The 72,089-nt window shown below is 38.3% G+C and overlaps 4 protein-coding genes across 4 annotated transcripts in view; 2 read left to right on the forward strand and 2 right to left on the reverse strand.

Annotated features, from left to right (window-relative positions):
• Positions 1 to 2,778, forward strand: part of taf11 (TAF11 RNA polymerase II, TATA box binding protein (TBP)-associated factor) — a 3,270-nt gene extending 492 nt beyond the window's left edge. Inside the window, exons 1-5 of the mRNA XM_079239320.1 lie at positions 1 to 133; positions 1,507 to 1,637; positions 1,745 to 1,832; positions 1,923 to 2,019; positions 2,125 to 2,778. The exon at positions 1 to 133 is cut by the window's left edge and continues 492 nt beyond it. Coding sequence (XP_079095446.1) covers positions 1 to 133; positions 1,507 to 1,637; positions 1,745 to 1,832; positions 1,923 to 2,019; positions 2,125 to 2,255 — 580 coding nt within the window. The 3' untranslated portion in view covers positions 2,256 to 2,778. The remainder of the gene's footprint in view (positions 134 to 1,506; positions 1,638 to 1,744; positions 1,833 to 1,922; positions 2,020 to 2,124) is intronic.
• A 2,490-nt stretch (positions 2,779 to 5,268) lies between these two features.
• bltp3a (bridge-like lipid transfer protein family member 3A) lies at positions 5,269 to 23,865 on the reverse strand. The gene is made up of 21 exons (XM_079238728.1): positions 23,766 to 23,865; positions 21,540 to 21,702; positions 16,674 to 16,712; positions 16,349 to 16,440; positions 16,074 to 16,263; positions 15,586 to 15,726; positions 15,306 to 15,476; positions 13,098 to 13,278; positions 12,817 to 12,903; positions 12,049 to 12,219; positions 11,329 to 11,471; positions 9,789 to 9,930; positions 9,343 to 9,536; positions 8,009 to 9,243; positions 7,744 to 7,916; positions 7,515 to 7,654; positions 7,226 to 7,376; positions 6,704 to 6,954; positions 6,405 to 6,513; positions 6,151 to 6,257; positions 5,269 to 5,403 (listed from the first exon to the last, which is right to left on the reverse strand). Exons 1-21 carry the CDS (start codon positions 23,807 to 23,809, stop codon positions 5,287 to 5,289), a joined length of 4,041 nt encoding a protein of 1,346 aa, XP_079094854.1. The 5' UTR covers positions 23,810 to 23,865; the 3' UTR covers positions 5,269 to 5,286.
• Positions 23,866 to 25,823: 1,958 nt separating this feature from the next.
• LOC306754633 (protein ILRUN-like) lies at positions 25,824 to 33,098 on the forward strand. The gene is made up of 5 exons (XM_079238658.1): positions 25,824 to 26,052; positions 27,990 to 28,144; positions 28,277 to 28,474; positions 30,125 to 30,450; positions 31,081 to 33,098. The coding sequence occupies exons 1-5, from the start codon at positions 25,895 to 25,897 to the stop codon at positions 31,111 to 31,113; spliced, it is 870 nt and encodes a 289-aa protein (XP_079094784.1). The 5' UTR covers positions 25,824 to 25,894; the 3' UTR covers positions 31,114 to 33,098.
• A 4,105-nt stretch (positions 33,099 to 37,203) lies between these two features.
• On the reverse strand, positions 37,204 to 48,401 carry LOC306755268 (protein kinase C and casein kinase substrate in neurons protein 1-like; the record flags this gene model as incomplete). Its single annotated transcript, XM_079239593.1, has 9 exons — positions 37,204 to 37,313; positions 39,377 to 39,573; positions 39,765 to 39,871; positions 39,966 to 40,086; positions 42,445 to 42,620; positions 43,094 to 43,249; positions 43,929 to 44,164; positions 44,357 to 44,513; positions 48,342 to 48,401. 9 exons carry the CDS (start codon positions 48,399 to 48,401, stop codon positions 37,204 to 37,206), a joined length of 1,320 nt encoding a protein of 439 aa, XP_079095719.1.
• Between the last annotated feature and the right edge of the window lie 23,688 nt (positions 48,402 to 72,089).

The following is a 72,089-nucleotide window of genomic DNA, read 5'->3' on the forward strand; positions in this document are numbered from 1 at the left end:
GCCCCAGAAGGTGTCTCCTGCTAACGAGATACATCTTAAAAAAGAAGAAACGGAAAATATCCCTGTTATAGAAAAACCAGCAGAAGAAAACAAAGATCCGCCTACAGATCAACCGAAACGCGAGCTCAATCTTGTAAGTTTGTTTATTTTCTTCCATGGAAGTTTCTGAACCATTTTATAATTTCAGCAAAAACATAATTACTATCCAAAAACATCACCAGATTTTCCCGTGGGAAAATGTGACACAAGATCATTTGTATTTAAAAAATAATCAAACATTGCATATACAAGCATTAGGAATGAGAGAGGTCAAGGAAAATGGATTCTAACACAAGCAATGTGGGGCAAATCTGAGGCTGCATTCACTGTAAACTAGAAATCCATATTTGATATTGCATTGTGTCTGTCAAAGAAAATGCTAGGTTTCCGTGCCAATAACTTATAGTCAACCCTAACATCTGAATAGTTTCACTCCATGAAAATGCATCTTGCCCAGTAGAGATACCGTATTTTCTTGTCATGTCCTTGTAATGTAACAGAGTATTCTTTTAGCATTTGATTCTTCAAACACATTGAATACCTGACTCATTTGTTGTAAACAGTAAAGGATTCTTTATCAGGGCTGTGACAATATGCTTTTGTCCCGATTCGATTCAGATTTTTTGGGTACAGATTCAATTTAAATCGCAATTCTTACAATTCTTCAATATTACTGATTACTGTAGATTAAAACCACATAAAAATTGTATAGAACTTTTTTTTGCTTGCCACTATTCTTGATTTAAATTAGGAAAAAACAACAGAGTAACCAGACCATCATTCTGCTGCTATAATGGCCAAGATGACAAGTAAAAAGATAAATAAAAATGACAAAAATTTTTTTACAATGGATTAGTTTTATTTTTTTGATTAAAAAAAAAATTAACAAAAAGAAATAATTTGAAATTGTGATGCAAAAAATCCCGATATTCGATTTTTTGATTTGATTTTCCCACCCCTATTCTTTATGGTTGAAATCTTTCTGATGTAAGCTGTTAATGTGAGAAAACCTGCAGGATACTGGGAGCTGAGGCTGTTCTGTATAAAGATGGACTGAAATCACTTTCAGTTAAAGACAACTACTTTTATGTCTTGTCTAAACATTTTTTGTCATGGTCATCTTACATAATCAGATACTGTAAATCATATACACACACTTCTGCACAAACGAATAATTTAAAAAAAATCTAAAGAAGTGTAAGATAACCAATTCAAAATGTGAATTCAGTTTTGTCACATTTATTAATATATAAAAATACAACATTGAAAAGCAGCACTTAACATCCAATTTTAAATGATTTGCATTAATCAAAACTCATATTCATAGATTTACAGATATTTCCTCGAATAAATCAAGTGTACAGGAAACCTTGAGATGAATCTGTTAACTGTTGTCTGTTATTGGTTTACAAAAGGAGTGTTGCAGCACATAAAATAATGTTTGTCTGTTTTTTTCCCCCTGTGAAGGAATCTGCAGCAGCAGAAGATGAGGAAGAGGGAACATCTGGCCAGCCTCCCTCTAAAAGGCTGAAGGTAGAACCAGAGAAGAAAAAGGAGAAGCGCCACAAAGTTGATGAGGATGAAATACAGAAGATGCAGTAAGACATACATTTTTACCCGTCTGGTGGGATCATTCTTTAAATCATCTACCAGTCTCATTTTGCTGATCTGACCCATCATCCCTTTTTCCTCCTGTAACATTTAGGGTTTTGGTTTCATCCTTTTCTGAAGAGCAGCTGAATCGCTATGAGATGTACAGACGTTCTGCCTTCCCAAAGGCTGCTATTAAGAGGGTGAGCTGCTACTTAAATCTAACTAAGCCTTGTTTTATTATCATTATTCCTTAAACTGATGTCTTATTTGTTTTTATGTGCATAATATAGCTGATCCAGTCAATAACAGGATCATCAGTGTCCCAGAATGTCGTCATTGCAATGTCAGGTATCGCCAAGGTTTTTGCTGGGGAAATAGTTGAAGAAGGTGGGTGGAGGATTTTAGAACAACAAGCCATTCACACTCAGCAATTGAAAGTTACTGATCTTTTGTCTATAACTTCAATATGTAGTTTTTGTTTCTTGTTTAAAGCACTGGATGTTTGTGAGAAGTGGGGAGACACACCACCACTTCAGCCTAAGCACATGAGGGAAGCGGTGAGGAGGCTGAAGAGCCGAGATCAGATTCCCAACACCAAGTACAAAAACATTCTGTTCCACTGAGGTGGCTGAGATGGCGACTGGAAGAAGAGGCCACTTATCAAAGTGATGAGTTGCTTTGAGAAAACCTGCATGAACCCACTGATGCAAAATATGGAATAACCATTCTGTGCTTACTGACCACACTCAGTGTCGATGAACGTTTTATATGGAAGCAGGAAAAACAAAACTGAAAAGTGGATTTCTGTCTGGTCAAACATAAAGATGTAAATAGTAGTTTTATACTCAAATCAAGTGTTTTGTACATGTGTGTCTGTCCTTTTACAGCCATACAAGCAAATGATTTCTTTATATATACACACACACACACACACACTCTCTTACTTATTATCGAAGTTGTTTTGGGGAAGAATAAAATCCAAAATATAATTTAGTTTGTTCAGGTTGTGACCCAAACTAAATAAATTATGGCAAGTATGCCTACCCACAGAGAAGTTGTGTTTTTATTCAGGTGGAAAGATATTTTGTCCTGTTTTCTGGAGATAAAATGACTGCAGATTTTTGAATATATGGAAATGAAAAATAAAAAGGCAAAAACAATTGTGTGGAATAGTTTATTCATTCATTTTCTTAAAATCTTTTTGACATTTTAGTTTGGTTCACAGAACCAGTTTTATATTAGTGTCAATGAAGTGATGAATACCTTTCAAATCCAATGTAATTCTACACACGACAGAAATATTATCCACACTTTTCCAACATCTGTGCCATTTCAAATCTTTTTAAAATGACTCCTCTGCATATTTTTTGAGGTGATCTACATTAAAACAAGTGCAATTTCCAGTGAAAGACCCCACAAGTGCAAGTAATCCACAAGGCATGAACACAACATCACCTTGGTACATGCATCCACAGTAAACTGAGTCAATCTGTCCATCTACTCCTTTGGGATGGCACAGCAGGTGAATGTGACATCATGGCCTGCTGGAGTGCAAAGGAGGTCTAGTTTAACAAGTTATGAGGTGACTTAACTCAAAGCACCATTTTGTTAGAGAAACCGAAATGCTACTTAACACTGAAGGAGAGGGAAACTGGGGACACGTCAGAGCTACATATTGCATCCACCGTAGCGTGTTTTAAGTTATACCAGCACATCTTTATTAAGGCCATGCAGAAACAGAAACATCAACAGCTGGTTAAAGAAAAGACCATGTGGTCATCTTAGGTGATACTGAGGTAAATGGGCAGTATTACTGCTTTGTTACACCAACATGTAGGATTACTGGCTTTGCATGCAGTTGAGAGAATATAAACATGTTACAAATGTAGTCATCTCAGGAACTGGATTTCACATTTAAAAAAGATTAGAGTCTCATCGTTCTTCGTGTTTTAGGGTGAATCTAAAGCGTCATCCTATTGCTTAAAGAGATAACATTCCTTTTCAAGAACGGGATCGTTCGTAGCTTGCAAGGCAACTGCAGCTTTTGAGAAAAGAAATCTTTAAAGGAAACTACTGTGACAAGCTTCTGCCACCAGAGGTCTCCTACGTACCCTTACAATGTGAATGAATGGAAGTTAAAGATTAGAAAAATCCCTGTGACTGAGCCTTGCAACTATGAAAAAAGATGGACAGCCAAAGGCAAATCCTGATTTAACAGCAGATCACTCGCAGATAAACTGTAACGGACACTTTTTAGAGAACAAACACACTGTTAAAGGAACTCCTTTGTTTTTTAAATCCAAGCATGTAACAGAGGCCTCTGTGGAAAACCTGCGTGCTGCTAGATCAAATCTGCAGCAAATCTGGATCAAAGTTGCTCAAAAAAGTGATATTTTTCTCCTTGAATTTGTTGAGTGTATCTTATTATCAGTACCTTAGTTTTGTTTTAAATATCACCACCTTCTTTGATTGATATGGCTTACACATACACACACATGCTGCAGTAAAACGGATGCAATGAAATAAACATATCCACTAGAAAATATAAATAAACATAAAAAAGTAACACAACAAATAGAAATGAGTTTGTTTGTGATGTCTGACCAATATGTGACATAACAGCTGTAATCCAGCAAGCTACAAATAAAAAATAAATAAAAAAAAAAAAAACATTTTAAGGATTTAAAATTCAAACATTTTCGGACCAGGTAATTATACTTCTATGTACCATAGGTGAGGGAGTGTTGAGAAGGCATGTTTTCTTCAGTGGAAAATCCCCCACAGAGCACACATTCACAGTAAAAAAAAGAAAAAAGAAATATTTCACAACTAAGAATGATGGGGAATGTTTCCTAAGATGTTTTGAGAGTAGGGGAGAGCCTGATAAGAATGTGTACCCATTCCATCCCGCTAAGAAAAAAAGCAATGGTTGAAACTGAGACGCTCCAGTTTACGTGAAAGCAGAAAATGTCTGCTTTCTTTAACAAAAAGATAAATAAAAGTGCAGTTTTTCTCTTTCTTTTACATTTATCACAACTAACAATACTTCAAAATGAACATGATTTTCTTACTTTACACTAAACCAAAACAACTTACCAGAGCAATTCTAACTACGACTGCATATCTCGTTTAAATTACTAATGATCACTAAACATGCTCGACCATAAGATTTATAGAAGTAGTAACCAGTGGACTAGCAGCTGTCTGGCAGTGTCTGTGCATGTGAAAAGGGGTTTTGGCATGTGCTCCATTAAGTACTTCTAACAACACAGATGGAGAGAATTAAAGCTTGATCATTCTGCATGCTGTGTTTTACACTGATGACTTTCCACTTTCCACTGATCTGGATGAGAAATAAACTGTAACAATTTGCACTTTGCACAGCAGTGAACAACAGCTAGACTGCCAGACTGAAAAAAGTACCGTTATTCAACCTATTATAGAGTTAGCTTGCAGTTCCATTTTTAGTTCTAGGTGAAGACGCTCTGTTTTATAATCTTCAAGTAGTGTAAGCAAATTTGAAGGGATCCAGAGTCATGGTCCAGATTTATCTTCCAATTTCACACATTAATGTTCCACATATGCTTTAACGCTTTGCTGATTCCCAGCTGTCAGCCTGACTCATCCAGATTCAGAAACCAACCACAAAGATGCTCAGAGAGTAAATGTGGGGTTGTACTTCCTAACTTCCACAAGGAGGCGCTCTCTCTCCTCGAGGGCCTGGTTGAGGGCAGTCTGTGCGTCGCAGAGCCTGGACTCCAAGGTTTGTCTCTGCAAATGCAGGATTATTGGATTGATTAGTGACAGCTGACGCTTTGACATGGCGATTTTCAGCCTGTGGATCTACAGTACATCAGATACTGCAGCAGATGGGTGTAAATGCATCCTAATCCTGTGTGCTTAGACACATCTCTGCTTTGTTTGTGTGGAAAAGTGACAGGTATTTAACAGTCAGTGTTTATCTAAAACATTAGCAGAATCAGCTTCAACAAGTATCTGAATGTCTTGATTTGACCAAAATACAAAATGCAATCTAACATTGTCAACGTAACATCAGAGAGATATACAATGTTAGTTTACATTTTTCTGACCATTTTGACTCAATTTGCAACTTTAAACAAGTAGTAAGTTGTGTTTGTTAGATCTTAATCAGGGACTAAGATCATGTGCTGAATATTTTGAGAAATATTTGAGCAACCAGTTGCTATGCATAGTTCTCAATTTTGGGCTTAGTAAGGGTATCAACATAATTAGCAAAACAATAACAAGAGCCTTTATACATGCATTTGGCATCAGCTTCTCTTAAGAGAAAAGTTCTGCTTCTTTTTCAATCTCTAATTCCTTTTTAGAAATATACAAAAGCCTTTAGACCATTTTATTATAAATCATCTAAAAATAAGAAAGATGATCTTACAAATGGCATAATTGACTACTTTCTTCATAATCTGAGGAAATTGGCAAAAAAAAGTATCAATTTCAGTTGTAGCATGCGCTATTTTAGGTATAGATTTATTGTACCTGGGTCTCATTTACCTCACACTGCTGTTGGACAGGGTTGGGGCTGTTAGGCTTATTAAAGCCAACCACAGGAACATCTGCTGGGGGTTTAGAGCCTGCACCATCAGCTGCAATCAGGAAGGAAACAGATGAGTGCTTTCTGTTCACTTTTCTCTAAAGCTCCAAACAAGTTGACGATTCTCTTTCCCTTTATGCATTCACAACATCACATGTTTAAATAAGCCACTAAGTTTGAGTTAAAATGCTAATTTTACCTTTTATTCTCATGAAGCCATCATCACTTCTTTCAAGGACTAGCTGGTCTATAACAAATTTGGCCGGGACGGGTTGAGGGGCTGTAGGGTAGATCCTGGGGCCATCATCCTAAAACAGAGGAAGATGACACTGTCTAAACACAAGACCCACCACAACACAAGTGCAAACTATGTGTCATCTACTGAAAGATAACATCATGTTAATTTATGAAATGTGTTTTGCACTTATGATGAAATTTAAAGAGTGAAGCTCACCATGGTTTTATACTTTATACTAACATTGGGATATTCTAACTTACCTTCATAGTGATGGTGACATTATGCACTTGCAGCCTCACCGGTGAACCATCAACACTAAATTCATCTTCAAGGAAAGGACCGATATTAGCCACTGTTGAGGCTAACAGCTCTGCCTGGCAGTCTTGCAGCCGCACGTCCAGGAAGCCCAGTGACTCGGCCAGAGCAGAGCGCTGAGCTGCAGATGGACCCATTTCTGCACGCATGCACAATGCAGGGGAGTCCCTGTTCCCCTGTCTCTGGACCGGTTCACCTGCAGATACAAAAACAACCATGGAACCTTGTGTGTATTTTATAGAAACTACATTTGGATAACTCCAGGAAACACACTGACTACCCTCAAGTATTCCACATAAACCTAGCTCAAAGCAAACTAAAAATCCTTTTAAGATTATCCACAGTACAAACCGAACTGAAACAAAACCCTTTTCTTGAATGCGAGATGCAACCTGCTAGTAAACCATCTGATTTGTAAGCAAATTACTGATGGGATTTTTCAGAATTTCAGCCCCAACTCCGGCTACCTTGTAGTAATCCACCTAGAAGGTCTGACTGCTTGACGTTGCCCATTTGCACATTGGCCAGATTCTGTGCTTGGATCGCCACGATTTTGTCTTCACCTTGTGCTTCCATGGTACAAGCTGTTCCACTGAGGATCAGTAACAACACTGAAGACTGTACAACAGCAAATCACAAGACACATTTAGATTCCAAATTAAATGATCAAATACTTGCTCCAGTTACAGCGCGAAAGAACAATGACAACAAATTCAATCAGACCATGTAATCTGTTCTAGGACGACGGTAACCCACCATGTCCTGAGACACGTCCTCAGTACTCTGGGAGAGGGAGCTGCTAAGATCAGCTGACGAGCCTCCTTCTGTTCCCGGTGCAGGGCTGCCTCGACTGCCCACAGGTGTATTGTTGGGACGCATCGACTCCATCCCTGATTCTAGAAACACAATACAAGCTCAAGCTCAGATGTCTTCTCATCTTCTTTTTTTTTCATCACAATCTGTAAACTCGGTTATGTTTAAACACCTGATTCCATGAGAACAACAAAGTTGTCGCTGAAATCACTGTCAACAGACAGATTTTCATCTGGCAAGCTGCCATCCAAGATGGCACTATCAAAGGATTGCTGGGAGTGCGACTGCTTCATGGGTTGTTGGCGCAAAGAGGGGGAGGAGTCTTCTGACCGCTGACCCTGTTCCCTATAAACACACACATGCACACTGTCAATTATTGAGGCATAAGGTGTGCAGTACGAGTTCCAGAAACACAAACTCTGCTGGAAGCGACTTACTTTGCCTGTGCACTGAACAGTTTGCTCACACCCGAGCCACGGCTTAGCATGCTAAAGGCATCTTTTGTTATTGAGAACGCCCCTTTAGTCAGGTCCAGCGAGGCACTGATGGCATCTTTGGTGACATCCTTAGTGACATTGATAGCGCTCGACAGCTCTCCCTCCAGACTGAAGGTTGATGGTTCACGGGAGATGGCCGGGGAGGGTCCAGGTGAGAGGGGGGGTGACAGAACAGATGTGTCCTCATGAGCTGCCAATCCATTGGCCTCCAGCTCCTCCTCCACAGCCTCGTATGCCTCCTCCACCGCCCCATCTTGTTCATCCTGATCAAATCCATCGGCAGCTTTATTTATGGAGGAGATGCCGTTTTCTAACCCACAATCCTCGAGGACGTTATCAACGGAGTGATGCGTCGGGGAGATATCCGAGTCCGTTATGCTGGGGGTGTCTGATTCTGGAGACTGGGGGACCTCTCCCTCTGGTTCTGAGCTGACTGGTGGCAGCAGCAGACCTAATTCCACTGAGTCCACCAGAAGAGCAAGACAAATTGTAACCGGCTTTGTCTTCTGCCCATGAGCCTTTTTTACACCTCGTACGTCCCGACTCAACTCTGCTCCCAAACGCGCCATGGAGTCTTTCATCCTCAGGAGGGCAACATACTGGTAGTGATTGAGCCACATCTTCAGTGGGGTGATAGTGTGGGCAAGGAAGTGGACTGAAGCAAGCGATGCCTCATCCTGATGATGCTCCTGCTCTGATGAAAGTTGGTGGGCTCCGTTGGGGCTAGTCGGGGGAGAAGATGATTCCCTTTTAAAGGCAAATGGCTGACACATCCACATGGACATGGCAAAGGGCTCAACAAAAGGTTGAGTTTTGCCTTTGGGGAATCGACGTGCTCCGTCAAAACCCAGTGTGACACGAGACACACTGAGAGACCAGATGTCCTGAGAGCGAAGCTGCTGTCTGTCCAGAGATTGGGGATTCATGTCTCGAGAGTGCTGAAGGAAGGTGGAAGGAACAGGTTGGAAGGCACTCAGATCTCTGGGGTAAGGGCAAGGTGGTGTTGTCTGGAAGAAAGGGCTGCTCATGAACTTTTCACAGGTACTGCTGAGGTCAGCTCTGGAGCCATGAGGGCAGTGGCGGGTGTTACTGAGAACCATCTGGGGTATAATAACAGAGAGGGACTGTGGGCGTTCCGGATGGTCCAGTATGGATGAATCCAGAGGAATTATGAGCTATGAAAAGACCAAAGACAAAAAAATATAGCACAACCTGAGAATGAGTGAAAGAAAGAAGTGCAAACAGAGAAAAATGAAAGAAAAGGGAGCATTTACCTTAAGCTGAGCTGCATCCATGCGGATGTCTACATGCTCGTCAACTTTATTACTGTCTTGCAGATGGTAGAAAGCTTTGACCTGCTCCAGGGTTTGCAGGAGACCCCTGGAAAACAGATTGATCCACAACAAGCTGGCTGGGTCCACACATAACTGGAGGCTATTTAACTGGGCATACAGGTTAGAGGTGGGCACTGGAAGACAGAAAAAGGCAAGAGACACTAATAAAAGATGTTGACAATGGATGTTAATTTTTAGTTTTTACATTACTGACGGAACAAAAACACAAATTCCAGATTTACTTATAAAAGTAGCTTCTTTATTAATAAGTTTGGCATGTAAAAAAGGTAACTGTTTGAGAATAAAGTCAAACTATAAACAATATAAATGATTAAATAAAACATGAAACAAAAATGAAAGTGCAGTTAAATACAGCAGATAGGCACCTGGAAAACTGGGGTTGTCGGGAAAGTAGTACTCAGTAAACTGCAGGTGAACTGCTGGTACATTATCCGGCAAACGCAGAGTTTTCCGGTTGCAGGATAATAATGAGTGGGTTTTCTTGTTTTGCCGGCTCCTTGTAGACACCTGGAGGTGTGAAGATTGAAACAGAGACGAAATAAGGTCATTTAAAAAAGGAATTGGATGCCCCAAGTACTGAATAAAAGAAAAGAATACATATGCACCACCTGAGGGAGGGCATCAGTGATTTCCTGTTAGAAACTGAAGGTGGCGACGCAGAATTTCCCCTCAGTGTCTCCTGCTCTTTCAAATGAGGAACTACGAGAGTTTTACACCTAATAGTACTCTGGAAATATATTCACATGATGGCAAATGTAAATTTTTTAATTTAAAAAAGCAGAACCAGGCTGGCAGGGTTATTTCTTTTTAGTGACAGTTTGGGTTGACAGATGAACCAGAACAAGTGAAATACTCACATAGGAGTTGAAAAATGACAAGTATGTAGTTGTTAAATCTCCTGTTGTGCCACGCTTTATTAAGCTCATGAGAAAGCCAATTTGAAATCAAGAATTTACAAGTTTTGGAAGTTTGAAGGAGACTTTGGTTTCCTGTGTAAACAGTACTCCTCCAAGGCTGCTGAGTCAGTTCATCCTTTTCTACAAGGGATGAGTGTGCTACAGCAGGCTAGTCAAGAATGCAGGTTTGTAGTTTTTGTCAAATTTAACTTCTGAATACCTTTTCATATCACTGCTGTCCGAAAGAAGCTGGAAACGACATCTGAACAAAGTGATTTACACAATTCCTCTTAAAACTTTCTGTTATATGACTGTCATGGAGCTAAAAGAACTTGTTTTTTTTTTCCTCCCTCTCTCTCTCTCTCTCTCTCTCTCTCTCACTCACTCACTCACTCACTCACTCACTCACTCACTCACTCACTCACTCACTCACTCACTCACTCACTCACTCCATCCATCCCTCCATCCATCCATCCATCCCTCCATCCATCCATCCATCCATCCATCCATCCATCCATCCATTGCCCCAAACTCCTTTTGGCCGCTTGTATTAGTGGTGTTATTATTTTGGTCCCCTCCCAAAGCTCAGGACCATAGGTGGGTAGGAACATAGAACACCTGGTGAGTTGAGAGCTTTGCCTTTTGGCTCCGCTCCTTCTTCACTACGACAAACTGATACAGAGTTTGCATCGCTGCAGATGCTCTGTCACTCCATCCTTCCCTCACTGATGAAAAAGACCCTGAGATACATGAACTCCTCTACTTGGGGCAGAATGTCACTCCTGACACCGAGAGGACACTCTTCTCTTTCCCAGTTGAGTGCCATGGTCTCTTACTTGAAGACTCTTACACACTTGCCTTTGAAACCGCTCAAAACACCTCCCACACATACACACACACACCTCCAGTCTTTTCAGATACCCTGACTGTGTTCTCTGAGAAGCAGAAATTTCCATTTAGGCTTCTGTTAGAGCTGGTAAATCAAATCAGCTGTTTGATGGAAGCTTGCCTGGTGAATGTCCACATCATCCATCCTGATCACCACACAGCTTGAGCGCAGCCTCTTCAGTGATGACGCTAAAGGAGCTGTCACAGAGTTCCTGCTGGTCTGCTCTTTCTCAGAGGGGTTTGACCTGGGGCTGGACTGTCCATCTAAAGTACACAAGAGAGTAAAACACTTCAGTGCATAAGCACATCACAAAAGCTAAATTAGAACAATGTTTAATATAGTTTTATATAGGAGATAGGTAAAGATTGGTGTATTTCTTTAAAAAAAAAAAAAAAAAAAAAAAAAAAAAAAAGGGCAATCCAGCTGATATTCATAATTTATATGTAGCGGAGGCATTTCTAGCATAATCACAGTGAACAGTGTTTCTTCTGTGAATCTACATTCTTTCTTTGACATGCAAATGAATCTATGCAGCTCAAAAACAATTTCAGCTCCATCTTTTTCTGGAGCTTTCAACAGAAGGACCATTAGCAGATCCGTTGCTGAGCAGCTATCAGCCTGTAGGTAATGAAGCGAGTTTTCTCCCCGTTATGGTCTGATCTGAACAAATTATATGAATATGATGGATGAGGCTAAATCGTCAAAAAACTCCAGAAAACAGCAGGTAATTGAGTCGTTTTGAGGAACAAGTATTGCTATACATGAATTCATGACAGCACCTAATATTTTCTCTTAACCTGACATAAGCTGAATACATTCATGCCAATTCTACAGTCAGACCTTGCACTGTCTTAGCAGGGGAGTCCTTGGCTGGCTGGGGCACGTTGGTATGCGATCCTGGGAACCCGGAAGCCTCTACTCTTCTCTGATACTCCTGCAACAGCTTCCCAGCCCACTGCGCCTGAGCCTCCATGGCTCCACTGTGCCGTTCCCAGTGTCGACACCCATCAGCTGTGCAAGAGCAGCGACAGCAAGCCGTTGTGGTTCAGCAAAAATACAAAACTCTTAACTTACTAATAGAAACATACATTTGATCTGTTAAAGTAATAATAAATATTTTCCTCTTCATATGCTTTTAAATAAACCAGAATTGACTGGGAATGCTTTTATTTGTCAGGAATATTGTGAAATATTGCTTTCCAATATCAGGATGTAAGTCTGTAATGCATTAAAATTAAGGGCTGCTGTGAAAAGATTAAGTGGAATTTCCACATTAATTTAGTTATTTAGTTCATTACATATCCTGATAACACTGATTGAAAAACAATAAAGATTTGTGTTTTTAGAAAAAAGAAATCAGAAAAGCCAAACCATTCCCAGTGTGCAGCAATTAGCTGTAATTAGCTCAAGAGGCCGCTCTATTGTCCAATGTCTAACACTTCAGTGATTTCAGTATAATGGTACTGGCACACTCTCCCATGCCATTAATCTGCTGCAATTCTTCAAACAACCAGTCCAGAATTGATTTTTTTTTTTAGTCAGCAGGACCAGTACACACACTCGGTCTGTTAAAATGCACCCAGCTAAAGAGCGAGTAATCACACTCACCAGGTCTGTGGGTGGGATAGTAGTCAAAACCAAGCTTCCTGAATGTCAGCTGCATGGCACCCTGCAAGCCTGGTGGGGGAGGTTCGTCTAAGCAGTATCACATGAGAGCTGTTTAAAAGCAGCTGGACAGTAATTAACTTACAAATAATGAAAAGTCGACAGTGTTTTATGGACTACTCTGAAAGCCATAGCTTCTTGTTGAAATAAAACGGCACAATTACACATAAGTAAGAAAGACAATACAGCCTGGTCACTGTTAGCACACAGAGCTTCTATCTCACCATCATCCATTGAAGAACTGTCATTGCATATGTGTAAGTCCAGGCGTGATATGAAGGTGTGGTAGGAAGACTCCTTGACATCAAAGTGATCGAAGTATTGACTTATGTTGTTGGGGGTGCCTGTAGAGGATGGTGGGGGTTCAGTCCACAAACTTTGGATTCCAGGTGATGGAGGAGCAGTCTAAACCCACAGGAACAGCACACATCAAAGTTACTACAATGATTTCACAACACTGATGAAAAATATATCTTGCAGGGTAAATGACATACAAGTGAAAAAAAAACTATCTTAAACTGTATGTTGTGTGCACCAATGAGCTACCTAAAAGCTGCATTATTATGTTAATTGGTGATTTTATGAACAAAAACCATTTAAGGGCTGTTTTTTTTACACAATATTTTTATCGACCAACAACAACACAAAAAGGAATTTGACTGAAAATATTTTTGTTTCTCATGAGTGAAGTCAAACAGACAAATAATTCAAGTTATAAAAAGTAAAGAGATTGCAACCAAGTAACAATAATTTTCTTCCCCTCTACTTCACCTGGATAAAAAAAAAAAACTACCTACATTTACATTCATTTAATTAAGTTTTATTAGATATGCTTTCTAAAGCCAGAATGAACATCTTCAAAGAGTGATGACTCCAAAATTTGCACCGGCATTGTAGCAAACACGTTCAAAACTTCTTAACGGCATACAAATCTTTCAGTATACAGACACAGCTATTGACCTTGACTACAATGACACAATAAGCTGATTGAAAAGCTTGCATGAATTAGAAATAGGACGTTCCATTCAAAATTCCCTTAAGATGCAAAATTGCATCGTTTTATACTACATTCTACACACAACTGAACAGTTTGCATGCATCTAGAGTCTAAATTATATCCAGGTGCATCAAAGCAGGAAGTATTAGACTCCAGTTTCTCCTTTGCCCTAATCATACCTGGTTTGTACAGCAGCGTTTATTTCCTGCATTAAACTCCCTTGAAGCTGGTGCTGAAATGTAGCAGGCAGCAGCAGAAACAAGCAACCGGATTTATGAACACAACAAGCTGCAACAGTTTTTTTGAGAAAAAGAAAACCCGAAAGTGACTCATAAAAAGTGAACCTTGCAAGACTGAAGTCTCCAACATGTGCTATACAGCTGCCATGTGTGCTGCAAGCTACCATAAAAAACTAAAATAAAATGTAATAGTGAGATAACAGTGTATACAAATGACTACAAAATCCTATCTTACCTAATACTACAAGATTAGAATACTTCATTATTTCTGAATTTGACTTCATTCAGATTGATTAGATAATGCTGTTTGCATGCATTTAGAAAAATAAAGTGTCTTTAAATTTAAACAGACTCGAATATATATCAGTTCCTTTCATATTATGGTTTGGGTGAATACTCTATTCTGATTGGCTGAATGCTGTCCTTTGAAAAGTGTTTTAGGACACCTATAAAAGGTTCCAATCCAATAGCTGATGGCGCTGGCTAAAAAGTGACGAGAAAGGAGAAACATTTTGTCGGAGCGTAACGTCCCACCTAGCAGACGTCAGGGTCCACAAATGTTAAATCTCCATCCTTCAAATCCCACTATAATGGATAAGCCATAATCTCTACCAAATTTCACAATCAACAGCAATGTTGCATTTAATTTGAAATAGTTTGTCGCCAGTCTTTCTGTCTCGCTTACCTCCTGTATTTACTCCATACAGAGTGAATGATTGATATTTATAAAAACCATCTAGGATTGACTTACTTGCTTGATACACATTTAATGATCAGAGTGAATGGTGGATAATATTGCTTTCAATAAAAACTATTTAGGAACATGTCACAACAAGCAATATTAAAATAATCCCTTAACCCGCTTCATGTAAACAATATACAATTTTAACAGTAAAAGTTAACCAACATACTATACTTTCCTAACGTATAAATAATTGATTAAACATTTCTTTCGGAAGTGACCATGTTATAAGCAGGATAATCCCCTTCGAGGTGATAATGGACACCTTGTCGAGCATTTTTACCAACATATTTTCCGTTCTTCGCTGACAACAGTATTACTGTAAACAGTGGAACCCACATGTACTTTATTTCTGTATTTACTGTAATCTAGATTTCTGTTCACCTCAAAGCTTATTAACTGAGCTATTTGCCAAGAAAAAAAGAAAAAAAATTGAGTATAAATAAGGCCAGACCTGCAAGGATTCGGCAGTCATGCTCTTCCTCTGCTGGGCTGACTTCTCCATAGCCTCACTGAGCGACTTGGCGTAATGAATGATGGCTTTGAGCTGAGAGTCTGTCAGCACCCACAACAGGTCATCCAGGATGAAAAGCAGCTTGGATGCTAGCACATTACAGTCCTTTATCTAGACATAACAGTGATTAGGTCATTTATAATACATATGATAATGTATTTGTGATCTTTATTGAGTTTGGTGAAAGAAGAATGCGTAAAGGGTAGAAGTATAGCCTTACTCTGCGTTTCAGAGCGATGCGAATGCGTCCCTGGTTGGTTATGAGACGTAATGGGGTGTTACCGAGGTCCTGGTCATCACTTTCGATGGCATCTGCCTCGATCCGTAGACTCTGCCAGTTAATTTCTTTGAATGTCAACACCTGATTGAAAAAAGCAACCACAGCAAATCTTTAAGCCATCTTTAAAAACAACATGAGACAATAAAACATAATCTTTTGACAGATATGCAGAGTGACAAAGGGGAGATGCAAAACATTTTCAGCTAAGTGAATTACATGTCCTAACACACCTTCTGAAAAGTCATTCCTCTCAAAATAGTCTTCACAGCTAAGGGAAACATCTGACTTGATTAAATGATTTACTGCAGGTCTAATGAGCACACGTGGCTTCTGTGGTGGAACACTGCATTACATTTTGCTTTTCATGGCTGTCAGACAGGAGAGATTCGAAGCTGTGTGAGGAGAAAAGAAATGAAAGCGTACTGCACCTCTCCTCTCTTGGGGTCAGTGATGCGGGTGTAGCGAAGGTCACTGCGCTGCCATTTGGGGTTGAGGCTGTTTCCCTGCAGCTGCCAGAGCTCAAAGGAGGCATGGAAAGCACGAGCCTGCACCTTGATGGTAATGGAGTTGATTCTGACAGACATGCCCTCCACCACTTTCTCTGCAAAGCCGTACTCGCTGAAAGAACACATGGTAAAATGGTAAGGTGGGGGGTATTCGACGCCTTAAATATTGGCTCGACTCAAGATTTCTGATGCCTTACCTCTGGCCTGCTGTTATAGCAATAGGAGAGGGGCCATTGGGTGGACGGGGCTCTTCACATGTCCTCATCTCAACCTCTACCTTATCCAAAAACTGCACACACAAAATAAAAATCAGACAACTCTAAGTATACAATTGAGCAAGAAGCCCAACATTTACCAAAGACACAAGCACAAAGGACACAATCTGTGCAGTTGTAAAATAAACATAACTCAACAAGATAGACAAAGACAGGGTAAAGTAACTTTTGGATTTAAAGATGAGGACGAAGCATATCAGAGATGTGGGAGAAAACTGCAGAAGGAAATAAGTAAGACTACTCTTACCAAGCAGATGGGGCTTGTTTTCAACTTTGTCCATTGTATCTGAAAAGACATGCAGGTCAGCAGTGTTACCAGCAAACATTTGCTTCAGGGCACAAAGGCACAATGAGCAGCAAATGCCCACATAGTGTTACACACAAGCTGTGACAGGGTGCAAACTGCGGAGAGGGTGTTGGTAATCTGAGAAAAAGCACCAACTGAATAAATTCTAAATAAATAAATATAAATGATGTAACTGGAGATGATGAGAATTTTTTAGACTTGAACCTTAAAATAAAGTACTGGACAAAGTCAAATCCCACTTCCCTGTAGTTTTTCATTCCTTGCTGTAACAAATCTGCTTGAAAGAAACATTCATCCTCACGTTTCTGCAGTGTTTGATGAACTAATGAGGTCATTTATTTACTTCATGTCCATCAGAGGAGGAGAAAATGTGGTGGGAAACACTGCTATGGGTACCACCTAACAGTAGTAAGTGCAGCCCTGCTTTAAACCCAAGGAGCAAACCAAGAAACCACAGAGTTGCATGAAAATCAATGTTAAAAAATGTATGTAATTAGAACATTTCTTCCTGAGTTATGCAGTGAAAACACACTGTGTACAGCCCACAACCGTGTAAAATCACCACATTACTTAGACCTCTCACTATGTCACTTTATACAAACGTGCTGTGTTTAACTTGATGAACATGGTTGGAAAACTGAGATTCTTGTGATTTGACCGATGCAAAGCATCTCACAGCAACATTAATGTAAAAATCCTGAAAAACAACTCGTCCAAAAGGCATCCTTAAAATCCATCACTCATCAGTGTTTTCCTGACAAAAAAAGTTTATTTTCATTGGTAACGGTTCTGCAGATTCATGTCAGTAAACCTTTTAGCCCCCCTCCAAAAATTCCATTTTTTTTCTTCACATTTTCCTCTATGATAATCGTGCATCATTGTGTAGATGACAGTTGTGGCTCATCCTTCTTGGACTTTCTCTTTTAAGTCCAGTATACAGTGGGGCTCCAAAGTTTGGGCACCCCTGGTAATAATTTATTTTAATGTGCCAAAAAGAAGCTAACAAAAGATGGGACATCTCCAAAAGGCGTCAAATTACAGCTTAGACATTCTCTATAACATGTCAAAAAAAGTTTGATCTTTTTTCCATCATTTTAACTTTTAAAATAAAAGAAAACAAAAAATGGCCTCTGCAAAAGTTTGGGCACCCTGCATAGCTGGTACTTTCTATTCCCCCGTTTGGCAAGTATGACAGCTTGTAAACACTTTTTATAGCCAGCCAATAGTCTTTCGAATCTTCTTTGAGGTATCTTCACCCATTCTTCCTTGCAAAAGTCTTCTAGATCTTTGATATTTCTGGGCCATCTGTGACGCATTGCTCTTTTAAGGTCTTTCCATAGACTTTCAATTATGTTGAGGTCAGGAGAGAGTGAAGGCCATGGCAAAACCTTCAGTTCATGCCTCTTGATGTAATCCACCGTGGATTTTGAGGTGTTTTTAGGATCATTATCCATTTGTAGATGCCATCCTCTCTTTAATTGCAGCTTTTTCACAGATGGCATTAGGTTAGCACCCAAAATTTGCTCAAATCCCATTGAATCCATTTTTCCTTCTACCCGTGACGTTCCCTGTGCCACTGGCTGCAATACAACCCCAAAGCATAATTGATCCACCCCCATGCTTAACAGTTGGATAGAGGTTCTTGTCATTAAATTCTGTGCCCTTTCTTCTCCAAACGTACCTGTGCTCATTCCGGCCAAAAAGTTCAATTTTAACCTCATCAATCCACAGAACTTGTTTCCAAAATGCATCAGTCTTGTCTATATGTTCCTTTGCAAACTTCAAATGCAGATTTTTGTGGTAAGGACGTAAAAGAAGTTTCCTTCTGATGACTCTTCCATGGAGGCCATATTTGTACAAGTACCTCTTTATAGAGGAATGGTGTATTATAACTCAAGTATTAGCCAGATCTTCCTGGAGGGATTGTGCAGTCAAACTTGGGTTTTGACTTGCTTTTCTTACAATCTTGCGAGCTGTTCTGTCTGATATTTTTCTTGGTCTTCCAGATTTTGCTTTAACTTCCACTGTTCCCAATGACCGCCATTTCTTGGTTACATTCCGAACAGAGGATATTAGCATCTGAAAACACTTTGCTATTTTCTTACACCCTTCTCCTGCTTTGTGAGCATCAACTATTTTCAGTTTCAGTGTTCTTGACAGCTGCTTAGAGGAACCCATGGTACCGATTGTTGAGGTAAGGTCAGATGAGTCTGAGCATTTAAAACCTTTGAGATTGACATCACCTGGTCTTTCCAGACAACTAACTGTAAACAATCCAGGACACTGTCAGGTCTCTGTTGTCAAATTGGGGGTGTACAAGGTACTAACTCTGCAGGGTGCCCAAACTTTTATAGACACCATATTTTGTTTTCTGTTATTCTGAAGGTTTAAATTCAATTCAATTTCAACTTTATTTATATAGCGTCAAATCACGGCAATGCCATCTCAAGACGCTTTACAGACAGAGGGGAAAACATAATGAAGGCCAATTCATAACAGCCTATATAAGGAAACCAACAGATTGAGTTGAGTCCAACTCAATCTCCCATCCTGAGCAAGCACACTGGCAACAGTGGGAAGGAAAAAACTCCCTTTTAACAGGAAGGAAACCTCCGGCAGAACCCGGCTCAGGACAGGCAGCCATCTGCCTCTGCTGTGTGGGGGGAAGAGGACAGAAAGACAACAGACAACAGGAACTGCTACTCCCGGCCAGGGAGACCTGCTGAGACAGGAGACATACATGTTAATGATGCAACACTGTTATGGGGGGGGGTAAAAGAAAGAGATAAAGAGAAAAAGAAAGAAGCTCAGTGTATCAGGAAATGTCCCTCAGCAGTCTAAACCTATAGCAGCATAACTAAGGGATGCTAACCATCCCTAGCTATAGGACTTATCAAAAAGATAAGTCTTCAGCCTAGTCTTAAAGGTGGGGAGGGTGTCTGCTTCCCTAACACTAACTGGGAGCTTATTCCATAAGAGAGGGGCCTGATAACCAAAGGCTCTGCCTCCTGCTCGGCTCTTTGAGACTCTAGGAACCACAAGTAAGCCTGCAGTCTGCGAACGAAGTACTCTACTTGGTATATAAGGAACAATGAGGTCTTTGATATATAGTGGTGCCTGGTTGTGGAGGGCTGTATATGTAAGGAGAAGGATTTTAAATTCTATTCTAGATTCAACAGGCAGCCAATGAAGAGAGGCTAAAACTGGAGAAATATGATCTCTCATGCTGGTTCTGGTCAGGACTCTGGCTGCAGAATTCTGGATCAGCTGAAGGCTTTTCAGGGCATATTTAGGACAGCCCAGTAATAGAGAGTTACAGTAATCTAGTCTCGAAGTAACAAAAGCGTGAACCAGTTTTTCTGCATCACTCCGAGACAGAATGTCCCTAATTTTGGCTATATTACGTAAATGAAAGAAGGCTGTTTTAGTAACCTGCTTAATATGTGGGCCAAAGGACAGGTCAGGGTCAAATATTACTCCAAGGTTTCTCACTGTAGCACTGGAAGCTAAAGTAATGCCATCCAGGTTCATTACAAAACCGGAAAATTTAGCTCTGAGTTTTTCAGATCCAACGAGAATTACTTCAGTCTTATCTGAGTTTAAGAGGAGAAAATTTCTAGACATCCAAGTCTTTATGTCTATGAGACAATTTTGTAGCCTATTGGGCTGATTTGTTTCATCTGGTTTAAAGGATAAGTATAGTTGAGTATCATCTGCATAACAATGAAAGTTGGAAATAAGATGGAAATTCCATGGAATGATGGAAATAAGATGTAACTTTTTTTTTTGGACATCTTATAAGAATGTCTAAACTGTACTTTGATGCCTTTTTGAGATTTTCCATCTTTTTAAAGCTCCTTATTTGCACATTAAAATAAAATTTTACCAGGGGTGCCCAAACTTTGGAGCCCGTCTGTGTATGTCAATATTCTTGATATGGTGATTTCTAGATAAAAACCGAATCATTAGATTATGAATGAAACCTCACATTTAACTTTAGGAATGTTGATATTTTGTTTATAGGTTTAAAAAGACAACAATTTTTAAGTTTTAATTTCAAACAAGCCTGTATATTACATAATCTAATGTGCTGTTGTTGTCGGATCTGAGTAAGAGACCTCAAGCAAATATGTACTTTAAATATTTTTTAAATTACCGTGGGTAAGCTATGATTATGCACTTCTGGCTACTTTAGTTTGGATAATAATAAGAAAAGTGTCATAAATTTAAATATTTTTTAAATAGTTATAAATTAAAAGCAGATTTTATTGTTATTATATACAGCATTTATAATAATGCTTTTTAAATTTAAACATTTTCTTCCTACTTTGAAGATTTTCAGTAAACTCCTGGAAAATAAACTGGTCTTACACATGTAGTGTTAGTGAAATTGTTGGCCAGCACAAACCAGCCAGCCTGACAGCTCTGTGTAGCAGCAGCCAGCATATCTCAGGATCACTCTAGCCTCTGGCCTTTTGTGTCCCTCTGAATCGTGGCTTGCATGTCCATTATCAGCCACCAGTACTGGTCTGAAGAATCAGAACAGTCAAAGCACAGCCTCTAGCTGTGCTTATCTTTGTGATACTGTCACTGTTCATTTCCTCTACAAGTGTAAATAGTGGAAAGTAAGCTCTGTGCCACTAGTGAAGAAAACACTTTTGATCACTCTGAAAAGAAGCTACGACAAAGTTAAGCAATATATGAACAAAGTGCGTAACAGCTTAGTGTTTCAAAAGTCTCCGTACAAAAGGGAACACACTTCTCTGTTAAAACAAAATAAGGTTAGATGAGAGGATGATGACATACCCTGATGGCAGCTTTGTTGCAGTAGACCCGAGTGACAGCCAGCCATGTCGGCAGATCGAGCATGTTCTGAAGAACCTCTTCATCAAGCTCCAGGTTAGACAACTGTCCTTCCCCCTTCAGTGTGCTCAGGTTTATCTTGTCCGGGGACAGGTTCTTGGTGAACCTAAAGAAAGCAGAAACAAAACACACAATAAACTATTTTAGGTGAGGTTTAACCATAACCCAGATAAGGGTCAGTGAATTTTTTTTAATATGGGAAACCAAATATACGTCACTTGTTATCCAGAGCACAGAAATAACCCAAATAGAATTATGCAGCTAAGATGTTTTCTAAGTGGTGCAACTGAATGAATCATCATAAGATGTCATAGCTGCCCCCTGTGTAAAAGGATGACCTATAACATAACAAGCCCAAAAAGCCAGTAACAGACTAAAAGCCGCATGGGGTGGACAACAGAGGAAAACAGAGATAATTGATTTGTCAGGTATTTTAATACCATTTATGCAACCCATGAACAAACACGGTGTGAAAAATCTCTGAGACATCAAACAAGAGACACCGGTCTAAATGCAGCAGCTTAAACTGAATTACAAAGTTGGGATAGTGTTGTTATTTGAACTTCAATACTGAGAAAGACTCGGAGGTCTGAACTGCTTGGGACTGAAATCACGCTACTCCCGATAAACCTGATTAGCAAGTCACAGCTTAAGATGCCATTTTGCACTGAGCAACCAAATAACAGCTCTAAACCTATTTTATACAAACCTTGAACAATTTCAGATGTTTAAACCAAGCATTTAACACAGTCCAAAACCTGGTAATAAGTCTGTCTGTATATTTAAATAAAACATGCAGACACAGGGAACAAGATTATTCTCACCATTAATCTGACTCCATGTAAAGGAGGGTCATTCATACAGCTGTAACATCTTCTATTTTTATTTATTTAATAGAAAACTTAATTCTAACAGAATTAAATACCTCTAAAACTTTCTTTTCTGTCTCAGAAGAAGCCATGATCAAGAACACCACTGTGTTTGTTCATCTGCCTACAAAGAAATATCAGCTTTTCTTTCTGTGGAATCAACTTAAATTATTCAATAATAGAGACAAAAGACAGAAGTCATTTATCACCCAAGCTGATGATCAACTATCCTTTCACCCAAATAGCTGAACTACGAAACACATCTCATCATTGCTCTCGAGCCCAAAATGCAATTATCAAACAATGATCTGGAGAGCAAATCTGTCAGTAAATGGAAAAAAAATAGTTAGACTAAAGAGAGAGAGAGAGAAAGAGACTATTGCATATCACAAAACAGTAAACTGCATGTGTCATGAGTGGAAGATTTACACACACACACACACACACACACACACACACACACACACACACACACACACACACAAACTCAGCGGCAGGTAAGAGACAAAGAAAAATCTGGCCCTGGATGTTTAGGATTACTGCCATATATCTGAAAAAGGTGGTAATTGTAATAAGACTTTATGAAAACTAGTGACTTTACTGACAGCTAACACTGACAACATTAATTTATTCAGCAATGTGTTGTTAGATAAACATCCCTATAAGCATCATCATCAAGGTGACTTGTCTGGGAGCTACAGAAAACTTTAAGAACCCTTATAAAGATGGTTTAAATCTAAATAGCATCTCTAAAATTTAATATAAATCAGTTAGTGTAAAACTATAACCTACACAGAAAACGGTTTTTCTTCATTGTAAGCTAAATATATGTTATATTTAAGAAATCACTGATGTTCACTGTAGACGAGTAAAGATGATTAAAGCAGTAAAGGGAAGCTACTTCAGAATAAACTATTGTCATAGTCCTTTTGAACATATTAACGCCATGAATAACACTGATTAAAAAACAAAACAAAACTGAACAGGTATGCATCGTGATGTGAACGAAGCCAAAACAAAGTGGATCTCGGTAATGTCAGGGAAACACAGAGATGAATGGGAATCTCCAGTTCTCGTGCACGTTGAGGTGTTTGCTGCGTCCACTGTCCTCACTGTCTTGTTATTTTAACATCATCATTTTCTGTGTGTGGCGTAAACTATATAGTTACTAATATGACAAAAAGAGAGTAACAGGCAAAATGACAAAACGCAGCCTTGTGGCATTTTCTGTAAAGCAGCGACGTTAAATCCGTCCATCACCCAGATGGGCTAACTGGCTAACACAAAACCAAACACTTACCTTGACAAATGTTTCAGGATTTGCTTTTTAATAATCCCCGCCATTTCTGTTCCTGTCTGCCGTTAACGATGTCAGCAGATTTTTTTTTAAACTTAAGTAATAATAAACTAGCTTACAGGTACCTCTATGTTATACATAGCGCTAGTTGTGTTCATCCTGCTAGCAGCTGTTTCCTCGCTAAACACCGGACAGCAGCTAACCCCCCCTCTCGCGCTCTCACGCGCAGGCACGCGCAGCTTGAAGTGAGATAGTGCAGGAATTCCGATACAATGCTGCCATCTGCTGGATGTTTGGTGCACACGTTTCCATAAACCTGCTCAAAATGTTCATGAAACCAGCAATCATATCCTGCCTGTTACTGCACAAAGGACTTTGTGGGTAACTTTACAAAATCGCATAATATGTAGGAATGTAAGAATTTACATGATCAGTCCTGACTGAGGGCTAAGAATATTTACAATGTTTAAGATTACACCAGCAATGGGTGTCTGTCATTCAAGTAATACAGTGCGAAAGCCTACAGCTTTACACAACGTCATGTCACTGTAGCCCTTTATCTACTGTTATTTCCACTATTTATAGATTTAGATCTGAGTCGTTGAATTCTAGGCAGTTTCAGAATAGAAATGAGCACAAATGGAGACCTAAATCTGTTGCTTGTAACATAATATATTGCATTATGAATGAACGAATGAATGGAATGAATGAATGAATGAATGAATGAATGAATGAACAATTCCAGGCTTCCGCTGACTATGTGCTGAAGTGTCCTTGGGCAAGCCACTGTACCCCAAGTTGACTCCTGATGTGCCTATTGGGAAATAGAAGCTATATGTAAGTCGCTTTGTATTAAATCATCTGCTAAATTACTGTAAAATAGAATAGAATAGGACAGGACAGAATAGAATAGAATAGAATAGAATAGAATGTGTAATTTACAATTATAATATAATTTTACTGAGATGGACTGGCGAGCTGTCCATGGTGTACCTGGCCTTTCGCCCAAACACTCCTGGGATGGGCTCCAGCTACCCCGCAACCCTTAATCGGACTAAGCGGTTAGGAAAATTAATGAATAATATAATTTTACTAAAACAACAAAACTACTGTAATTACGCACTGTTACCACTGTGTTTCCCTGACCTCTGAAGTAGTCTTTAAGTGATGCCCAAGCTACCAAACTTTATTCTCTTATTGATAAATATGATCTAAATTAAGTCCCTACCCCTTACAAATTTATCATTTTATTATTTATCTTCTTTTTTACTTTTTTTATCATTCACACATGAAACTTTTTTGTTCCCTTTTTTTTTTTTTTTTTAAAAAGACATTAACTTGTTATCTAGATCTTCTCTAAGCTATGTTCACACAGAATTACATTTTGTGAAAAGGTTCAATTGTGAATGGACTTGTTTGTTTCCACATCAATTATTTTCATGGGTTCCGAAGAAAATATCTCAAAAGACACTTCAGAAGAGGTGTGATTTACAAAGCTTTGATATGATATTTTATTGAATGTAACTTAGTTATTTAGTTTCTATTCTTTACATGTATATATGTATTGTCACAAAAAAGTAGTAGTCTTTAAAGGTGGAGTATGTAAGATTTTCAATATTTTCAAAATAAATTAACCAAAAAAATAACTACAATCATAATTAGATAGTTTTTTTTTAAAATATGTAGGTTCCAGTCTGTCCATATTTGATGTTTTATTAAATTACAAGTTTAATTAATGACAAAGACCCTTCTTAAATGTTTGCCTACCAGTAAAAAAAAAAAAGTGCTTTTTGTCATTTGTCATTAATTAAACTTGTAATTTAATAACGCATCAAATATGGACAAACTGGAACCTACATGTTAAAAAAAAAAAAAAAAAACTATCTAATTATGATTGTAGTTATTTTATTAGTTAATTTATTTAGAAAATATTGACAATCTTACATACTCTTACATACATACTCCACCAGTGGAGCTCCTGCTTCCTCCTTTGCTCCATACCTGTGGCTCATAGGCTCGGGGTTCAGTCATGTGACATGCGCACTCGGCCCTGTTTTTGAGTTCGTTATGACGAGCCAAGGCCTCGGACTAAATTAGAAGCGAAGCCCCGTGTCTGTCCGGGCGAATTCATCATGGAGAGCATGGACCTGGACCTGGACCAGGAGCTCATGCAGAAATTCAGCTGCATGGGTACAACAGACAAAGACATCCTCATTTCGGAATTCCAGAGGCTTCTCGGGTTCCAGCTAAACCCCGCCGGATGCGCCTTCTTTCTGGATATGACCAACTGGTGAGCCCGGGGACTCAGCTGGCCTTCCGTGTGCTAGCTGTTCGATAATAAACACACTGCATTGGCTAGCTTTCTGTACAGCACCCTTACTAAACTAAACGGAAGAGAAAACAAAACAAGTAAAGGGAATATTATTTAATAAATATGTACCATTTATTGTAACAGTGTTTTGAACATGTTAGCGGGGGCGTAGTGTCTTCTTAAGTACGTTGTAGTAACGTAACCAGCTGAGTCAGTATGACTGACTTTTGATTGCCTATCAGGATCACTGTGGAGGATGGCTACATTTACATACGTGTTAAAATGGATACCATTTTTAAATATATATATTAATCAGCGTTACGGTAGAATTGTCAGAGATACACGTCTCATTTTATTGTTTGATGGCTATAGGTAATGCCGAAACGTATCTTATATCGTTGTAACTGCAGCCGCCGTAATCGCATCAGTTTATTACGTAATTTATCAACAGCGCCTATCGACTATGCAGAGCAGAGATCCATCAGTGGTAGCACATTGCAGATCGATGCTTAACTTCGTGTGTATTGATTTAGTTAATGTGTTTCTTACTACCTGGAAAACTTAACAAATGTATTTAGTTAACAAATGCAAAATTGTTTTGCTTTCTTTTCTGGTTTAAAAATAATAATAATAAAAAAGGACTTCCGGTCGCTTGTTTTCAAAATGAAACTGTTCTTTACGTGACGTTTTTGTGTGAAGATTTAATTTATCAGGAAAGGGGGAAGACCATTCATAAATCATTTAAGAAAAGAGTAGTCCCTGATTAAATTGTGTTTCAAGCCATCCAGTGCAGACAAGGCCGGATTATCCAATGGGCCTTTCGGGCACAGGCCATGTGGGGTCCATGTAGGGCAAACACAGCAGTTTGGACATGAAACAAAATGTACATAAAAGCCAGATAGTTACACCACAGTGTCTAGTGTATTGCTATTGGTACCACTGGCTGAGAGATGTTAGAAACATCATTTAACAGTGTATCATTCACAATTTTTACAATGTTATGTTGTGGAACGGGGCCCCTGGTACACTCTGGGCCCAGGGGTCTGTGCACTTTTAATACGGCCCTGAATGCAGGCATAATGAAGACAACAGAGCTAATGTCCTCTGGGAGTTCTGGCTGTAGCGGGATCACGTGACGACGCTCCTCTGCTGCATCCAGCTTTCTAAAAATAAAAACTGCTGGTTTGTGGATGTTCTGGTTGTACCAGAAGGCTGACGTGTGCTATGGTGGTCCCCACACCTGGTGTTAATGCGTTTATTACTGACTATTTTGTTAAGACTAGATTCCAAGACAATTCAACCAGCGGGTCCCATTCGTTGTTTGTTTTTGGTAAAAATGATTTGTCTTAATTGTGGTGAAATCCCAAATAATGAAATTGGATCATTGACCAACAAAGAAATAAAAACATGTGGTCAGGAAGTCTTAAACTGTAATAGGCTGTGAGTAACTCTACATAGACTAACTATATTTCTGGCTTACTTAGACATCTTGTAAAATGACTGTCCTACTGATTTTTTTAATATAAAACACAGGTTTTGGACTTTTTGTTAAATAAAAGAAGAAATCTGAAGCTTGTGGTTAATAAATTTCCAATGAGCTCTTTTCAGAAGCGGATTTATCATCCATCCCTCTGGTTCTTACCCCAGTTTGCATTTGGTAAGAGGTTAAGTTCACCAAAGGCCATTGATTTATCAAGAGAATAAGCAGTGAATTGACCTACAATTAAGATCATCCAATGCATTTAAATATAGGCCTGCTTACAGGTTTAATTGCAGCCACAGTCAACTTAATTGTATTAATCTCTGTTAAAACTGCTGTTGAAAAATCAGTCAGCATATTTTGTTGTTTTACTAAATATTAATTTCTAATGATCATTTTGATCTTTGCCTTTCCCTTCTCTCTTTTTGTGACCTAGGAATTTACAGGCTGCCATTGGGGCTTACTATGACTTTGAAAGTCCCAACATCAGTGCGCCATGCATGTCCTTTGTGAAGGACGTGACGATCGGTGAGGGTGAATCAGTTCCACCCGACACGCCTTTTACTAAGACCTGGAGGATACAGAACACTGGTAAGCTACTTGAAGTAATTTTAGCAATTAAATTAAACAAGGTAGAGCTGATGTAAGTTCTTTTAATGCTAAATATTATCATATTATTGATATATGATGAAGTCAGCATATTGTTATCTTTGTGACTTTCAGGTGCAGAGTCATGGCCTCCTGGGGTTTGTCTGAAGTATGTGGGAGGAGATCAGTTTGGTCATGTGAACATGGTGATGGTGCGCTCTCTAGATCCACAGGAAATGGCTGATGTCAGTGTGCAGATGCATAGTCCCGTTTCTCCTGGCATGTACCAGGGTCAGTGGAGAATGTGCACAGCAACAGGACTTTACTATGGAGGTGAGGACAGTACATTTACACAGTAAGAATAAAGAATAATAATAAAAAAAACATTCCATAACATTATAGAAGGTTTATTTTATTTGTCTTTTCAAATGTAAAGATAATTATTTCTTTACAGAAAAAGTTTCATTATAACACACCAAATTTGTTTGCGTCTGAACTTGAAACCTCCTGCATGCTAAGGCTGAGGGGTTGATTTTAAGTCATGTTTCAATGCTCTCTGTTAGAATACTTAGCTAGGCTGATTTTTACTATTTGACTTGTATGAACTCTGACTGGATCACAATGATTGAATTGATTTTGTCTGAAAAGTGCTCTGAGATAACGTTGTTGTAAAGTAGCTCTACTCAAATAAAGGTCAACAGAAATGATTTGAACTTTGGGGTAATCTAATCAAGCTATCTAAGTATAAATCACTTTTGGGGGTTTTCAAAGTCTGTAGATAAACCTTTAGATGTATTTTTATAGCATCACAAATGCAGCACATGTGGGAATTGGAGACATTGTTCAGTGAAAAGGGAGGCAGGACATGATGTCAAAAGTAATCTACAGAATTCAGTGATTTATTCCTAGTTTATCAAGTATTGCTTCCCCTCTTGACTTGTAAACTTTTAAAGTGCTTTGCAATAACTTGATGAATTGGTGCAGTACAAAAAAAGCTACATTGTAAATGTCGTATCAACAAAGGGGTGAGTAAACAATAAACCCAAAATAACAGAGAGGGTCGGTACAAAGCAGCAATGGCCAGCATGTACACTTGCTTGCCATGAATTCTCTTGACGTTTACCTTCTCTGTTCACACGCAGTCTTGTTCAGACATTGTCCAGACATAAAGCTTTTCTGAACTTGCTATTAAAAGTCTGCACATGGTGGAGTTAACCACGTCCATCTGTTCGAAAAAGAAACCCCCTTTTTTTTCCCCTTGGCCTTTAACCCAGAATAAGACGGCTTCTGGTCAGTGTGTTATAGTTTGGTTTTAATTATTGGTTTTATTTACTATTTATTCATTTTGTTTTATTGTTTTAATTCCTTATTCTTTGTATGACATGTTTTTATTGTGTTATTTATTTGCCTTTTAACTTTTTTATTCTGTTGTGATTTTGGCTGATTTTATAAAGCACTTTGTTTCAACTCTGGTTGTTTTAAAGGACTTTATAAATAAAGTTGTATTAAGTTGAGTTGAAAACATCTTCAGACTGCACTGATCAGCCCCCTCAGGGTTAAAGTTTGTCATTTGAACTTTGACACCGCCACACATAGCTACCCTGTTTTTTTTTTGTCTTTATAACAATCTAATGATGCTCCTTCCTTCATTAAGAAAAAGAGCAACATCAAAAAAGGAAAGGAAAGTGGAAGTTGCTTATTTTACTGAATAAAATCTCAACAAAAAGTAACTTCAGATTCATCAGTTCCAAATTTAGAAGCTCTCCTTTTAGAACTTATTTATATAAACTTATATCTGTGTATCCATTTAAGAATAATGGCAGTAATTCCTCATTTGGCACCACTAATTTGATTTTAACATTGAGTGCCAGAGGAAAGATGCTGATCTACAGCGCTGAAGGAAACTGAATCGTTGCCATAGATGCCTGTGCACTGAGCTAACGTGGCATTTCATATGGCAACTCGCTTTAATTGTCTTGACAGATGTCATTTGGGTGATCCTGAGTGTCGAGGTCGGAGGCCTCCTTGGCGTCACACAACAGCTTTCCTCTTTCCAAGCTGAGTTCAACACCCAGCCTCATCGCAGTGTGGAAGGAGACTACAACCCTTTTGCTTCCCCGGAGAGGAGCAGGTGTCCCAGCAGCAACAACAACCACTTCCACAGTGACAGCAGCCACAAAGGCGCAGAGGAACATTGGCAGGGAAGCCCAAACCAGCTGCAGCAAGAGCAGAATGGACTTTCACACAGCCCTGTGGATATAGTAGCAAACAGTCTCCAAAGCAATCTATCAATAGTCTCTTGCAACCAGGTGAGATACCAGATTTGGGGGGCGGGGGGGGGGGGGGGGGGGGGGGGGGGGGGGGGGTGCAGTGGTCAAGGGCTACAAAAATGGGATTTCTTTACAGAAGCAGGTTTAACAACTAGAATGCCTCACATGCAGGCTCTGAAAGTAACAGCAGCAAACCATGGACAAAAAGAGATGGCACGTGTCCTGGGGTGTGGGGCTGATGTCTGTAGTTCACTCAAAACTAAAGGAAAATTAAAAAAAAAAAAAAAAAAGGAAAGTTATCACATATTGGGGTATGAGTTGTTTTGTGGAATCAGTTTCATCAATCAGGAGAAACACTTTGCTCTATTTGAGACGAGCTAAGTGTGTTTAGGTTAGATTTAGTTGTATGTGTAGTTTGTGTTTGTAACTTTCATTTTTAATCATATATCAAATATCAATAGTGGGGTTATTATTTAAGAAAATGCAACTGATTAATGTTTGCAGTGATGCTTTACAAAAGGTTGTTAGAGAATAGCTGGTAATGTATTATCCTTCAGTTTAATAAGTTAATACTGTTAGCCCACATCTCATCTTTTGGAATGCATAGATGTCTTGTTTTCTTCACATATTGCAGTTCATCTAATTGTTTTCTAATCCTCTCTCTTACAGATACAGGAGCCGTCCTCTTTTGGGCACTCTTAAATCATTGGACTTGTCACAGTAAAGCAGCACTAAACTGTACCTCTGGAATCTGTCACACCAATAAAGAAAAAAAAACCCATGAGGTTTTATGGTGGACAGTTTGGAGATTAAAAACACTTTATGCAAAGTTTAGTTACACTTTGAGAAGCCAGAGGCCCATGGTCCCGATGTGCAGCTGAAACAACATCTGTATGCACGTGTGAATGCTAAGTTAACAAATGAGGGCAGTGATTCTTCTGAGTGACCTTTTTTTTTCTTTTTTCTTTTTTTTTTTTTGCCAGATTTCTTTGTTAGTTGACACTATGCTCATGGAACTGTGATGTCAGGAGTGTGTGTTTGAGTGTGTATGCATTGTGCAACCTGGAAAAGAGACTTTGGAGTTAAAGCCATTTATTGCCAACTGATTCTCCAGTTTCTTCTCTGATATTTTGGTTTATTGAGTGAATTTTTTGGACTTTAAGATGTCTGTGGTGCAAAGTCTTAACAGTAAGGGTGCCCCTGCTTTTTAATCATAATGTTCAGTATGGCTTTTTTTTTAAAAAAAAAAAAAAAAGAAGAAGCAGCATTTTGTTTCAAAGCTTATTTGGTTTTTGTGTTTTTTCCCCATGGCTCATTTGAAAATGACATTTTTGACTGTGTCATCATAGCGGCAACTTTATAAGTAATGCATCTTTTTTCCACTGGAGGGTGTCATTCATTACTAATCAGAGGATGGGATCCAAGGGTCCGCTGTAGTACAGATTACTGTTTTCTGAAAGACAGTGAAGGTTACTTTTCTACATTTATTCAAATCATTGCTGTTGATTTAAACTAGAAACATTTCTCTCACTCACTTTGTGGATTAACTTTACATATGTACCAGAAGCTAAATGAAGAGATTTAGTTTTATTTTGGTTCTCTGTCCTTTTAGATTTCCTCCCAGCTTTACATCAGCTGGCCAATCAGAGAGTTTTTCTAACAAGGGGGAAGGTTGAACTTGGCTAAGAGGGGGCATCAATAAGGTTCGTCACCTAGACAGATTCTAGGTCTGATCTGGAGGTATTTTTCTATGTGCCTGTTGATAACTTCCCCTTGGCAGCAACGATACGATACGAGACTTTTCAGACAAATTTTTCTGGTTATGATGGATTGGTGCATATCATGTCACAGCTGCCATAAATTCCAGTTATGTGATCCACAGCAAAGACATTATGGAAACATACATGCTTTAAATAATGTGCTCTGAATTTTTTATTTTGATCTTAGACTCCTTTTTAACTTTTAAGTTGAATGTAATCCATGAATGTAGAAGGTAATGATGGTTTTGGCAATGCTTTCATTATCCAAAGAAATATTTGAACTGAACTAGTGGTTTTATTGGCATCATTTCTGTCTCTTTTCTACATGTTTTGTGGGAGGATATGTATTGAGGTTTATATATATTTAATCAACAACTTTTTTTTTCCAGAAATCCCCAATTCATGGCAGTCTTTATCAAATACAGGCATCTTTCTTTTACTTACTGGCTAATCTATGCACTGAGTGATATAACTATTATAATTGTTAAATAAATATATTTTTCCCCTCATCTATGTCATCTATGAAGACAATGAAGTCCAGACAGGGCAATCAGTGCTTACATCTGCTTGTAATAACCCACAGTCACAGTGTTAAACCACATCATCAAGTAAACAAGCTCCAGGGATGCTGAGCCATGAGACATGATGATGCCCAGTTAATACCATAACAAGAATCCCTGGGCTAATGCTGTATACTAGAACTGCATTTCCTGTCATAACCTTAATGATATGAAGTTCTTCCTGTGGTCAGAGGACGTCTTTTTTCAGTTTATCAAGCGCTAAATATTTTCTTTTCTTAATATGTGATGTTTCTGCTGGCCTTCCGCTCGGTGCTGCAGGGTGAATCAGTTGGCATTAGACTCATACAGCAGCACATGTATGCTAGAGAGGACGTGCAAAAAAAGATGAGAGTCCCTTTCCTGTATGCTTGATGAATGTTTGTATGATTAAATTATCACTGACAGCTTAAGACTTGGATTGTGTGCGTGTCTCATTTACAAATCCAAAGAAATCCTTTTAAAATAATGGCAATATGTCTTCTCCTTGGAAAATAGTTATTTGTTTACATTGTAAAGTCAGAAATTAGTAAATCAGTACTATCTTAGCATGCTGGTTAGCTGATGTTAGCATAGGTGGAAACAACCGATTTTCTGATTTTTACACTTTACTTTTGGTAAAGTAATATCAACTTCCATAATTTTACAAGTGGTTTTTATTCCTTTTTTTCCCTTGATCTAACCGAGTTGCTATGCTTAGCTACATATTAGCCACCTGAGAGTTTCCTCTTTTAAACTAAGTAGTGTAAACACAGTAAGGAATTGTCAAAATTTGCTTAAAATAAAAGAAAAAAGCAAAACAAAATAAGATCTCAATGTATCTTTTTTTTAAAACAATGAATGATTTTAACATTGTTTTAAAGAAATCAGGTGGAAATCTAGTTAATGTAATACTATGACAGCACTAGTCAAATGGCTATGGGGAAAAATAAAATAGGTTTCAAGGAACATTTTCATCCTTTTTTTAAAAGGTCTGCTAGAACCAACGTTTCATAAATGTACTCCCTCGTTTATATCTCAAATGCAACATTTAAACCTTTTACAACTTAGTGAACATCCTTTACTCCAGAACACTGCTGCTAGAGTTTTAATAGGAGATCTGAACACATCACAGCAGTTTTTAAATCTTTACTCTAGCTTCCAGTCAGTCACTGAATACATTTTAAAACCCCACTGATTGTTTACAATCCCAGAATGATTAAAACCCACAATACATCTGTGATATGTCTAGAGAATAAACCAAGCAGAGCTCTTAGAACCAAAGATTCAGGTCAACCAGTCCAGACCAGAGTCCAGGCTAAACATGGAGAAGCAGCATTTTGCTGTTATGCTGCAAACAAGTGGAACAAACAACCAGTGGTGGTTAAACTCTCACTAAGTGTAGACTGAAGTCAAAGTTAAAAACATGTCTTTTCTGTTCTTTACAGGGCATGAAATCTGCCCCGTAATCTTTAACTGATCTTGCTTTTAATTATTGCAATTTACAATTTTATTGTGATTTTTTTTCAATGCTGGCTTCTCTTTACAACACCTGTAACGCTTTTAATGTGTGAAGCACTTTCAATTGTTTTGTTCATGAAATGGGCTTTACAAATAAAATTAGCTTGCCTTACTTGTGTTTTTGGAGGAAGAAGTAATGACAGACAATTTCATGATAAAATTTGATAAAATATTTTTCTGGTCCTGTTTCTATGTTTATGATTAGGCTCTTGAAGTCACTAAATATTCAAAGGTTTTTCTTAATAATGATTACAACAAAAAACAAACAAAACAAACCTCTTCAAAAATCACATGTGCAGCCTATACACAAAACACACAGAGACATTACCTTTGTTTTTTTTGTTTTGTTTTTTTTTGTTTTTTTTTTTCCAACAAACTTTTTTTCCCTTTCAAACCAATATCGCAATATTGACACCATCACAGCAAATTTGATTTGGGTTTTTTTTTTTTTTTTTTTTTTTATCACTATGGTCATTATTATCTGTGATCATAATCATCTTTATGCATATTTAAACGAACTTCTCGTTACATCAAGATGAACAGGCACTACACCAGTTAGGAGATAAAAGTACATCACTAACTATGAACATACATCTTCTAGACCGCTAATATAGGGTTTCCACAACATGAGCTGCTGTCCCCTGTGTGCATAAGGAAGAGATCAACATAAAAAAGCATTTACATGTACACCTTTTTACTGCCTCAACATGGTTAGGTCTCATTTTCAACTCAACACAGTTGTACAGTTACAATAGAATATAATCTTTAAATTACATCATAATATACAAATCTGACAGCGTGGGATAACATCACGCTTTGTATGATACACTGACAATTCCATTGCAATAAAATTCTTACAATATGGTACCTATTACTTAATATGTTTTCCATTGCTGTAATTTTAATGAAACACATTTACATGTATAACACTACATTTTGTCTTAATAGTCAATCACTTGCTTTTTTTCTTTTTCCTTTTTAATATTTTTTTTTTTACAATTTTTCTGTTACATTTACACAACTCATACACACTTGATGATGATGGTTTATCCCAAAATATTAACCTGGTAATGTCAATTATGTTGTTTTGAGCTTGCGTGTTTTGTGTATACTGTGTGTCTAATGCCTGTGTGTTTGTGTGAATGAAGATATATGTGTGTGTGTGTGTGTGTGTGTGTGTGTGTGTGTGTGTGTGTGTGTGTGTGTGTGTGTGTGAACGTGCATCGATGATGTTGGACACTTTGACAACAGGAGTCCTTTTTGCTATGCTGGACAGCTTTACTCTAAGACACAACTTGTGAGCTGGTGATGTGTTTCTCTCATGTGTGAGACCCAAACCTGTCGAGTCCTGTTGCAGACACAGACCTAAACACATCTCACCCCTGTTGGTCCGCTGACTTTTATAAAGTTCAGGACGGCTAAGTTATAAAAAGCATTTCTCCCATCTAATCAGAGATTTAGGTGCAACTTGTAACATGACAACTCACTAATTAATAAACTGCCAAAAGTATAATTTGTAGAGACAACGTAATGCACCCTTATACGCTGTGCACCATGTATTCCCTGTGTTTTGCAGACAAACAAAGTTTGGGTAGACTAGGAAGCAACTATGAGTTCTCTGATGCTGTTTCACATGATATGTGGAATTTGTGCATGAAAAAAAGAAACAGTAGATGATACTAGGTCATTCTTTGGCTCAGCAGGGATACGGGCCATGTAACTAGTGCTTTTTGCTATAGGCAGGGCTTTTAATGACAGTGGAGAAAGATATTTAGTTAACATGCCCTTTTACCAAGCCCAATCACTAGTACATTCATGTCCTGTTGGAGAGGCATCAATCTTCAAGCAACAGCCTATTGAGCAGTAAACATCAGCATCTCTCCATTGGCCCTTTGCTCTGGAAAAAGAGTCCCAGGCACAGGTATTGTTCAAAATCTCCCTCTTATTAATGCAGTGGTATCCTCAAGATGACTTGATCTGACTTCACTCTGATAGAATGTATTTCTCATGTCTTATCAGCAGAGGAGGGATCAAATAGAAACCTGATTTATTGAACCATGAATGAAAGCTTCTGTAGAAACTGTAAATCCTTTCCATGGTTTTGCATGAGTGTGATGTTTTCAAAGGATTTACGATGCAGAAAACAAAACAAAAACACCAAAAAAAAACAAAACAAAAGTAACATAAAGCTTGCTCATCAAGAAGCTTTCGCTTGTGAAACCAGAAGCAAGTGCATGTCCAGAGGCATGTAATGCTGCATTTGTAATTGAAGTGTTGCATCAAGTTGTAGCCTCAACAAGGCTGCAGGATTCGGGGAATGCAAGTCTTTGCATAGCACATGCTGCTATGCAAGTTCAGCGACAGTTCAAAACACATAGCACTGCACACACTGGAAAAGAGGCTGGACCAAATCACAAAGAAAAGTGTGGGGGGAGGAAGAGGATACTGTCTGTGGTACTTTTTAACACTACACAGCATTCCTGACGGAAAAATGACACACACAGCATTAAAAAATGCTACACAAAATGGCATCACACTGTATATACACAATGCAGGTTAGAGAAGCTCGTCTTCGTCAAATGGGCAGAACTGATTTTGCCATCCTCCCTTTTTCACATGAGAACACACTTCAGTGCACTGCAAGTTTTAATAAGCTGCATTATATGTCTAATACAGCTGCACAAAGAAGCAATGTGTTCCTGCACTGTTTGTGATGTTATAGTAGAGTGTGTGTATATACTGGTTTTACTGCTGTTTTTGAGTTTTCGTGTAAGTCCACCCACCCCGAATGCTGGATAAAATATGTTATACCGATATACTGTCTTTTAGGTTACTAAGTTTTTATTTAGGCAAGACTGCTTGGCGCATCTGTTGGGCAAGGGATGTGTTGCTCTTAAGTCTCTGGCTATGTGCGGTGCAGTTGGACGGGACAGTTCAAGCTGCCTCCTGTGGCATGTCCTTGTCCACTTCTGTGACTAGATTGGCTCAACATAATTGGCTGGGTACAGTCCCTCTCGGCCATTGTCCAAACGACCTCTACACCAGCCTTGCTCATCTTCATCCTCAGTCTTGGTCAGTTCATCACCTGCAAAGGAAACATGCCTGTTTAACCAGCACATTCGAATTAATCAAATATCACGTGCAAGTCCGAGGAAGAAACATTTTAGAAGTTATTTAGGCTGTAATATGCCACACTAACTTATGCAATATTGTTTAAGTATTTTGTATTTTATGCTCATGGAAAAATTACTTGTTTAATTTTAAAAAAGGAATTTAATTTTCTTTTTATTAATTTGGCATAGGAAATGGTATTTTCATGTACATTTACATTATGTATTTGTCATTAAAATGGATGGAAAGGGAAAGCCTGTAGTTAAAATCCATCTTACCAATAGTATAATTTATCTTTGGATTGATGTTATATAGATTTAGATTTATGTTATATGGATTCATGACATTTTTTTGTTATAACTGTGAATTTGCCTGGAAAAACTGGTCATTTAAGAACTTTACCAAACCCAGAGACACCCCCTCCCCTCTATAAGTTCATGCTAGCGCCAGCATGACTGAATAGTTTAGTTCTTTGCCAAGTTGTCTGAGTGTTTTACACTACACGTATTAATTTACCCACTGACTCCCATTAGCATTCAGAGCCATAACAGACAAAAACAACTCTCTGAAAATGGAAAGGTTCAGGTATTGCACTTTGACGAAAAAAAAGTTAAAAGCTCCTAGTATCTAAATAAAAAAGAAAACCGTTAAATGGCCCTCCTAGATGCAGAAGAACTACTGCTCAAGACAACTTTAAGGAATTACAAATAAAAAAGACTGCCAATTTTCACATTTCTTTGCATAATTATAAATTAAAAAAAATGAGTAATGATACAAAGTTTATTCATTTTGTGCTAATTGTACATGTTCATAAAACATTGCAGTTGTTAATATTTCCACTTTGATCTTTGAACAAAGTTGCTGAATTTTCTTTGCATTTTCTTTCTATTTAAATCTGTTCTTCATCCCCCACTAAATGTAATATAAGTGTGTTTGGAGACCAAAGTACAATCTAATTAGTCTTCAAAATATGTGTGGTTTGCCACAACCATAAAGTCAAACATAAACCCCTACAACAACAACAACAACAAAAAAAAAATGCTGTTGGTGTTTTGTTTGAAAGATATTTTCGGTTTTTCTTCCCATGTTAGTTACTCAGATTTGAGGCAGATATGACCGTCCACTTTAATGTCACATGCTTGCAAGTATACATATAGCCTAACTGCATGTTTGAGATTTCAGAAATGATGCAGCCAGATGCACTACTAGACTCATACATTATAGAATTATTACAAAATCTCATTAACAGCAACAATCAACTTAAATCAAGTTAGTTAAATCTAACTACATTAAATAAAGTCAAATAATCTTCTTACAAACTTATACTGTACAGTACAAAGCAGGTATACAATGTAACTTATGAGCCATTGGAAGCAACATGTTGAACAAACTGAATTCCCTCTGAGATCAACAGACACACAATGGACTTAAAATTCCCAGTACCTAAGTTTATGTCATATGTCAGACTCATTAGGGAATCCTTCAGCCAATCAGGACAAAGCCTTGCAGCTTTCTTGATTATCTAAATTCTGTTTATTGTGGGACAAATAAATATATAAAAAAAATTGACTAAATTTTCATCAATAGTGGCTCTGACGAAATGTATCTGGTTGTTAGGCTACAGATACACTTAGATCAGTCATACATAACGTAGACACAATCTGTTTATAGGAAAGGGCTCCTTAAACCTTTGTGAGGGTACAAAAGCAGAAAGATGAAGATGCACAGCTGCTTTTCTTCCCTTAGTTTGTATTTAATTCGCATTTCTGTGTGAACCTCTGAATCACTTTTTTCAGACCCTTTCCCGAGCAGCTCTAGTTAATTGGTGGCAATTCCCTATAATTTGTTTTGGATGCAGCTATTATTGACTAACCGCTGCCGTTCTGGATGGATAAAGGGGGCTTCATCATTCGGACACAGTTGCTTGTTTTTAACCAACTGCATCATATGCTGCAGCTTGTCATCTTATCCTCAGTCTGCATGATGGTAGCAGAAATCCCATTACCTGTTTAACCTGGTGTGACCATGATTAATTACCTGCTTTGAAGGTGAGTTCATCCTGTTCCTGGCCTTCATAGTCATAGAGGGCACGCACACGGACCCCTTTTCCAGTGCTGGAGTCATCTTCAAATGAATTTCCGTTCCCACCGTTCTCATTGCCGGAGTATGCGGCAGGCTGCTCATCATCGGACCACTCAGCCGAATACGCTTGGTTCTTGTCATAGCTGCTCACACTGGAGGAGGAAGACCATTTAATTTAAATGTTATTTTATCAGTTGATTCTATTAAAAAGTGAAATTAGTTTACTATTAAAGATCTATAAATTAAAAACATTTGCCAATATCTTGAAAACACTATTAAAAATATATAACTGCACAATCTACAGTATGTCTCAGTGAGATGGAAACAAATTTCTTGAACTGACCTGGTACGGTCACCAGGTGGAGCCACATGGTCAGTGCTTGGAGTGGGTGGGGCTCCGTCTGGTTTCTTCTTCTTTGGAGGAGCAGCGGCCTGTTCCGGGTTGTACTCCTGGTAAAAAGCAATGTGAATCAAAGACATGAAAATAAAATTTAAAAAGAAAAACAAATGTGTTATGCATTTGTATTAAGGTTGGATGTTGAACCTCAAATGCAGGCCAGTTCATGTGCATCCCTGGGCCGTGGTTGTTGCTGAACCACTTCAAGTCCTCTTGTGTGTTTGCAGCCAGGATTGTGCGCTCCAGTTCTCTGTATATTGTGGCATAGCTGAGGAGAGAAAAAAATGGAACAACTAGTGACAATGAAAGTGCCGAATGGGTCCTGGGGGGTGTTGCCAATCTGGCAACAGAACAAACAGTGCAGCTCAAATTCTGGGTTGAAAGACATCCACTGTTGGGTCATGAAAGAACAGAAGCATCTCCCTATATTTTCTGCTGAAAGCTCAAGTATTCGTCCCTTTTGTTAAGCAAAATGTTTCTGTCATTGCAAGTTTTTCTCAATCACAGCAATGTGTTTGAGTAAAAATAAAACATTCATCTTGTAGCTTTAATGTACATTTAGATGTAGAAAATGATGGTTCACATACAAGCAATCTATTGCCATCATTCCAGTCAGTACTGGTCTGAGACATGCAAGATAAAGTGTGAAAATAACAGAATAAATTAAATTGAGGGTAAACAATTAAACCAGTCAGCATCGTTGCCTAAAAACACAGAGAAGCCTGAGTAATCGATGTCATCCAGAGTTGGCAGGTTTGTTTAAAGAGCTTGAAAAATCACTTTGCCATGCCTCTTGGCTTTGTTTGTTCCAAAGCAGCCCCGAATATGACAAGCATTCGCTCTGAACAAAATTAATTTTGGCAGGAACGCTATTGACTGAATCATCAATTAATTAGTGCTTTGAATCTGACATGTAATGAGAAGTACACTGGCTGGTTGGTACTTGTGTTGAGATGAATCTATCTGGAGTGAACACAGCTGGATGTGGCTTAAAACTGATCAAACTGATCGACTAGAATATTGTTTGTACTGTGATTAATTTTTTTTTTATTCAAATGAAAAAGCATCCTTATTTATGAATTTATAACTTTTGTGAAATGCACCTGTGATGCATAACAGTACAACAGTATGTATTCCATATGAGGATAATTTCTCAGAGAAGAAATGTATAAACAAGGAGAAAAAAAGAGAAAAGCTGCATAAGCCAAACTGCAAAGAGAAGACATGTAGTTAGAATTTAAAAATGCAACAGAGCTGTGAAAAACTTCACATGGGGAAGAGGACATTTAAAAGGTAAACAATCTAACTGTTTTTCCATGATGTAGTGCAGCTCACCACCTGGAGGTAGATGCATCTTGATGCAGGCAGGACATTTCATCAACACAGACAGAAATTTACTTGAAACCTAATTTAGAAAAAAAAAAATTTTGTACCAACTTCTTACACTTGAAGATTACACTTCTAAATCTTACACTTTATGCAATATTTACAATTACTGCTTTGCACTTTATCCTTTATTGTTTGTATCTTGTTGCTATGGCTATTGTGTTGAGGGACAAGCAGATGCAAATTAGCTACTAGGCGGACTGTGTTGCACATTTATGTTTGTGTGTTTGTACTTACTGTCATTACTGTGCTAAATTGTCCCTTTCCAAATAAATAAATAAATAAATAAATAAATAAAATAAACCATTTTGAGAAGTCTTTATCCAATCAGAGCACTGTAGTGCCAACTTTTAGTATCAGTTTAGCACATTTTAGCTCACAATCTGGTAACTGTTCAGGGTGGTGTGCAAAATGTATTATTTTCAGTGACCTGGTACTACTTACAGTAGACAATGTTAAAAAGAGTTGCATTGTACAATGCAGTGCAAGAGCACTGTGAATGTTTGCCAACATACAAATAGCCAGAGTCTGTCATCATTTAGCTGCTTCTCCTACAGGGCAGAAGTCACACATGCTTTCACACTAACCAGTGAGCAGAGGACTAATGTTTGGAAATGAAGTGAAATCAGTCATGGGATCAGATACCAGGTGGATCAGATTGGATGGCACCTGCTCAGTTTCTAGAAAACCAGGGATGAAAGAAGACCAAAATTTCAGTTTGGAAACAAAGGCCATCACCCCAACCAAAGTGAAAGAGTGATAAGACCACTGAAGCCTGAAATATGCTCCAGTGAATCCTGCCAATGTCCCTCATGAGGTGGATACAAACCAGCTGACACTAGCAATCCTTGTCATGCTGTGTGAAGGATCTGCTGGAAACGAGGAGTCCACTCTCGACCCTGCAGCTGCAGAAGTGGTGCATGCGCTGCTGCACTTCAATCACCAACGTGATCGCAGAATGTAGAATGTGGATCATTAGCTATCAGCTGTAGCCCAGCACAGCAGAATCCATCCATGGCTGCATGCAGTCATGCACACAGCAGCACACATCCATGGCTGCATGCAGTCACACTGAAGCTGTGGGGTTGCTGAATTAAGTTGTGACTACCATGACAGCAACCCAAAACAACTGCAGAGGAACAAGAACGGGGACTAACTGTCGAGCAGTGACTGATCTTTCTGATTAAAATACTTATTCATTGAAGAATCTACAAATTGAATGTTTTTCAGATTTGCTAACCTTTGGTTCTCGGTGAGGTTAAGATGGCGTTTGATGTCCAGCAAGGCCTCCTTGAGGAAGGTCAGCCTCTTGACTTCATGCTGCTGGCACTGGTCAAACACTTGCTCCATGCTCTCCATATACTGTGGGGTGCACTTATTCAGCTCATCCAGGGACTTCTCATACTTCTCTTTGGCCTGAGGAATAAAAGACATTTTAACCTGAAGCCGCACTTAAAACTAAATATTTAACTTTTCTTTTGCTCACTTGGTCAAATTTGTGATAAAAATATATATTTATCTGTTCTCATACAAATAAAACCCTGTTCTTCCCCACAGTTTGGATACATATTGTGGCATAACATCTTATGGTGCTGATGTTAATCAGAAACTGCAAACATATTGATCAAGTAGCTCAATGAACTTTTATTCAAATTGCTATCAGGTCACTAAAATGCAACCAATCCAAGAAAGGTTCTGCAAACCAACAACATAAAGTAGTCTGTGATTTGGTTAAAAGGAAATATTGTTGACATTAACCAACAAATGCAACAAAAACATATTTAAATTTTAGATGAGATAAAGCTAATTTGTCTGAGACAAAAAATGAGAAGTTTGTCTGATTTACTCATTTCAAACTTAGCAAATGAAAAAAACTTTCTATCCTTTACCTTCTGCACATCTTGTTTGCATTTGTCCACTTTCTCATGGAGTTTTTTCTGCTGGTCTGGTGTGACAGAAGCCTCAGTCTTGCCATTGGCCTCTCGAGCTGTGGCTAGCTTCTCCTCCTTGCAGGCCATATGGTATGTTTTCTTAGCTGCCTCCATCTGCATATCCAAATACAGACATTGTAAAGATCACAGGATATGACCAAAGGGACAAAGTGGAGTCACATCAGTTCATCACAAAATATACAAGGACTTATGTTCCTTCATACTGTGTAACTGTAACTGTATCATGATATGGCTTCATGTCAAGACCCATAGTTTTAAACCGCACTTGAAATTAAACAAATGGAAGAAATATCGCTCCATTATTAGAGATGGATGATGTGGGAATTGATATTTGAAAATGTCAGTTTTATGCCACTTTAATTATCATGGTAACAATTATAAAACTAATTGAAAATACCAGGCTTGGTGCTTGACATTATTTAATAATTTCTTTAGTCAGTTTGAACTGGTTCAGTCTGAAACATTTCATGTTTTTGACCAACCTGAATCTGAGATAATACCGCACAGTTTTTTCCTCATTTAAGCATTAAATTAACTACTTCTGTTTTTTGGCTCAGATAAATTCTGAGTTTGTCTTTTCAATCATCACCATCATGTTACAGTTCCAGATGTAAGAGTTTCTTAGTCTGAGACCAGCAGAGATTTTAGGACTTGCTGACCATGAGTGAGTTCTGAAACTGCTGAAACCCAAATAACCAATTTCAGGTTAAACTGGGTCCAAACCAGCACTGCAACCAAACTACTTCCTCCAGAGACAAAAGTTGTTCTTTACCTCCTTGAGCTTTTTGGCCCATGGTTTCTGAGCCTTCTTGAAGCCTTCCTCTGCTTCTTTAGCCTCTTTGAAGCCTCCAATCATTTGCTTATGATATGCCTCTTTCTGCCAGTTCTTGACTTTTTCAACGTCTTCATTAAGCAGGTTGTTCTTCACATCTTGGTGCAGCTCACTCACTTTTTCTGCTTCGGTCATTACAGCGAGCCAGGCTCTTTCCACGGAGCCATACTGTGGACCTGGCATTCATTAAAAACGAGAAATTCGGGTAAAGTTTGTTACAAGCTGTTCTGTGGATTTATGCGTCATATTTTATGGAGACATGATAATCACCAAACTGTTTAAATGCAGATTTGACAAACTTAAATTGTTAAGTGCTTTCATTTAATGGTTTGTGTGCTGATTTTATTGGACTATCTTAAACAGCCGACCTTTCTCAATAAGCTGTCTCCATCTCTTGGACCACCCAGTTAGCTGATCTCCGTAGGCTTTTTCTATCTTGGCACGTTCCTGCAGGCAGCCCATAAGATCATTGCAGAGCCGATGGCCATCATCAAATCTTTTGACAGCACGTTTGTAGTTCCCCACCTGAGCACAGCGAGAGGGAGAAAACACAAAAGCTTACAGATAATCTAACAATGAATATCACCGAAAACAAACAAAAGAAAAACAGAAAATGTAGTTTAATGCGTTCATCTGTAAATGAATCAATCTGTTCTGAGCAGTTTGGTTCAGACCTATGAAAGGAGGAAATATTTCTCACTTTCGAGCACTGTGGCTTTGCTCACTGACCCATAAAGGAGCATAGCCTTTGGTCTGCTGAGACGGTTCTAATCACAGGAAACACAGTGAGGTGACAGTCTGTCAATAACTCCATGACTGGGAGTCATGGAACTAGCTGTTTGACACTGCTGGGACTGGTGCAGATCAACCCAGCCAAGTCAGCCATATTTGACTCTAAAGGTTTTGGTTTTTTGGATGGAAAACAGAGAAGGAAAAAGAGAGAAATCTGATATGTTCTGAGCAAAGTAAATGTAAATATATCCATCTCTATAAGTTCAATCAGAAACACTTTTCAAACCATGGATTGGTTGCCATTTAGGGGTCTGTAAATGCAAATCCAAATGCAAACCATTTTATTCAACTATATAAGACTGCTGAATATCAGGAAAAGAAGACTGAAATCTCCTGGGTTTTTCTGAAGATGGTCGCAGGAATTGAGGTTTAAAAAAAAAAGAAGAAAAATTGCAATTTATTATTTTAATTTAGCATGTTCCTAAACTTAAGAAAGTGCTAAATGCATTAATTAATTGTCCTTTTATCATTTTTTTAAGTTAATTCTAGTTTGAGCTGTGTGTGTGTGTGGGTCTATGTGTGTGGGTCCGTGTGTGTACATGTGACATTGTTTTTATGTTTTAAAGCACTTTGTAATGGCAACTGTTTGAAAAGAGCTAAATAAATAAAGTTTGATTTGATATAATTTGATCTAGTTGTAATTACATGCTATGTTTTGCTTGAAGCAAAGAGAGCAAGCAAGATCTAAACTGCTGGAGGTCCTTTCAGGTGAAAAAATGATATGATGTCCTGAATAGAACAGACTATTTGATATTTTGTCATGAATTAATGAATGATTCCATAGATAAACTGCTGTTTGTTTTTTTTTTTTCTGGGGATCATTAAAACAATTGCAACACATGGTATGTTCCAACATCTTCTTGTTTTAGTTTAAATTCAAACAGAAACCTCCTCCATCCATATTTACAGTCTGTATGAAAGGCCAATTTATACTACATCAGTACCGAGAATTATTTCCTGCCAGAATTTGCTTCGTTTTATTAAATCTTTTGCAGCCTTAAGTGGGGCTGCTTCAAATGTGCAGTGGCAGGCTGTGAGGCTCCGCCTCCCTGTGCCTGCAGGGGGCGTGAGCTCATGGTGCATGATGAAGGGAGGGTAGTGAGGGGGGTTTACTCGTGCCTGTGCATGTGTAGTTATGCAATGACATGGGCTTGTGTTTGCATGTGTACATGACAATGTGTATGTGTGTGTGCGTGCATGCGCACGTAGCTGCTTTAATCCTCTTGAGTGGTGTAATGCAGTCAGACAGACTCTCAGGAACGGATGACGAGGTAGAGACAGAAATACCACAGGCCTTGTTCGTGTGTGTGTGTGTGTGTGTGTGTGTGTGTGTATGTGAGAGAGAGAGAGAGAGAGAGACTATAGAATGTGTAGCATTATGCAGGCAAAGCTCATGGAGTACCTCTCAGATGCTTTCAAGCTGCAAAGCTGCAGAGATTGGTGTGAGTATGAGCTTGGATGTGGGGCTACTGTTGGAGATGAAAGCTGCAGGGAGACTGTGAGACAGGTGCTTAACCGTAAGACTTTTGTCCTGTGTGACGGATTCCCAAGTCACACCAACAACAACACGTAGGTGGACTGGTTATACACATGAAAACACACCTGAGCTCCAGTATCTGCGCTGCAATTCCAAGCTTGGTTGTGTTTCTCATGCTTGCTGAATAAAACTAAATCCTCTCATATCAAAACTTGATATTGAAACATTTTTATCGCTTTTATAAGTGATTTGCTGACCTTAGTTGTGTTGCTGCTACACATAGGCTACATGCAGGTGCAAGTGGTGAAAGGCTGTCTTTGCGCGCCTGATTACTGAGGCTCTTTGTCTGAGTCTGTCTCTGGTTAAGAGCCACGATACAAAGAAGACTCTGTACTGTGGGAATTCATTATCTCTAATTTGGTGGGTTTAAAGTGCACTCACACATTTGCTCACACACACTAACACACTGTCATGCTTCCATTACTTCAGAGGACATTATATTGACCATTACGTTGACTTGTTTTAATTACTACATGCTTTCTGCAACCATAAACGCTACTTGCTTTCATTTAAACCTGAAGCTGACAGTCTTCTCAAATACATTTATAGAAATGCAGATGTATATATGTGTCTGGGAAACAGATTAAATGTCCAGCAACATAATATAAGATTGTTGCCTGTAATGATTCCTCTAACACCTTTGAAACACAAGATATACCGGGCTTGTACTTAAAGAAAATGTGACTTCTTGGATCAGATATAACTGTGTTCAGTAGCAGCTTGTAACAGGTTCATATTTGTGATTGCTAAGATAAAAAAAGGAGGAAAACTGGCCACAAAAGAAAGTTATAATTTCCAAAACATTTGTTGACCTAAGTTATGTGTTTAGTTGAAATTTTTTTTTTTCAGTTTAGATAATTGCAAATTTATTCATTTGGAAGTTGGATTGGGATTTTCCTGAAATTCATTGCATAATTTCTACATTATTGTCATGCCATTTATTCTCAGAGTGAATATTAATTATTTACTTAAATAGCAACTTAGGCTTTGCCCTTGTTTGATTCCTTTTCTTTCAAACAGGAGTGAATAATAATGCATACATTTCACAGTAAAAACAACTTCAGCCTTCAACTAAATAAACTTATGTTGCTTTATGGTTTATAGGATATCCTCTTCATATGGAAGAATAACAACAAAACAAAACAAACAAACAAACAAAAACAAAAAAACAATGTGATTACCAGTTAGCTTGTGGACAACTGCTCTGAGATAGTCCCGCAGCGTTTTATTCGCCTGCTTTATTTGAAGTCTTCGGCTTATTCTTTGTCATCTATTTCAAACGACTCAGTGCCTTGTTCTTGTTAACATGTTTATCACAAGGATTATTTTTTGATTTCTATTTACATGATATACAATTAAATATGGTTAGAATTAAAGGCACTAGTCTTGGTAACAGTGTCACCGTATCACACAGAGAAAAATGACAAATGTGTGACGTTTAAAACACTTAGAACAAGAGGAATTATAGTTTTCTATCAAAGACAGGATTTTTATTGGGAAACCTTATGTTTGGTTGAGTTTTTTAACCTAAATTGTTTTGTCTAAGAGCATGAAACAAAACAACCATGGCAGTCATGTAGTTAAACTGCAATAAAAACATAATTATGACTATCTTCTATTGTGTTTAGGGTAATGAGCAGATCAACCTAAATGTTTCAGACTGAAACCTCAGACAACAGCTAAATTACTAACAAATGAGCAAAAATTTTAATCTGTATAAAACCCAGTGTAAAATACAGACAGTGGTAGATATCTCACTATGAGCAGGACAGTAAAAAACAAACTCTTTTCTGCACTTCTGAAGTCTGTAACTGAATAATAAGTGGACAGATAGCCCTCCTCATTAACATCTTTTGGAAATGAAAAAAGCTCATCCCATTAAGAAACTTGTAAAATCGTCAGATAAATCAGTCATGATTTTAGGGGTAACTCCTTGACTTTTGGTAGAAAAGCAAAGCCAAATTTTGAGAGGTTGTGTTGCTGGTTGAAAGTCCATTGGAACAGGCATGATGATGTCTCTTTACCTCCCAGAAGCTGTCCATGGTGTCGTCAGCACCTGCACATTCATCGTAAGAGCCAGACATTTTCCTGGATGTGGCAAAGCACTCTAATGACTAAACCTGTCCTCTGCAGCAGAGCTGGGTTCCTCATGCACTGAAAGAGACCAAGAGAACAACAACAACATGACAAGGCAGCACCACACAGTTACGTAGACAAAGTGACACAGTGAGCTGGCCTCTGTGCAACAGCGATGTAGCATCTTTCCCTGATAACTGGAGGGAAACTTGCAGTGCGGGAGGTTTGAGAAATTTATAATAATGAGACTAAAATAGTTCCCTCCACCAAGCACACAGCGCCGTGCCCTGGGGAATCTTAAGGGGCATCTTATATTGGTGTGTCCTAGAAAAGACGTGAGAGTGAGTGGAGCTTCACACAGCTCTGACCCTGAATCTCTCTATGATAAAAAAAAAAAAAAAAGTTCTTTTGACATGTTTAATCTGGGAGATAGCAGAAAACATGCACACACACACACACACACACACACACACACACACACACACACACACACACACACACACACACACACACACACACACACACACACACACACACACACACACACACAGTACAAATGCATTAAGTTAGTCCACCTGGAAATACCCTTTGCATGCAAACACACTGTCATTATAGCCTTGAAGCAGATATAAACAATGACAAAAATGGTTAAAGTCACCTACTGGGAAATCTACATCTCCATTTGTCCTCTTATTTTCTCTTTAAATAAACATTTACTTACTAACTCTACAGTTCCAGCTGTTGTTCCTCAAGCATTTAACTTGATTCATATTTATTCGTTTGACATGTTCAATATCTATCCACCAAGGTAAAAACAAGAGATGCTCTCTGCTGTATTGGTATTGAACCGTTTGAAGCCTAATCCATTTTTTCTCATGACTAATGCTTTCCCCCTGACAGAGAGCTCTTCATTGTACTGCAACAAGCAGTATAACAGGAATAGCATGCAACAATAGTAAAGCTATGTTAATAAAAGTCCTGCCAGACATGGTGTCTTAGTCTTAACTAGAGTGTAACTAGAGTGGATTGTGTAGGATTGTCATTGTCTTAACTCTATATGTGCTCCAACAGTGCAAACCTTTTCTAACACATTTTCTAATTAAAAGAATAAGCTTATTTGCAAATAGCTATTAGTATGCACAGTGCTAAATCTGTAATGGTTCACTATGCCGGATGGAGGTCAGCGAAGATGAAAGATGACTTGTGGCCATTTCAGATTAAAAACTGAGTCAGCAGTCTACAGACGACTGCGTCACAAGATGAAATGTTAGCGCAGTCCTTCATGCTTCATCCTTCAGCCTCCTCCTATAGTCAAGTACAATTTCCTGTAGCATCTTTCATCCCCAAAATGACTCATCAAAGATAGCTTCCTTTACTACGCTCAGTAGGAAGTGGGCTGACTTCACTTCCTTGATGCAGCAATAACATCATAATTGTCCTTTAAAATAAATGGTCTTGAAACAGACCTTTACTATCACCACACTTAATGCCAGACAGTATCCGAGCAGTCTTAGCGCTCATTCACTTTTTGCAACAGTGCACGTAATGGAAGCAGCTCTGCTTGTTTTTAGTATCATAACAGATTAAAGCAGTTGCAGCAAAGTATTTTTCAGATTTTCTGATATTGATATTTACTTCCTTGTAGTGTCTGAAACTTTGTGTATTGGTCAATCTTCAGAGCCTATTCCGTCTAAAAAATTATTAGAAAACGTTTCTTACTCACTACTTTTTTGGTGGATGAACATAGCCTGCATACAAATACATAGACATAGATATCAAGATACCAAGGTTCAATAAAATTGAAAATTTAATGCTGTAGCTTAATGGATTAATTTTACTGATGAGGTTATAAAGCTTCAACAGAAAATTTGAATTCAAAGTTTCCTTCATAAATCATAAATCAGCATTAGCATGTTATTGTTAGCACATTTATTTTTTATGTGGAGTCCCTTGCTTAGTATTAGCATTTAGTTTTAGCTTTATATATTTTGCAAATACTTTTATTCATTCATTCATTCATTTTCCGAACCACTTATTCCAATTCAGGGTTGCGGGGAAGCTGGAGCCTATCCCAGCCGGCTTTGGGCGACAGGCAGGGTACACCCTGGACAGCTCTCCAGTCCATCGCAGGGCCACACACAGAGAGACAAACAACCACACTCACGCTCACACTCACTCCTAGGGGCAATTTAGAGTGACCAATTAACCTATCATGCATGTCTTTGGATGGTGGGAGGAAGCCGGAGTACCCGGAGAGAACCCACGCATACACGGGGAGAACATGCAAACTCCACACAGAAAGGCCACTGACCAAACCAGCCAAGGATCAAACCAGCGACCTTCTTGCTGTGAGGCCACAGTGCTAACCACTGCACCACCGTGCAGCCCCCAAATACTTTTATTTCAAGGTTAATTTCAAACATGGTCTTTTATTTACTTTATTTACAATTTTTACATTACTCAAATTTCCCACTTCACAATAAAAGATTAAAAAGTAAAGATTTACACAAAATATTTCTGACTTCAAATACTGTCACATCACTGGTACGATTCAAGCTCATGTTTATTTTTAATATGTGTATTTTGTATAAACTCGTATATGTTTTTACTTTCCTTTCCTTGATCAGTTAAGCTCTTCTATCATTTTGATGCTGTAACACACGTACTTCTTAAAGTTGTTCTGAAACGCTGCATTTTTAAATTCAGCTTTCCTCTAAAACCATATTCCCCCTTCTCTTGGTAAAAATAATTTCTCAATAATATTTGGAAATAAATTATTTCTGGCTCTGAATATTATTTGGGCCATTTGAAACTTTCTAACTTTATTTGGTATGAACTAAACAACTGTAACTTCTGAGTAAATGCTACCTGATCACTTACATACTTAGCTTAATGTGATGCAACAGCTTGTGTCTTTAGCTTAGCCTAGCCAGAAGAAGAATGGCTTAGCATAAACTGGAATGTGGACTTAGCTTCCTAGACTTCAGGCAGCAGGTCGAAAGTAATAAATCCATCTTTACAGCATGCTGAAACCTCATTATTTAACATCTATACATTTGTTTTGGTGAACAAAATACTAAGTGAGGATTTTTTTTTTAATCTTTGCATGATAACTTGATGCGCCAAATGGCTGCTGGTTGTAGCACTCGATTTGGTGTCAGTCTTTTCAATCAACAAGTTTGCTTTAAAAAATGCAATCTCTTGCACAGTAATATGACCAACCTGACAACTCAAACTACTTTAAAGATTTACAGTGAAAGTTGCTTTATGTTTAACTGTGTAATATGTATAACAGTTCACTACAGTATATGATGTCATGCTACAGACAATGTCATGCAGACACAAAGTTAAGTAGTCCAAAAGTAGCATTTCCTAATCCCACCAACCAGCATTGGTCCAGCTACCTGTCTATCAGCCAAAATGCCCAATAGGGTCATGCCTGCAATAGCTATTAACATCAAAGCCATTTAACCCTAGAATAAGCTTTATTTAGCCAAAAGTCGCACAGCTAAACTAGATGCCCATGTGTAACAAGAATTTGGATGAAACAAATTATTCTTTGAGACTGAATCCACATATTTTCTTTGACAGAGAAACGGAAACATGGTTTATCTTGCAAGTAAACTGCCAAAGAGAAAATATTTCACATAAATCACAAATTGATTGGCCGTATGAGTGAAATGAAAATGTTGACATTCATGCTACCAGCCTTAAGTTATCAAGTCATACAGCAACAGAAAACATTACTTTAACATAATTTTGGGTCTCTGTGAGACAGTGCTCTACTTCCCATGAGACAGAGGGTCTCACACAGTTATTGAGGTCAATCTACCTCAATGACTGTGAACACACCTCTCATTCCCAGGAGAATTAAATGGTGAGAGACATAGTAAAAACAGACAATCGTTTGTAACATTACTTCCAGTAGTGTGTGGAAATCAGAGAGGAGGAACATGTATAAGCAAAAGAAAGATGGGAAAATTTGCTCTTAGAGATAAAAATATATAAATAACTGTTGTTCTGTGCAGTAGACATTGGACTTCTGGGACGTATTCATAAATTTAAACCCATTCATTGTCCAAAACACTTGCTGACAAAGCAATCCCTTCTGTAATCTTAAGTCTGTTAGACGCACGCCTGTTGCGATTGCAGAGAGAGTGCTGATGTCTGAAACGGCCAGAAATCTTGTAATAAAACCAAAACATTTGTTTATGTTCATGTATCTAACCATTGTCTTGCACATCCACTTACCACAGCTGGCTCCATCATTGCAAAAAAAATAATTTAAAAAGTAAAATAAAAATTTAAAAAAATCCACAAATTTTGAATCAGTCAAATCTTTAAAATTAGATTCCTTGATGATGAAAACATTTGCAGTTGAAGTAAGTCTGAAATTGTTAAAAAAAAAAACGCAAAGGATTTGCTATAAATTTTACTTTTGCAGCTTTGACCTCTGGGTCCAAAGTAAACTCAGAGCAGACGATAAGTCTGACCAAACCAGCGTGTCTCAGAGGTTGAGGGATAATCCTGCTGAGTGCCATTTGAATAGCTTTGAAGGGGGAGGGAACTCATCAGGAAGAAGAGCAAAGAAGCTGATAGGACGACTGGGATAGAAAGACAAGAACATGGGAAGAGGAAAGTGGTGTTGCTGCGAAACTGCGCATACATCAAAGTTTACTTTCCATGTTTCTAATTACTTTTAGGAAACATTACAAATGTTTGTAAAGCATTACAAAAAAAAAAACCTGTAACAGAGCTCATAATATCACTACACGCTGATGTATGGTATAAACAAAGGCTTATAATATAGTAAAACACAATGGCTGATCCTGGTGACACAAATGTACTACAGTCAGAAGCTCCAATGTTGACAAGACGTTGAAAGCACTGAATGGGAACCACAACACAACAAGTAATCTTGTTACTGTAAGAAGATTTCGATGAGATGAACTAACTTTACTCCAGCACGCCACTAAGCTCACTGTCTCCAGCCCGATTAGACAACAAAAACTATGAAGACAAAGGTAATACTTGAAACGGAGTTTTTAATGGTTGATGATAATATCACAAGTCAAACATGGTGAAAGTAGAAACTAATAAAAACACTGGCTGCTGTTTTATACTGTAAGAATAGGATGTATTCCGGTTGCTGTCGATTGTCTTTGATAAACAGAGTATGTCATCTCCTTACTGTCTCAGAAAAAGAGGACACACAAGGAGAGAGACAGAGGGAGGTCTTTCATATCAGATTTGTCGAAGAGAAAGTGTGGGTGAGGAGGTGAAATGGACGGAGCAAAAAGACAGTAGAGAAGAGGAGGGACAAATGCTGGGAGATAGTACAGTAAGCCTGGGCCATATTGTGAGCTGGTCAGGCAGACATGCTGTCCCTGAGTGGAACAGAGAGAGCCATTGGGCCAGAATGGCAGCAGAACACATCAATACAGAGATGTGATTCATCTCACGGTGTTGCACAGAATGAGCGAGCTGGTGAATGTTGCCAGGAAACAGAGCTGCCCTGTGCAGCCTTCATACACGTAACAACTAAAGCTGTCATAAAGCTGGTCACATGACTAATGCTTTAGACGGGACCAAGACGGCCAGTGACAGTGTGTCAGCGGTCCATCTCACCGTCAACGACTGTAAAGCCACAAGTAAGAGTATGCAACAACGTGCTCATGAGGGAAACAAAGTGCATTATAAGTGCACCTGAAACTAAGATGGATAGACCATCGTGGAAGACGGACTTCAAAGCACAAGCAGTAAGTGATGAACAAGATGATGAGCGATAGACAGGAAGACGAGGAAAACCTGTTGTGACCATCGACTACTGTGTGCCCTGCACACTCTTGGGGCATTAAATAACAAAATTAAATGTGAACTGACATGTGGAAGCAGATGGGGAGTCTGCACTGGGTTTCAGAGAAAATGAAGCCCTTGTCACCTCTCTCTCCACCTCCAGCTCACTGCTCACCTGTGGCCATCAGAGAACAGCAGCCCAAACACATGGATACAGTTTTACCAACACAAGAAACCAACTTATTAAGGAGAACAAGTGTGCTAATTATGTAATCGTCTCTTGTCAGAAATTCTTACGAAAACTTAATGGTAATATTGTAATATTGAATACATTTTGAGTTCTTTTGCCCCCCTCCCTGTTTCTAGAAGGGACATTGCATATCAATATGAACATAAAAGGTAAATGTGCAAAATTATAGCAAAGCACACATACACACACACACACACACAAAAAAAATGGAAATAATAATAATGGAAGACGATCAAGGTGCACAATCAATAATAATAAAAATAAGAAAACAAAATAGGAAAAAAAAATTTTATCTGAGACCGAAGGGAGTATTGCAGATATCCATGTATGTCTTTAAAACTGAGCTTAAAAGTACAGCAATGCTTTGAGATACTCCATTATTTTTGCTTTGAAATGACTAACAATGTTTTGTAGGCATGATGACAAATATATCTACTTTAACACTGTAGCTCACAGTTTAGTAAAAGAAGTCTAAAAAACGGTGGCGCAGTGGTTAGCACTGTGGCCTCACAGCAAGAAGGTCACTGGTTTGATCCTTGGCTGGTTTGGTCAGTGGCCTTTCTGTGTGGAGTTTGCATGTTCTCCCCGTGTATGCGTGGGTTCTCTCCAGGTACTCCAGCTTCCTCCCACCATCCAAAGACATGCATGATAGGTTAATTGGTCACTCTAAATTGCCCCTAGGAATGAGTGTGAGCGTGAGTGTGGTTGTTTGTCTCTCTGTGTGGCCCTGCGATGGACTGGTGAGCTGTCCAGGGTGTACCCTGCCTGTCGCCCAAAGCCAGCTGGGATAGGCTCCAGCTTCCCCGCGACCCTGAATTGGAATAAGCGGTTCGGAAAATGAATGAATGAAAGTCTAAAAAACCAGATTAACTGAAATGAAAGTAACTAAATATTTATACAGCATCTGTCAAGATAAAAATCAGTGATTTACAATAAACACAAAACTCAAAACAACAGAAACACAAAAGAACATTTAAAACAAATAAAACTAAGTGAAAGCAAGTTAAAAAGACATGTTTTTAGCACCTTTTTTAATAAAGATTACTGATTCTGCTGATTTCAGGCCGAGAGGAAGAGGAGTTCCAGAGAGAAGGAGCTTCTGTTCCTGCGAAGACTCTGTCACCTTTGGTTTTAAGCCATGTTTGTTTAACAACCAGCAGACCCTGATCAGCAGATCTCAGAGACCTGCCGGAAACATATTGCTGTAAAAGGTCTTTGATATAACCAGGTGCTTGGTCGTGTAAGGTTGTATGAGTTAAAACCAGAGTTTTATTGCACTCTGTAGGAGATGGGAAGCCAGTGCAGCTGGATCAGTAGCAGACTGACAGAAAGTTCATTTTGATCATTTAATACGCTGCTTTGCAGCAGCATTCTGGTCAACCTGGAGATGGCCAAGAGATTTTTTGCTTAAGCAAGTGAAGGTGGAGTTACAGTAGTCAAGTCAAGAGGAGAAGGTATGAACGATCTATGTCAGATGATGAAATAATTAGTGCAGATTTTAAGAAACTGCACCTGCAGAAAAATGAACAATCTTCTGCCTCTACCCAGCTATACACGATAGAAATAAAAACCAAATTGCACTGACACACAGCACTGCATAAATATTCCAACATAAAACAAAAGAATTCTAACAAAGCAGTGAACAAAGAGTGTTTAAAGTATGTTTAATGTAGAGCTTGATCAGATTTCTGCAGACGCTGCATGCTTCCTAGAGGCAAACTGAGTCACATACAAACTGATGTGGGTGCAGCCGTTTATTATAGAAGCATTCCACATTAAATCAGCATATTCATAGGATTTATACACTTAGTATGCCGTCATGACCACAGAGCAGTTTCAGGTATCACGTACATTTTAGATGCTAAATATTTTGTTTTATACTCCATTTTGTTCCATGGTGACCATTACCTGGAAAGGCTGCGTGGGTCATCACGTCAGACAGACAAGCTCAGGATGACTCAGCTATCTGATCAATTATGCCTCAAGTGTTGCAGATAAAATACCTTGTTCCAGACGGAGAGAGATTTTACATTTCCCTTTTTAATTAATCAATACATTTAAATGATTAAAACAAGAATACAAACAAAAAACTTCATTTATGTTTTTCTAATTATTTTTCTTAAACCTGGTTGGAAAACCGCATGTGATTAAAAAAGGTAACAGGAGAAAATTGGACAAAAGGAAAAGGCCACATTGAAGCAGTGCTGAAACTTTTTTCCTTTCAGCTTTTACCCCTGAAGGCGTCGCCACAGCAACCATCGGCTTCTAACTCCTGAACTGCTATGGGAGCCCTATTTGCATGCGTGTACTTAAGCACATGTTTCACATCAGACGTTCTTCCTGATGCAACCCTCTGCATTTATACGGGCTTGGGATCGACCATCAGAGAGCCCTTTTGTTCCTCTTGGGGCTGCAGTGTAAGGATGCAGGACTCGGACCGCCGACCTTTCAGGTTACAGGACGACCATCTCTACCGCCTGAGCCACTGCCACCTCATAGATGTTAAATAAATACTCTAAATTAAGTGTTTCGATAGGTTTGAAGTTAGAACCCCCCGTATTACCAAAGGTCCTTCACTGATGATGTGTCCAAGTGCATTAGGAGATGTTTGCCTCTAGCATATACTTTCCTTCTGTCTTATGTTATTATACAGAGGCTATAGCAGTATAATAAAGAAGAAAATACTACTTTGTCATCTAAAATGTTAAAGGAGAAAAAAAAAGGCAAAAATGCACATTTTATTGTTGCCTAGAGGAATTTTAAGAAATAGTTTTCTTTCACAAAGGAAATAACAAAGGAATTAGTGATAGCTCATTTCCTGAACGTTTTAGAGTATTTAATCCGGCCTTGTCATAGCTGCTACTGGTAAAGATTCATCTCCCTCAATTTGGAACCTCCTTCAGCAAAAAATACTGTTTAATTGGTCCAGTATATTGGTTGATAGTGTGACTCAGTGAAGTGTATTATTACTCAGTTCCAAGGACAACCAAACAAAGCAGTGAAATGTAAATTAAATTTAAAAAAAGACAGCCCAGAACCATCAATAGTTTACATAATTGATTTTCACTTCTTCCCACCACGGGGAGGTGAAAGGTCACAATCACATACAGACTAAAGAGGCTGTTATGTGACAAACTGTGTTTCTACTCAAGTTTGACATCTGACATAGAAACAGGTACCATTAAATGTCGCTATAAAGTGGAAATAGTGGCTTCACTAAGCTTGCAAAGAAAATTATGTTAAAAAAAAAATTAACTATACATACATAAATCAAATTTATTAATAACACAATGGAGCCTCATTTAACTCAATTGATCCAAATCAATCAATAAACCCAGTCTTGCTTTCTGTGTGACTTTTCATGTTCTCTGAACTGATGTCGGAATTCTGTGATTAAAAACTCAGGAACATAAAACACTTTTTAAAAACGCCTCAAAGTAAAGCAAAATTAGGTAAAAGCTAAATGTTAAAATGCTAATTTATGTACTTTATAGCACTGGAAAAGATTTTCCTTTTTTAGCCATGCTTACATTTAATTTGCATAAAGGTGGTTGTTTTACCTTATTGAAACAATCAGAAAAAAGTGATGAGTGCTAAAAGCTAACTCTGTTGCCATAGTTAAACTTAGTATTCATTTATAGCCATATTAGTGGCTCAACTGTCACTCATGCTAAGACAAATTAAGAAGAACTTTGAGGGATGTCTGAAGTATTTATGATAAATCCGTGTCTCACCTCCAAAAGACAGAAGTCCAATTTGTTTGGGGACAAGTAGAAGAATGCTAATGCATGAACTAAGCTAACAGCAACTTATAATGAGGCGAGAGAAAAATATATTTTTGATAGTAAAAGTGACTCACAGGCAAAACTTACATAGCAGTTTAGAGTGAACGTTGTATTTAGTGGTCATTACATTGAACCACTTTGCGTCATAAAATGAGAAATAAAGATAGAACGTGTTTGTGCGTAGTCTTCATTCATTTCTTGTCAGAATTCCTCTCCGCTACTGCAAACTCAACTGCAGGTGAGAAACTGACCGCTCAAACATTTCACATAACACTAGTTTGAAGCAAACAAAAAATCTATTAAAAAATTACTTGAATTCACATGATTTTACATTCGGCTCTTTAGCTGTGTATCACGGTGGTCCCTCCACCCCACTGTAGACTAGAATGTGACAAACCTGTTATCGGATCTTGGTAAATGTTTCACATTTACTATTTCGAAAAATGAGTCAGATTATTTCATGAAGCCTTAAAAGTCAATGGTTTTATAAAACGTACTAAAAAAAAAAAAAAAGGTTTTCAAATCTTTCATTTGGATTAAAATGAGCACAGTCAAAGCACACAACAGGTTGATCTCTGGGAACTTATGGGACAATGTAGACCATAGGTGCTTCCTTCTTTTACTCATCAAGATTATGGTTGCCAAGTAAAAGAACCACAAATGGAGGTCATTTTAAAATGACATGTTTTTGTTTCATACACCTGGATGTTGAAGCAATATTAATCATGAAGACAGACTGAACTCTTACAACTCTTACAAGCTGTCATAGAATTAACTAGCTGGTTGCAGTTTGTTGACACTGAACATGGGTAGCATACATAAAGATGCTGTAGAATACACCAAAATATGTTCTTGTATGAACAAAAACAAGGATTTATAGTGAACTGCTTATGTCCACTAACACAAGCAGAAGCTGGAGCTTTTTCATGCTTTCATTTTCTCTGCTGTGTAAAAAGTTCATCTGAAGCACCGGAGAGTTCAATATATAAGATATAATACTCAAGTAAAGTGTTCCTCCAGTCCCAAGCTTCAGATTTTAATGGATAACAAGAATCTATGCTATCTTATAGTGTAACTTACTCGAGGTAAATAGTACATAAACTCACATCCAAACTATTCTTGGACAACATCTCACATTTTCCTTGTATATTAGCTATCTGGACTAGTTTGTTCACCTCTTCTTTTGTTGGACACATGTGAAGCTGCAAGTCATTATTTAAGACAAATTAAACTGATTTGATACTCCTTGAGTGCCAGCAGGAACGGTGTAAAAATACTGGTTGTCCTAAATTTAATTCAGAGGGAAAATAGACAGATCAACCAGAGGATACTTCTGAATGAAGGACTTGATCAGTCCATGTTGAGCAGAAACATACATTTTCCCACAGATGGCTCATATAAAGTCTCTCACACACTTTCTGTTGCGATTTAAAGCAGTGTCCTGCAAGCTGCTGCAGTGGTTATGTAACCATCAAGCCTCTTGCCACAAGCCACTTGGTGACAGTGAGGTGAAGACAGGGGAAAAAAGAAAAACAGTAAGGGGAGGGGTGGGGGAGAGATGGACAGGAGGAGCAGAGGAGAGGAAGGGGAGGCAGACATATTGTGATGAGTGGTGATGGAGGAATGCACCAGCTGCTTGGTGGAGCTGAGAGGATGGAGGCGCTGGTTCTACACCAGTTTCTCCTGATGTCCAGGCAGACAGGAGGAACCGTGAAGGGGCAGCAGAAAATGAGCAATGAAACTGTAAATCTCTGAATGCAGCTCTTCAAACACAACAGCCTTTTTCTTTTTTATCATGGAGCTGCCAGATGCTGCTCTGAATACTGATTGGCTGCCTTTAAAAACAAAGCCTGTAAAGATGGAGCTGAGAGGATGGAGGCCCAAGATGAATTTCCCCTGGTGGACAATAACGTTAATCTTATCTTGTTCAATGTGTGTAGGTGAATATTTGAGAAGTAGACGGAGTGGATAGAGGGATTTTCTTTTTTTTTTTTTTTTTTTTTTAAAAAAGATAACATAAGTTCAACTCATAAAACAATTCAGATATTTTAACAATAGTGAAGGTAACATTCTTCATATACATTCTGCATGAAAGCACAAATAAGTGGCTTCATAATTATTTTAAAAGCTATTTAAACCCTTGTGGTTCTGTTTTTAAATAAAATAAATAAATAAATATGAAAAAAACTGGCATTTCTAATGATAGCTTAACCATGACCCTTTGGGAGTTGTGCTAATTGAGTTAAATGCTAATCCAAGCGTGCTAACATCCTTCCAGTTAATATTAAAAGCTTGTTTTGATTCACAACAACTTCACATAGAGAGCCATGTTTGTATTTTCAATGATAACAAAATGCAAATAAGTCAACGATCCGAACATCCCCACTGTTACCAGTGTAGCTGCGAAGGAAGAACAGTCAACTTTTAACTGGAAAGTTGGAAGATTGATTCCAGGCTTCCCCTATGTGCCAAACTGTCCTTGGGCGAGACACTGTACCTCTAGTTGTCACCCTGATGTCCCTATCGGGGTATGAGTGTGTATGTAAGTCACTTTGGATAAAGCTAAATGACTGTAGAATAGAATATAACTTGTCACACCAAGTGGTTATTCACACAAAAACATCTTAAAGAGAAGAAGTTTACTTCCTCATGTTTTAAAAATAGTTTTTAAAAGAATAATGGTTTTTCTATAATACAACATAATTCCAAAATAGTTGAGTTACAAAGTAAAATGTACAAAACAGAAGAGGGTTATTCACAAATCTCACCACCCAGTATTTATTCGCAGTACATCATTGAAAGCTTATGGAGCGTTTAAAGTGAAACATTTTATAATTTCATGAAAAATACTAGGTTGTCTTGAATTAGATGTAAAGTCATCTGGTGCTAGACTGTTGGGAGAAGAAGTTTCCCTTTCTTGTTTGATTTCTGGCTGGGTTTTCTTTTGCATTATTAGGTATTTTATGATGTGTAAATGTTTTTACATGCTCAAAGGTCGGTACTGCTGGTAGGTTAGTCCAGGACCATGACTCTTCCACCACAAAGCCATTTCCTGACAAAAAGCCTTCTGGATGGAAGCATATGTTCTTAACTGTACCTGTCATCATCCCTGGCATTGTTCTAGCTTTAAAGGCAGTAATGCATCTCCATACTTGCAGAGAATGCTGATGAGTGGCTAGATCAGGGGTCGGCAACCCGCGGCCCTTTAGCGCCGCCCTAGTGGCTCCCTGGAGCCTTTTAAAAAATGTTTAAAAATTGGAAAAAGATGGGGGAGGGATGTATATTTTTGTTTTGATATAGTCCTGTAGGAGGACAAACATGCACAAACATTCTTAATGTTTTCCAGCGCTGTAAAAATGTGTAGAATAAATATTAAATTTTAACATTTCTGTCAAGGAAGATTTGCGTCACAGCCTGCGACACGCGTAGCCTATCTATCAGCAGGGCAGGATGCCAGGCAGGTGTTTGTTGTAAACAAAACCGGCAGCTGTGTGATGGGACATGGATCCCAAAGGGAAAAAGAGAAAAATAACTGAGGAGAACAGAGGATTCAACGTTTCTTGGACTGCATTTGTATTCATTGCCAATGCGGAAGGATTGCCTGAATGTTTGCTCTGTAGCGAGAAGTTGTCAAATAACAAAAAGAGTAATGTGGAAAGACATTTCCAGGGAAAGCATGTGCGATTGCATTACTTCTGGAGAAATTTGAGAAGCGCAAAAATAGATTTAAGTGGATTGCATCTCCAAACTCCACTACTGCTGCAAGTTTTGTTGTAACCCGGGAGATAATAAAGCGTAGAAACCCGTTCACAGATGGTGACTACATGAAGGAGTCAGTCATCAACATATCGGGACACCTATTTGCTAACTTCAAAAACAAAACTGAGATCATACAGAAAATCAAAGACATGCCCCTCTCCGCTAAGACAGTGAAGGAAAAGGACCATTAAAATGGCGGCAACATCACCGATCAGCAAATCAAGGACATTAATTCAGCACAAGTTACATCTTACATGTTGAGAAGCTGACCAGTGATGTCCGACAACAGAAGTCACATTAAACGGGTAAGAACATAATCCTTCATAGACACATATTGAGTAACAAAGTGGATGTTTTTATAAAATTATTTCTGATTTTTGTCAGTATATGTCTGGAATGACACTTGGTCATGGTGCTCAGGTCGGAGGATAGCTGCGTCGGTTGCATGTCTAAAGAGAAGAGGATGCTGCTGCGTTTTACCCTTGCACTGACTTGCTTGACAGAAATCAAACTGTATTCATTTGATTTGATATACTTTACCTTTTTTTTAAAAAAAAAAAAAGGCTGCTGGTTTATTTTTTATAAATTCAGGCTGCGTTTTATTGCGCTCTGTTTGTTGCCCAGATAAGGGGCGCGTTATGCACATTACATTTTTTTGTTTTTTCGAATTCTTAAAAATAATGACATAAAAAAAATCTGATTTCTTTATTGCATTGTTTTAATTTGATCAATGCAACGAAACATAATTCATTAATATATTAATGAAGTTAAACATGAGGCGGCATCGTACAACAGAGTAATCACGTGGTGCGTCATTCTCTACAGGATACGCTGCAGGGAAAATGAACATTTTATCTTTAAGGCTCATTATGTATTTGTAGCCAACTTAGTCATTTTGATAGTAGGCTAATATAGCTAATATAGATACATAAAGCATGTGTTGCCTTCATGATAAGGCTTATATAAGGCTTTTAATTTTTTGCGGCTCCGACATATTTGTATTTTGGTTTTTTTTGGTCCAATATGGCTCTTTCAACAATTTGGGTTGCCGACCCCTGCAGATGGTCTCCTTCCTCCTAGGTCTAAAGAATATGGCTTCCGAAATGGAAAGTTCTTTCCCCAAAGAGTTTTTGATTCATCTGACCAGAGAACCCTTTTCCACTTTACATACTTTCATTTTGAATGAGCTTTGACGCAGAGAAGACAGCACTGTTCCTATGTTCACACACACACACACACACACTTCTTTGTTTGCACAATGGAGATTTAACCTACATTTTTACATGACACAGCAAACCATAATCATATATGACAAAATCATGCCTATTTTTGATGCAATGCGCTCTGAAAACCTAGAGATATCAGGCATCCAATATTTGTGTTTGGGGGTTCCCCTTGCATGTGGAAATAACTGATGATGACATGTTTTAAGCCTTCATAATTTAAGATTGAAAAATATTTTCCTGAAACGGCTGCAAAGGTTTGTTTTTGTTTTGTTTTGACAGGCTTCAAAATCTCATCTCATCTGTTAATGAGAAACTCTGCCTCTCTAAGGTGCTTTGTTTAAAGTCACTCATGCTACTGAACTGTTGCCATATGGCATTATGTTTCCCCAGCTGTTTCTCTCCAGCACCTCCTTCTTTTCCAGCCTTCTGCTGTCCTCATATCAATTTTTTTTTCAGATATGTCACTGCAATGAAATTCAAGATCAGCTATCATTTTCATGAAATAGTACAATGACTCATTTCCAACTTTTGATATGTTTTCTGTGTACAGTTGTATACAGAATTGTTGTGATCCGCTTCTGCTTATATTTTACAAGGAAATCAAATATATTCTTTTTTTTTTTTTCTTGAATTGGTCGGCGACTCAATAAATCAGTTATCTGTAATCCTCCGTTATGAAATCGACCAGACAAAACCAGTGAAGGGAGTCCACACCTGGTACACCTTCAACTGACCACATCTAGTAGTGGGTATAGAGTTTGTCAACTCCTTTAATAGGTGAACCACATAGCTTGGGATGAAAAGATGTTTTCTGCTTTATGTCAGCAGTAAGAAACATGAGGAATGAGTTTTCTGTTTTTCCTAGGTGTTTTTCTAACCTTTATTTTTAGTTCGAAATGTCAACTGGGATCTTTCTGCATCCCTATTTGCAGTTTTTGCTGTAACATGCAGGATATCGTTATTTTATTTATAAAAAAAAATTAAATAAATAATTGTTTTAAATCAATATCTGGATTTTAATATATTTGCGAAGATGTCAATCTGTCATAGGAAATACATTTTTTTCATCTTTGCATGTGATTTGTAAATTTGCTCCCATTTCCAGCAATGCACATTAAATCTACTTGAAATGAGAAAAAACCCACTTTTTTTTAAAATAAATTTTGGATTTTCTTTTTCCCTTTTTTAACAGTTTCCGTTCATCCTTTTTTCTTCACATCTTTTAAATGTGAATAAAAGACGTCAGAGGAAACTCAGATTCTGACTGATCATTTTCTTCCCAGGGAAAAAGCCAGCGACTGTAAAACCAGGACGTGAATCAGAACTGAACAGCAAAGATCAAAAGCTTTCACTTGCAGCTGAGTCGCGCAGGGCTTACTGTGTTCACTCTGAGAGCGCCTCAATTACCGTTTGACAGCTTAAAGTTCAGTTTCTGTACTTGAAAGTAAAAAAAAAAAAAATCTAACACTAAAATCCTGATCAGAATTGACCAAATAAAGCCATGGCAAAAACCAGCTAAATAAAACCAGTTTCTTACCAGTTCTGCTCAGCACATACATCTCTATCTTCTCTGAGTGTTTATACGGTGAAGTCAACAAGTTTTGACTTGAGCTGAGATGGATGGATATCTACACCCAATCCTGAAGCAAACTAATACTGATGATTGTTAAATAAGGATGCAAGAAAATAAATGTGGTTTAAATGTTATTAAAGTTATGGATAACCAGCCTGACTGAGTGCCTCTCCCAGCTGGCACCAGGAAAAAAGTAGCAACCAATAAAATATTAAATTAGCCTAATTTTTCTAGGCCAAGCAAAATGATGCAGCTGAGTTTATATAAATCCATCTCCTAACCCTGTGATGCAGCTACCGCTTAGCTGGTTGCACTTTTCTTCCACAAATTTCTCCTTTGATACGCAATAATTCAAGAAAAATGCAGATGCATTTAGCCACTACAGTGAAAGAGGAATTGTACAATTTCACCTCAAAAGCTAAACCAATCAGTGATGCAATACTGAAGAGAAATTAACAATGTAAAGTCCTATCAAGGATGGGCTGATGATGATGAAATTACTTTGCTTTATAGCTTCTTTTCCTCATTTTAAAGTACACAGATCTCTGGAGAAGTCATTTTGAGCTGGGCCACCCTGCACTAATGACCTTCTTTGTAAATATAAACAATAGGCTGTATTCATAAAACATGTGCTTAGACCTCCTTGTTGCAGTTTTACTGTGTCATAATGCCAGCAAAATAAAGAGATCAAGCCAGGAAAATCAATAACTACCCATGAGTTATGATTCTTCCCCGTGAGACAGTGGGAGCTACTCTGTGTGAGATAAGAAAACTAAAACCTGCATGATCTCTTAATAAAACAGACAATGTGAAACTTTTTAGAGTCAAAACAGTAAAATCTACAGATTGGTGTCAGTCTGCTGGAGCAGCTGTTATGATATATGTAACATCAGTCATGGTGCAAATTTACATGCACAGTGTGCACAACTTAAAGGCAACTGGATAGCCAGAAAGCCTCAGACGGAGATTCTCATGAAATATTAACATCGCAGACAAAGAGCTATTAGTTACTACAAGTGTTGCATTTAACAATTATACATCACAGAAACTCTTCTCAAAAAAGGTGCAGGTCTGAACTCATATTGACATTGTCCCTCTGGCATCCTAACAAACACCAGACCAACAGAAACCCCAGCAAACAAGCTGATTTTAGGAAAACGGATGGATCAAACAAGGACGACTCACCTTCTCCACCAAAGGGAGGTCAGGTTTCCATAAACCTTAGAAAGAGCTGTTGGTCCCCTGCAGGAGATCACCTGTGGGGATAAAAGCATGAAATGTTTGGAGTCAGTCCTTTTAACATCAGGCAACAGAAAACTTAAAGTGCAGCTCATTGCTCTTGATGAAAATAAATATGGCAATAAGCTGAGCAAGTGTCAGAGCACTTATCTTTAATCAGACAAAGATATTAAAAGATAAGCTGAATTTCATTTTGATGCATTGAAACCAAGGGGGAGCTACAGTGAGTCAACTCTGACATGGAGGGGGAGTGGAATATCAGCTTACTTGTAATTGCACACTAATACACCATCTGTTGAACACATGTACAAAATATATTAAATTAGGACAAAATTTCATAAAGTTTGTCATCTACAAAACAAACAATATGGTGTTTTGCTACTTTCATTTGTTACATGATATCATAAAATCCCACACTGATGCAGACAACTTGCACATTAAGCCTGACTGGCAATGAAAAATATTATGAGTCAAGGTTCGACATCATTCTCATGTCTTCTTTTCAAGCTGTCATTGCTTCAAATACCCGAAGAGCATGTTTAGTGTAGATTTTTTAAATTAAGCTAAGAAGAATTTATTTCAGTTCAAGATGATTCATGGCATATTTTTTCCATTTTTTCTCGCTTTTCTGCAGTGCTAAAATAATGTAACATCACTCTAAACATACAGCTCAGAAATAAAGGTTTAGACACGTTTTAGCATTTTTTTTTATACAAAAGAAAGAGTATTTATCTCCAGTGGTTACAAATGCTCTCTCGTGACACATTTTTCATAAACTAGCTAATTGTCCACCCAAAGTTCTCCAGGTAAAGACAGCATGTTATCTCATTCATGTTATCTATTCCATGGTGCAAGAGGAAATTTTACATCTTATAAGTGACCATACTTCTCAGAGCCCTGTACCTTTTCTTTTGTTTTGGAGACATCTCCAACAAAATGTATTCTGTAAATGCAGCCATCTTTCCTCTGGGATCAGTTGATGAGCCGAATTTAGTCTAGTGAGCAACATAAATCAATAAAAGGCTCCGTTAGCACGCATATTTAAAAGGTGCAGGATGATGCTGGCTTTGCAGACACTGAAGCTGAAAGTCAATCTGTTCCAAGACTAAAAGGACATGAAAGCGAGCCTCAAGAAAGTGAAACAGGTAAGCGTACCAGTTTCAGGTGTCTGTGTTGTGTTTGCATTACCCAAACCTTCCGGGGTTCGACCAGTCAGAACACGCTTCTGCCAAATCCTCTGGTTTTTAGAAATGTGCACTCCTCTAAGACAGCTCTTTCTCTGTCAGAAGTGTTTGCAAATCATCTCGAGTTATGATAGGTATAAAGTTAATCTAGAGGCATGAAAATGAAATGAGGTCCACATAAACCCTTTAATCCCTTTGGGTTTATTTTCTTTCTAGCAGTAAAAAATGCTGCCAGTCATTGATCTGTAAGGTGAAACTCAACTTCCTGGGCCTCTGTGGCTGGAAGACATTTAGGATTACTTTGAAATATATGAAACCTAATTATCTTTAAATATATGTGAATATTTCATCTTAAAAATCTGAAATGTTTTAAATCCTTCAAACTGTATATTAATGAGTAAATTACATAGATACCTTTTTTTTATGTTAATCTTATTACAACTGCATTTCTGTCTTATTATAATAAATTCTTCATCCATGTTAGTCATGGTAGGACAGTGCAACCTCTGCAGTGCATGTGCCATGCTTGGGCACTTTATAGCCAGATCCAATACTACTGCCTCTAGAGCATAAAAAATGTCCATCTCATTTCAGTCATGTGACGTTTACTGGAACGTGTGTTCTCAGTCACTCAGATGCATGTGACTGAACCTTTCTATCTGTGTGTGTGCTGATCCGAGCATCATGTGAGCATGTTATGAAGTTTAGCAGCAAGAGATGCATCAGATACATGCCACATCCGACAACCTGCCGAAACTGTGAAAATGCTGACTCACTGTTGCTCCACTTTGCTAGTGTTTTTCCATCCATGACTGTTAGCTGGATTTCTGCAGCAAGGATGGTAGTTTTTGGTCTGTAGTTTGTTAAGACTTCAACTTAGAAATCAGCAACATTACAGCAAGCATTCTTCCCCATGCTAGTCAGCTAAAATCCTTACGTTCCAACTTATTAAAGCAAAGGAAATGCTTTCTAATCCTGGGAGGCAACTGATGAAAAAAATATAAAGCCAGACAAAGACAATGCATGACGAGGCCGGCTTTTAGGCAGGAGCAACAGGGAGCAACGCCCCCTCAGACAAACACTTTGCCCCCTCAGAACATGAACACACATGAACACTGGATGTGTGTGCCATCCAGACTGTTATTGTAAAGTAGGGAATGAGTTTCTTAAATACAAAAAAAAAAAAAAAAAAAAAAGAACAAAAAAAAAATCAACAAAATTAAGAAAAAAAAAAGAAAGTTCTCTGTTTTTGTTGTTTGTTCTCAATTTTTATATAAATTTGAGGTTATTGTCTGAGGGACTGCCACCTTATTGTGTTCTGGAGTTTGATGTTCTGCCCTGCTTTTGTTGTTTGTGATTATCCGAACTATCTCAGCTTAGTTTAATGTTTTAGTTTATTGTTATCCAACTGTCTAATGAGACATGTGTTATGTTGTTGGTTGTTAAATCTTTGATGATTTATATTTGTTATTTTTTTTTATTTTAATGTATCTATAATGTTTATATTCCGTTTCCCCTTGAAGGATCGCCACCGTGTTGTGGTCAGGGGGTTTGCATGCCTCAGAGACCCTAAGAGCTACACCAGCAGGAGCTTTAGTTTCTGGTGGGACACCCAAGCTGGACAGGTCTTTGGTTAGAGGCCTGACAAAGTGGAATCCATTTCTTCAAACTTATAAACAACAACAACAAAGAGAGCTAAAGTATGATGCCCTGTCCATATTTCTGCCCCCTCCCGTATCCATTCCTACAGCCGGCTTTGATGCATGAACTGCAGAAATTGAGAACTTTGTTTACAAGATTTATTTAAATAAAAAAATTACATCTGAGTCATTCAACAAGTAAGAACAAGGAAAGAGGAAAGGGTTTGTGAGCAAACACCCACATTTTATGAATTATATTTCTCAACATGAAATTACCCCATCTGTTGTAGTGTGCATGGCACAATTAAAAAAGAATCTGCATTTATAAATGTACCAACACAAAGCCAAACCACACCATGCTTATGCACTAAAATATTGTAGTTTCAACATTTGAATACAAAAAAAAATTATTTACATTTTAAAACAGTACCCTAGTATCTAATATTGTACATTCAACACTCGTCATAGTGGAGAGTGTTACTAAAATATTCTTTTAACGTGTCTGTCATCAGAAAACCTTCCAATGTGTCTGAATATGGAGCAGTGCTGCTATTGTTTGTATGTAACTACTGACACGGCTGTAATCGCAGGCCTGCCGCTGATGCTGAACCATTCACACCAGTACAGGAGAAAACTTTGACTCTTCAAACACTCACTTTCCACACAGGGCTCCATTTTGAATTGCCAACAGGTTCATGACACACCAAGTTTTTGCTCTTCCATTAGGATGAGGGAGAGCTACACAATGATGATTCAGAGAAGGACATGTTGCCGTGACACTACATGACAAGCTTCAGGTAGCACAAACCTGAATCACAGTAATGTTCTACAAAGACAAGAAAAAAAAAAGGATGTGAGGGATTATAAATGAGCATAAAATTGAAGTCATTTCATAGTGATATATCTGGATCATCCCTCGGGTGCAGAGCAGTCTATTAATATTTAATGAAATAACTAGAATAGTAATAACTTTGCAGTTTTGTTAATAGAGATTTTATCTTAAAATCATAATTATGGACTCAGGAAAAAAAAAATCGAGAGTCCTTCTGTGCTGTGAAAGACGCTGCAGATGCTTTTCATCATGTTTAACGCCATCAATCTTCCACCATGGATAGAGTCTTCCCCGTGTGTGTTCTCCTCTGCGCGGAGAGAAATGAGACACTCCGGCTGCCCTTCAGACTCTCCGCTCTTGCATCGCCTCTTTTCTCACACCTTGTCAGACAGCACTATCTTCTCTTCTAACAGACACACAGCAGCCTTAACCCTTTCACCAGCAAACACATCACACAAAGCTAAAAACACCCCACCCCACTATTTCACACACTGTCCTCTATGCCTGACATTTGAAATTCTACAAACACCGAGGACTAACAACAACAAAAGAGGTCGCCAACATCAGCAAACACTGCATCCCTCTCAGAAGATATATATAAAGAGAGAAAGGGGATCAGGTCTAACTCAGGCCTCTTTGGGACTATTATGTTTACATCTGAAAGTCTCATACGAGTATTCTGCAGCAATCCCTCCATTAGCCCTCACGCTGCCTTTGTGCACCGAACACAGCAAAACAATCTAATTTAAAACACAAACAGCTGTTGTATGCCAAGTCAAATGGAACATTTTAATCAATTAGCTTCATACAAACAACAATAACTCAAAGCCATCTTCCACTAAGCTGCCATTACTCCTGATATTTCCAGTTAGAGCAAATCAAAATAGCTTTAACTGTAATGTTGGATTGGATACGTTTATTTTGATATATGTCCAATAAAAGACATAACATAAACAAAAAAGTAATTCGGAAAAATTAAAACCAGACATGTTACTTATGAATATGTTTTGTGTTAATCCTCTGTCAGTTTTTCTAGTCGTGAGTCAGAAGAAATCGAACGGAGGAGGGGTTGGATTAACAAAAACACTGTAGAAACCACTTAGTGCAGCTTCTTTAAACGATTACGTTTTCTCTTCTGAGGTTAAGCTTGCTATCAACAGCAGTCCTGATGGGAGATGATGTTCACGTAACAACCGCTGTATCAAAGGTTAAAGATAACCACAGATCAAGCCAGTGGTTGCATGAGCACGGATCGTAATCAAATCCAGGGAAAAAAACTTCCTATGTAGGAGGATTATCTTCACCTAAATCTAAAACAAAACAAGTCAGACTGGAACAAATAAAATGAACAGAATCGCCGATGTAGCATAAACAAGACAGGAAGTGACAAGTGGGTTACTTTTCCAAAAATTAAATGCAGCGTCAGAGAAGAAGGAGGAGGACAGGTTTCCTAACAACTGGATTCATGATTGGGTTGCTTTTCTGTAAACTGATAAGATAACACAAATACAGGCTAATACTTTCCCCAGCTGCTAGTTATAGTAGCCAGCTTTGAAGAAAGAAGTCATGCAGTCTGCTATGATGATCTTTGCTCAAAACAAATGGTCAAATTTAGCAAAATATCCTTTTTAAAAGACGGATTATCTGATGATAAATCTGTCAAGATGCTCAACACCCGCATTTGGTACTGACAGCTGAAAAGACAAATGTTTTATCAATGCTGAGAAGGCAATAAAACACAGTTAAAGACCATCTGATTCCCCAAAATCATGATAGACAGTCAACTGTCTGTAGATATGGAGCTTTAATTTGTCTTCACTTTAAAGAGTGAGGAGTCTGCTAATAAAAACCAAGTACTCTTTAACTCCCACCTAAGCAATAAAATTCGATTACCCCCCCCCCCCCCCCCCCCGACGGCATCATCATCATCATCTCCTCTCTGCTGTCTCGTGAAGGCTCTCCTGGGGCACCTTGGCTGCTGACAGACATGAATTCCAGCAAACAGTGCATTCAGCACCATGGACAGCTCAGCTCAAAACCCAACAGAGGCAAAACACAAGCGACCTGACTGACATCTGCTACTCCATCACTACAAATCCTCTCCGAGAGGGGGTTTGATGAAAACACAGACCAGCCCTGAAATCATCTGTGCAGCCTCATGCACAGAGAAGCTGTGTGGTTTAAAACAGGAATAGATGTTTTTGAGAGCTGACAGCAGCTGCAGGGTTTCTTTTTCTTTTTTTTTGGGGGGGGGTGTAACGCCCCATCCAGCTGCCATTAAAGCAGCCCCTGTAACACACATCACCACAGCATAAGAAGACATGTCTGCTGGAAAACACATGAAGGTGGATATGAGATACTTTAGCTGTAAGCCTAGATGCATTCCAGCAAGGGAGCAGATTTGATGAATGA

Source organism: Telmatherina bonti (genome assembly GCF_933228915.1).
Source record: "Telmatherina bonti genome assembly, chromosome: 4".
NCBI lineage: Eukaryota > Metazoa > Chordata > Actinopteri > Atheriniformes > Telmatherinidae > Telmatherina > Telmatherina bonti.

Excerpts from the sequence above, each read along its gene's own strand:
- bltp3a (XM_079238728.1), bottom strand. The coding sequence starts at position 23,809 with ATGGCGGGGATTATTAAAAAGCAAATCCTGAAACATTTGTCAAG. Across the intron at positions 16,713-21,539 it reads GCAACAAAGCTGCCATCAGG|ATACAATGGACAAAGTTGAA; the intron begins GTATGTCATCAT and ends ATGTCTTTTCAG. Across the intron at positions 15,477-15,585 it reads GCATCGCTCTGAAACGCAGA|ATAAAGGACTGTAATGTGCT; the intron begins GTAAGGCTATAC and ends TGTTATGTCTAG.
- LOC306754633 (XM_079238658.1), top strand. The coding sequence starts at position 25,895 with ATGGAGAGCATGGACCTGGACCTGGACCAGGAGCTCATGCAGAAATTC. Across the intron at positions 28,475-30,124 it reads AACAGGACTTTACTATGGAG|ATGTCATTTGGGTGATCCTG; the intron begins GTGAGGACAGTA and ends TTGTCTTGACAG. Across the intron at positions 30,451-31,080 it reads CAATAGTCTCTTGCAACCAG|ATACAGGAGCCGTCCTCTTT; the intron begins GTGAGATACCAG and ends TCTCTCTTACAG.